Source organism: Paramisgurnus dabryanus, chromosome 10, assembly GCF_030506205.2.
Source record: "Paramisgurnus dabryanus chromosome 10, PD_genome_1.1, whole genome shotgun sequence".
Taxonomy (NCBI): Eukaryota; Metazoa; Chordata; class Actinopteri; order Cypriniformes; family Cobitidae; genus Paramisgurnus; species Paramisgurnus dabryanus.
Genome location: NC_133346.1, coordinates 34,828 through 106,092, shown reverse-complemented (window position 1 = coordinate 106,092; position 71,265 = coordinate 34,828). Strand labels below are relative to the sequence as shown.

Sequence of the window (71,265 nt, the reverse complement as noted above, 5' to 3'; positions counted from 1 at the left end):
CGATCAATCGTTTCATTAAGAGACCCCAGGTTACTGTAACTTCATACTAAAGGGCTGATGTTCAGTTTGAATGCTAATACTTTGTTTTAAATCTGCAATGTGTGAGTGATTAAATCTGAAGGTTTTGAGCGTGTCTCTCACAGGAGCAGCGGGACCGATTCCTGCACTGGCTGAAGGGTCAAGCGGACGGGTCGGACGGCGTTCTGCAGACGCAAGCCGGGAGACTCAGGGTCATTTGGGCCGGAGAGAAAGCACCTGATCTGGACGACGGCGAGCGAGCTTTTTACACCGAACCACCACACGACTTTTCTGAACATTTCAGTCTGAAGACGTACCAGGAAAACCTTCAGACTCGACGACTGGGCCGAACCGTCATCTACGCAGATGTCACATCCACCACTATGGACCTGCTAGACAGGTTGGTGATGCGAGTGTTGTGACATTGACGGGAGTTCACAGCGTATCTGTGCCGACCGCCGCGGGCTGTCCTGTGGGTGGGTGTTTAGGTAGGTTTGGGGGAGCTGTAACTAATTTAATGCGTGAGTGAGCTCACAGCAGTAAGACTCTGCTAATAGAGGCCTTTGTATGTGGTTAGACTCGCACCGGACAGCGAGCGCACAGCAGGTGGAAGCCATTACGGCTGTCATAACGTTTGACAAATGAACGGCCGAGCTCCGCTGAAATGATTGTTAGTGACAGTGTTGTCATTAGGTCTGTATGGTAGGGAGTAAAGGGCTGTGAAGAAAAAACATCTACAGTTTGATTTCCCCTGGCTTGATTATGAGAGTAATTTCCAGATGTCCTCTCTTACACTCTGATTAAGTAGTATTATTCTAGAATTAAGAGTCACCAGTGGACGGTGTGTTAGAGGAAGTTACAGACAGTTCAGATTATGTGCTCATACAGACACACACACACATTAGATGCTAAAAACAGCTTTTAAGAGTTTTTTGCTTTTATATGTCAGTGGAGAACACGGAGACATTTTAACAGAACTATTTTAACATCTTTAATATTCTAAAACAATTCACACAGGATGAAAGCGTTAATCCTTTCACCCCATGTGAATGTACCGTAACACAGTATTTGTACAAACACCCTAACCTGTCTTTACAACATTCTAGTCTATAAATGTTTCTCACTATTCTAGTTGTCAGATTGATTGTTTGAGCATCTTAGAGATGTTGTGATCAGATGGTTGTACAGTATTGTGTATAAATGATGGATTGTCACTGTGCTGTAATAGTCTTGTGTGGTTGAACGTGATTTATCCACCTAAAGTGGGGCGGCAGTGGCTCAGTGGTTCATGTAGGTCGTAGGTTCAATCCTCGGCTCCACCTGACCAAGTGTCGAGGTGTCCTTGAGAAAGACACTTAAGCCCAGCTGCTCCCGACGAGCTGGATGATGCCTTGCATGGCTGACACTGCCGTCGGTGTATGAATGAGTGAATGTGAGGTAACTTGTAAAGCGCTTTGGATGGCCATGGGTCTGATGAAAGCGCTCTATAAATGCAGTCCATTTACCATTTAAAGGTGTTCAGATGAAACACATTCACTGCATGAAGAACAAAACACTCCTGCGTATGTGCCGTGCGTGTGTTTTAAGGAGCTCAAACATTTCTTCATGAATCATTTTACTTTTTTAATTGAGGTAATGTAAAATATTTTATTATTATTTTTATTAGTGATCAGACATTTCATTCATGGCTGATGGCTTAGTGAAGATGAGGAGGGTTATAAAGGGCTGCTGCTGTGATGAAGAAGCATATTTGTGTGTGTGTGTGTGTGTGTGTGTGTGTGTGTGTGTGTTTGATGAGAGTATTAGCACTCTGTTTGAGCAGCACACACACTAATAACAGACGGTCTGAGACTCACTCACTGTTTCTCACAAGGTCACAAACAGACCAGAATCTCAATAACCCCATCCACCACCCCACACATTCTCTCTCTCTCTCTCTCTCACTGGCATAAACCTTAATGTCATTCCTGTAATTTGACGTATTTAAGAGGAAATATTGTTAAATGTTGTCTTGAATGAAACATGAATAAAGATGATGAGCAACAGCACATCTGATTCAGATCTAGGGATGCACCTATACCGATACTACCAAAAGTACTCCTACTCGTTAAATGTCCCCCTGATACCAGGGATCGATACCACGGTCTGAGAAATGTCTATGTTTGAGCGGCGTGTAAGGGGTTAATGCCTTTTGTGTTGTCCAAAGAGGCAGAGTTTACAACAAACTGGAAAACTAGTCCCTTGTTTTTTTGTTAAATTATATGACTAAAGCTGTTACCTGTAAATTTAAATCATGTTTTTTATTAAGTACTCCGTATCGGTATCGGCAAGTACTGAAATGCAAGTACTCGTACCCGTACTCATATTCCAAAAAAGTGGTATCGGTGCATCCCTATTCAGATCATATGAGAGACACCTGCTATTAAAAATGATAAAACCTTACCTTTTAAAGTTTCAGAGACCCAGTTTAGTAAATAAACAAAAGTCTCTCTCTGCGTGTTTGTGTGAGCACCATGTGTACTTTTAATGAACGTGTCAAAAAGGACATTTTAAACACACACACATACACCTCACATTGATAATACACACACACACCACATTTATAATATACACACACAGACACACACACAGGCCGTGCTGTCATGCAGCAATCAGTGTTTGTTTTAAGAGTGAATTTAAAGCCAAACTGACACGGTGTGGAATTAAACTTCACTTCCTGTGAAAAACAGCAAACGTTCTGTGTTGAGAAGAATCACAGAGCTGAAGGTGCTGAACGGTGAAGCATCAGGTTTGTACATAAAGTAAAGTGAGTCCAATTGACCTGCAGCTTCAACGCCAATTATCACAAATTGTAAGCAGATGGGATTGGCTTTCGTTTTATATTCTCCAAACATCTGGCGCTCAGTGCAGGAATAAAAGTTTGGGTCTCTGGTGGGCAGCGAGGAGCGCAGTCAGGTCACAAGCATTTCAGCTCGAGTTACTGTGTGTGTTTGTGTGTGTGTTTGTGTGTGTGATTGTGTGTGTTTGTGTGTGTGATTGTGTGTGTTTGTGTATGTTTGTGTGTGGGGGGAATGGTAAAAAGTGTTCAATGCCTAGAATATCCACCGAGAAAACCCCAGTGCAGATCGACCGTGTGTGAAAGCGATTGATCCGCTCTGAGCTTCTATTTGAAAATGATAATTGATGCGACTCTTCTGGATGAGCTAACAGGATCATCTCAATTAATCACATTTACAGATTAGGAGGCCGTATATCCATCGCATTTCATGATCAATACTAATGTATTTATGCTAATGCTTTTCAAATCCAGTTTCAGCGACACACATTCATGTCAATAGTTCCCTGGATAAATAATTGTGTTTTTATTACCAAAAAATATAAAATTACTTAAAGGCACACCGCAGAACTTTTTGGCCAGTAGGGGGCGCTAGAGATGTATTTTTCACGCCTAGAGCCCCTAGAGGCCACAAGCGCTGCAGCACTGTTGCAAAGGAAAAGAACTGGCCAACCTTAAAACTAAACTAAACCTTTAAAAACTAAACGCTAAACGATCAACATTTTGAGGCATCAGGGAGAAACGCAGTCATGTTACAACTTTCTGATGAGGAACTCGTGGCAGAAGCCATTTCTCAATCTGAAGGTTGCAGCCTCCGGATGTCAAATTTTCTAAAGCTGCATACGTCATCAATACTGTCTTATTTCAGAATATTAACAATTATAAAGTTGACTATTATACTAAGTTAATCATAAATTGTTGCAGTATGCTTATGATTTGCAAATGTAATGCTGAGTTTACCTTAATAAACCTGGCTTGATGACGTATGCAGGCTGCATATTTGACCTCCGGAGGCAGCAGCCTTCCAATTGAGAAACGATCAGAAGTATTTCCTTCCCTTTTTCAAAACAAATATTGTTGCATCGTCCCTCTCTCCCTCGCCACCAGGATTTTCCGCAATGGCGCTCGTTTTTCCTCTCTTTGTGTGAAAATTGTCGCTCCAAAGCCAAGTAAACCGACGTGTTTAGGTCTGCCGCCTTGTAATACGTCACACGAGTGACAGCGGAACGCAGCAAATGAGGAAGAGAGAAAAGAGAAACGCTCGGATCTGATTGGTGAATGAATAGGGTTTGGTTTTACACTGTGTGAGTTTGAGCAAGTTTGACTGCTATAGCATCCTGGATTGTAATGTAAATACCAAAGTGAATGCAGCATCTGAATATATTTGAACTATATGCAAGATAATCGCCATCATTTATAAAGAAGATCGCATTTATGTATGAATCAAGATCGTGAGTTTATATAAAAAATTGCCTTAAAGGGGAATCGAACCCGGGTCGCCCATGTCATAGGTCCGTGACACTAACACGGTGCCACAGAATCACATAATAGATGTTGCTCTCTACACTCATTAAGTACCCTCCAACAAAATTCACGTCAAAAAAAAACATTGTGTTGAGGAAGTGGAGGAAGTGACGTATGCCGTAAAGCAGTCGAATTTTGTAGTTTTATTTGTGCTTTGGTTACTACTCGAAACCCTAAGTTTTAAAGTATGAGTAAAAGCGATACAGACCCCGTCAGGCTATGGTAGACATGTCATTCAACCTATTTAAAGTCGATGTACTATCACAAGGGTCTTGAAAATTTATTATAAAGGTTGAAAAATTACATGGTGTTGCTTTAATTATCTATTACCAAAATAATTGTTAGTGATCTTGTTTAAACTTTAAAGGGAACTTGGAAAAAATTATAAAACTGTGGCTTCCTGCAGAGTCAGAGATCAGCTGATCAGACGCAGCCAATGAGCTTCAGGTTCCTCACAGTGAATAGTTGCTCTTGCTAAGTTTGAGTCTTTTCTTTTTTCTGTCTTTTTAAATCTTTACTGAGACTTTTTGTAATATGGCCCCAGATGACCTGCTTTCACAACCAGATTAACCTCCCCATCATTGAGCTGCTAAGAGCATTACTGTGTGTGTGTGAGAGAGATCTGTGTCTGATCTCATATTTGTGTTGCTGAAATTAATTTGATGCCTCTTTACGTGTTAATCTGAGAGGGATTCATTTCGGCTACACAAAGAGAGAGAGAGCGAGAGAGAGCGAGAGAGAGCGAGAGAGAGCGAGAGAGAGCGAGAGAGAGCGAGAGAGAGCGAGAGAGAGAGAGATGTCTCTATAGATTTGTTGTTAGTTCTCAGCATTGACAACACTTCTGTTTGTCAGTTCTTCAGAGATGGTCTTAAGTCATTTGAGGGTTATATTAGATCAGTATGCACTCTACTGGTTGATCTATCCACCTTATTTTTGACATAAATGAGGGCGCCGCCATCTTTGAGCTCCTTTTGTGCACGTGCACCCATGATCTGTATTTACAAATGCATCCAATAAAACCTCTCATAGACACTGCCAGTGAACAATAAATACAATAATTGTTCAAAAACAACTAATATTATGCTGAAAAAACATTCTGAATTAGCTGGTTCAATTATTCTGCTACTATAATTTATTACAAAAATGCGATTACAGTACAGAATATATATAAGACATAAACTGGTGTTTAGTTTATGTTTATAATAGTTCGTAATGTGTTTGTGTGTACATTTGTTATGTTTTAAATGAAAAAGCAAATAATGTAAAAATAAGCAAATAATTTCATCAGCTCATGACTTCATCTAGTGCGTAAGAAGCGATGTAATAATATTTTTATAAAAGGAAAGCAATACTGAATACATGCAATAGTAGTTTAATATGTTTATTATGGTTTGTTCATATAACTTACAATGTGTTGCCATAAAAAGTCAATAAAAAATTGCCATTTAAAAAAACTCACACCAGAGGAACACATGTGACATTTAAACCATCGCCTGAAAGGTCTTGACTAATCCTAACTGACTTTCTCATTTTAAAGATACTGGTATGCCTCTGTGCTTTTATAATTGCGCATTAAAGACTCATCACCCCCGAGCAACAAAACGAAATGGAATATGGGCGCACTCACGCTATCCAAACCATGCCGGGAACATTTGACCCCCAAAACCTGGTTCCGCGTAACACACGGTATGATTGAAAATCGAGACGTCAATTGCTTGATCACTGCTTTCGTGAAAACCTTCTGATGCGTGCAGCTGAGTTACGTGAATGTCTGAGCTTCACACGCGACAGATCAACTAAGCCAGTGGTTCTTAACGTTATTCCTCGAGGCCCACTGCCCTGCACATTTTGTATGTCTCCCTTATTTAACACACCTGATTCAAATCATCAGCTCATTAGAAGAGATCTCAATGAACTGAAATGAGGCTACCAGATAAAAGAGACATACAAAACATGCAGGGCAGTGGGCCTCCAGGAATAACGTTAAGAACCACTGAACTAAGCTATGATAGGCATGTAAGAGGGCTGTGTGTCATTGCACACCTAACCCTCATTTTTTTATTCAAGAGTTAGGGCCAGATTTACTAAACAGGGCAAATTAGTGTTAGAGCACAATTACAAAAAAAACACCGTTGGGAGTGGAAATATTTGTGGGTTATTTTCCAAAAAAGCGCAAATTAAATATCACCGGCGCAACAGCTGATTTCAATAATGATCAACACAATCTACTAAGAGCAGCGCAAATTAGTTCGCAAGGTCGCAAATAATCAGAGCTGATGAGGTGCAGGTGATCTACCAACACCTGATGAGCTTGAGTTCAGCACCACAGACATCACAGCTAACAAAGCCATAGGAGACTGAACGTTTACAAGAAGTTTTGAAACAGCTGTTATTTTGTGACTTCTCCTAGTGAATCCTCTTTTATTTACTTCAGCAAATAAAAAATAAGTGGCTTTGCAAACAATATTTTTGAATAATATGTTCATCTGGCATTACAAATAAACTGATGTGTGTTAAAAATCCTCTTTCTTGTACCACACGCTCTCTGATGTCTGTGATGCCTCTCCTATTATCAATAATTTGAGCCATTTCAAGGGCAAAGTAATTGAAGACATACAGTTTTTGGTGTTAAATAATTTTGCACATATCAGTAATATCACACGTGCAAACATTAGTAAATCACGTTGCGTGAATCATTTAAATAATCTCCTCCTATAAATTTTGCGTCTGAAAGGGAAACTCCTAGAAATGCATATGCAATAAGGTCAGTCGCAAACATAACTAGACCACACCTTTTCAGCGCTAATGATCCACTGCGCGTCTTTAGTAAATCCTGACAGTCGTTATTTAACGCCAAAATGATGGTTTGTGCTGGCGCAAGCTGTTAGTAAATCTAGCCCCTAGTATGTTAACTGTCTTTATTCTTTTTTTCACAAGAAATCACACACACACACACACACACACACACACACACACACACACACACACACACACACACACACACACACACACACACACACACACACACACACACAGACACACACACACACACACACACAGACACACACAGACAGACAGATAGACACAGAGACAGACACACATGGGTCACGTCTGTCTTTCTTAACGCTGTTAGCTGCTGATGTTCTTATTAAAAGTTCATTTGTTGGTCTGAAGGACCCCAGAGATGCGGCTGCTGTGCTCGTCTGCGCTTGATGCGCTCGGCTGTGGCCGTCATCACGTTCTGCTCGCGGGGGTCTCTGATGCTCCTGACAAACTGTGAAAGCTCTCAATTAGCTGCACAACTCCAACGCTCCGCTTAACCAATCACTGCTGCTCTGAGGTCATGAGTTGAATAACTGCAGCTAGCTGTGTGTGTGTGTGTGTGCGTGTGTGCGTGTGTGCGTGTGTGTGTGTGTGAGACACATGCAGTGTGACTGTGATGTGTGTTGAGGTCAAGTGGATGCTTGTTTTCTTTAGTGGGGGTGCTGGTGGGTTAGAAACCCTGTGGTGGGTCAAAGGTCAATTATAGTCCAGCAAGTGTTGAATCCTCCAGCGAGAAGCTGTCGATTCTCATGACAGACAGACAGCTAACCAGCCAGAGAGAGAAGGATGTAAAATGACATAACATGAAAAAATGCATTGTATTTTTTGCTCTTTTTTGTAAATCTTTGATTACACTACATTTTCTTTTCTTATATATTTCTATTTTTCACTGCTTCACTTTTGATTTCATTTTGTATATACACACACACACACACACACACACACACACACACACACACACACACACACACACACACAGACATATATACACTACCTGTTGTTTTTTATTTTACTGAGAGAGAAAAGGAGGTAGAGAGAGAAAGATAGAGAGAGGTCTCAGTGTTATGGTGTAATGTTGTCAAACTGATTGATACATCAGAAATGACTCTTTATGTAAATCAATGACAGACATTTAAAGTTGTTGAAATGTTTGATTCCAGGCACCTGAAACATTTACTTTATTCTTTCTACAGGATGATTCTGAAGTTGCCACAGGAAGTGGGGTTAATCGCCATAGCGACGCGTCAGACCCAGGGCAAAGGTCAGCGGGTTTCCATCAGCTCTCTCACACCCGCATTAACTCCAGTTTAACATCTAAACTAGTATGTCATTTATTAATGACGTGTTTGTCAGGTCGGGGGGGAAATACGTGGTTGAGTCCGCTGGGCTGCGCGATGTTCACGCTTCACCTGCAGGTAGAGCTGGACTCGCGGCTCGGTCAGAGAGTCTCCTTTCTGCAGCACCTCGTCTCTCTTGCCGTGGTGGAATCTGTGCGCACGCTGCCGGGTTATGAGGTACACGTGCTCACACACACTTTCATTGTTAATATATAATCACAACTTTGGACGTTATGAAAGCGTTCTTCAGCTGAGACAACGTTTACATTAATGGGTTTACTTTGTTTTACTTTTGTTTTTTTTCTGTGTTTTCTCCTGCATCTATAAATGTAAAGCTGCTTTGAAACAATTAACCATTGTAAAAAGCGCTACATAGATAAAGTTTAATTACATTTAATTTAAATTAGGCAGTGGCCTAGTGGTACATGTAGGTTGTCTACAAACCGGAAGGTTGGTGGTTCAGTGCCCGGCTCCACTTGACCAAGTGTCGAGGTGTCCTTGAGCAAGACACCTAACCCCAGCTGCTCCCGACGAGCTGGCTGGCACCTTGCATGGCTGACACCGCCGTCGGTGTATGAATGTGTGAGTGAATGTGAGGCTAATTGTAAAGCGCTTTGGATGGCCATAGGTCTGTTATAAGCGCTATATAAATGCAGTCCATTTACCATTTAATTTAATTTACTCGCCCTCGAGCCATCCGAATTACATGTCCATTCTTTTTCATACAAACACGTATTCGAGCACAACCATATTAAAAACATTGCAAATGTGTTGGTTATCATTGAAATGTTAATCATCAAACTAATAATTCATCACATTTGGAACTGTTTTTGTTCAGGACATTGACCTGCGCCTGAAATGGCCCAATGACATTTACTATAGTAACCTGATGAAACTTGGGGGAGTTCTGGTCAATTCCACCATCATGGGTCAAACGTTCCACCTTCTTATCGGTAACTCAATGGTTCGTTGTGCTTTTATGGCCTTTTGTTTTTTTATTGCGTTCGTGACGTGGGTTTCTTGCAGGCTGCGGGTTTAACGTAAGCAACAGCAATCCGACCATCTGCATCAACGATCTGGTGCTGCAGCAGAACCGTCAGCGCCCCGGCAGTCTGGAGACGCTCTGTCCCGCGCAGCTCATCGCTCGTACGGTGACTCTGCTTGAGCGCTTCATCACAGACTTTCAGCTGCGAGGCCCACAAGCGCTGCTTCCTCTTTACTACAAGAGATGGGTGCACAGGTAAAAACACATAAAACTGCACCACATCCCTTTTTCATAGACACAGTTAGGGTCTCATTAAGAGTTTTGATTGTGTTTCAGTGGCACACGTGTGCGTCTGTGGAGCGAAGACGGACCGGAGGCCGAGGTGGTGGGTCTGGATGAGAACGGATTCCTGCAGGTGATTTCAGATCAGGGTGTCGTCTCTGTGCAGCCTGACGGAAACTCCTTTGACATGTTGAGAAATCTGCTGGTAACTAAGACCAGATGAAAGCTGAAGATACCAATGATTCATTTGACCACATGTCAAGCGTTTTAAGCTGTGGACTTTGTGAGCTAGGATTTGAACTAACATGTTAATTTCTTTGATTCAGTTAATGATTTTGATCGTCATATTGATTTGTGGTGAATGGGCTTTTGTGCTGTATTTATTGTCTAAAAATTTTTTTCAATTTCTTTTGTCGTTTTTCATTAAATACATCTTTGACTTTATTCAGTATCTTGAAACTGTAGGAAATAGCTACATGCGTTTGTTTGTGTGAGGAAAACATTTCTTCTACTGAAAATACAGTACGTGGTTTTTATTTTTAGTCTCATTTCTCTTCAGGCCTTACAATCTCTGTGTAATTTTACATAAACATCAGACTTTTTGCTTTTGTAAAATCAAGGCTTTGGTTAAATCTTTGTAGTTTATTTACTGGTTGTTGTTTTTTTGTTTTCATGGAATTGTTACTGTGTATTTTGATTCATATCATGGATATTCAGCAGCTCATCTGTCAATATTGCTCAATATTTTGTAATATTTCACAGTTTGTAAACATGCATTGAGTCATTCAAATGTTATGAAGTATAAAAACAAAATGTATCGCTTTATTTTTTTTTGTTCTATAAAACAACGAAACAGTTTGTTCTTTGAGTGATCCGCGTCAGTTTTATTCAATGAAATGATTTGTTGGGATGCGTAACATGATTCATAATTCTCATGCTGATGGTGTTCACAGACGGATTCGCTGGCTTGTTTTGGCCACATGTAGATCGGATGTAGCTGCCAGTCACACATTGTGTTTGTGTATGAAGTTTTTTTAGAAAGAAATGCAATAGGACATGTGCAGAAACAATCTGGGGTCACTTTAGGGGGCAGTCACAAATGTAAAGATTCTAATGGATTGATGCGAAGTGACTTTCAAGTACAGTAGCTCATACTCTCTCAGTAAGCTGACCCGACCCAAACTAAACCAAACCAAACCGTGGGGTACTATGCAATGGAAAAGCGCCATAAATGTGACCTCTGCATTTAACCTATCCCAGTGAGTAGTGGACACACAGACGCACACATACACAGACACACACAAACACACACACACACAGAGCTGTGGGCTGCTGTCACTTTAGCTGCACTGCAGTTGGGGTTAAACGCTCAAGAGCACCTCAGTCACAACCTGCTGGGTATGAGACTTGAACCTATGACTGCCCCCATTGCTAAGCCATTTGATTTTAAATCTACTTTTGTCCACATGGTTTTGGTAAAGGTTAAGTTTTTTTCATTGGCTTGGTATGAAATCAATGGCTGTCTATGTGATGCCTTTACTTGTGTGTGTGTGTGTGTGTGTGTTGGGTTTCCTGGCTCTTTTGCATTCATCCGCTCACATTTAGATTCACCTCATCTGTCTTTCGCACCTCGCTGTCAGACTCGTCTCTGGTCCTGATGAGGTGCAATGTTCCTCCCAGCTTCTCTGAACGGTCTGAGATCTTTCACCTCATTACAAACCCATTTTACGTTTAACACTTTCTCGGATTTTGTTCGTCCGTCTGTTCCTGTGTGTGTGTGATCCGGTCTTAAGTGTTTTATTAAATAACGGTCACCATCTCCTCTGGACCACATCGAGGTCCTCAATATATCTTTAAGAGGTCCAGGACTCAAGTGGCACGTGTACACATTTACCCATGAGTGTTCTTAAGGCTAAATGCCCACGTAAGCGCTCTTAGCCTTTAAAAATCATTACGCAAATAGCTCAGCATCTCAGATCCATAAATGTCACCGCCACAATATCCTGTTAAACAATTTCAGCAGGAGGGTGCCTGGAGGTCAAACCAAATCTATCATCTGTAATATTGCTGCATAATACCATATTCCAATCTTCTCTCCCCAGAGATGGGCGCAAGAGTCTGTTGGCTCTCCTTCAAAAATCATGAAAAGCTGCAGTCTTCATCAGCAAACAAACAGAGCCTGTGTTTACTCTTCCACGGGCCTGAATTGAGAGTATTAGATTGAAAAATCTTTTCAAGGTTTTTTTCTACTATAGACAGAAGTTTTCCCACTGCTTTGAAAACAAGTCCCCATCGACACACATCCCATGAGCCTTTGCATGTGACACTGCATTCATTTATTGTTTGACAAGAGACTGTGACATCATCATTTTTATCATTTCATATTGATTCTCTTCATACGTTTGTCCCTTTGTACCATTATTAAACTGAAGTTCGGGTGACTTAAATATTTCCTTATTTTGTATATCAGAAAAATAAGATTGTACATTTGATGAAAAATGTCTATAAAATCAGTTTAAATACGGTAAAGACCATGTTTATCTCATCTGATTTGTTTAGGTTTGTAGTTACATGTGAAATTAAATTCTAACCTGTTTTAGTAAATGTCTGAAATCATGTCATGATACAGTGATCACTTTCTATGGATGCAATTCAATATTTGGGTGGTTGTGTCAGTTGAAATATCTACAGAGCGTTGGTGAATCGACTGCTGCGCTAAACATCTGGAGACTCTTTACCACCAAAACATGTTTCAGCTTTTTCTTCATTGGTTTCCCAGATATCATGGCTCTGTGTCCAACTGGACCGGCTACCGCACATGCAGTAAAAATAGAAAAGGTTTTATTCCTGATATGGTGTTGCTTCTATAAATCAATGAATCTATAAATCTCTTTGGGACAATGTGTTTTTATATATCCACTGTTGATTTTGTAAGTTTGCATAAAATGTCCGCCTGTAAACTCTCAGTCTTTGTAATGTTTAACCGCTACAGTCCGTGTCATTCATCCAGTGAATTCTGAGTGTCACCTTTCATTGCTTATGATAACAGACGTGCCGATGTAATGGGGAACATGGCGTCCCTCAGGGGAGGGGCTAGAGGTGGGACTTTGTGTCCGGTACAGGCACGGATTCACCTCCTCTCCTCGGTAGCCGTAGCTCTCCGTTAAATGGCTTAAAGCGTAAGGTCCCGATGGGAAGGAGCTATGCTTGGCCAGAACGTGGTGGAGGTTCAAAGAAACAAATGAACTTTGCGGCGGAAGGCTCATTTCCAGGAGAAGCCTCCTCTCCTCCAGGCTGTTCTGCTCTGGGAGTCGGTCCGGACACCTTTGCCCGTCATTTGCCTCGTACGGGACGTCTGTCACACACAGCCTGCGTCTCTGCTCCAACAACATTTGTACAGGCAAGTGTCGGCCGAGGCCCGGCGGCCCGTGATGTCCTCTGGAATGCTCACAGATGCTCGTAGCAGGCGGCGGGCCGCCCGGGTCATCGTCCTGGGTCTCGTTCGGCTCCTCTTTAAACGCACCACTGGATCTGTAGCCTTCCTGCAGCAGCTCAGTGGTGAATCTCCTGCTGTAACCTGTATGACAGAGTCATGAATAAACCCCGTCACGACAAGAATACATGTGGTGCTCCAAAACAATGGCTAACACAAATCAGTTTATCTGCTTTTACTCTTGATATTGGGATTAAATTAAGTGCTCATATAGAAATGACATGACTGTCTTTAACTAACTGTATCGTGTGTGTTAGTTACCCGAGTATGTGCTGCGGGCTGGTTGGAAATTAACAGCAGGTTTGTTTTCACTAAAGCTCCATGGAACGTTGTCCTGAGACTGCAGCGAGGACAGAACGGGTCTTCCGGGAGAGCTCGACGACGCTCGCAGCTTTCGGTCGTCGGCTGATGCGTGCACGCTCGTGTACGAGTGGGGCAGAGAGTAAGACGCTACCTGTCGTGGTTCAGAGACAGGAAGAGAGATTTGCGGCAGCGAGACGGGACCTTCGTCCTGACTGGACTTCCACAGCTGAGACTCCAGTTTATCAGGATGCTGAGAGGTCTGGAAACAAAAAGCGGTCAGGGTTACATACAGTACGTGATACAGACTGCAAATGTAAAACAATGCCCTGAGCGGTTGTGCATTAGCAGTTTTACCTGAGGATATGGAGAAACTTTGAGTTTGCTTTTCATTCTTGCAGTTTTGGCTTTAAGCTGTTTGTGTGAGTCCTGAGGAGATGTAAGATGTAAGTTTTTATAGGAGAGAGACGATCTAGATCTGCTCTGGTCCTGAGATAACAACATCTCTGTATGCTCCGCATCCCTGCAGAAACACACCTTTAAAAGGTCAATTCACTCAAAAATCTACATGTTGTCATTGTTTACTCGCCCTCATGTCATTCAAACCCCCTTTACAGCTGCCTTTGTTCACTCACGTCAACACGTAGTTGACGCTGACGATGCAGTGTGGCCGAGATGAGCGACTGTTGTGCACAATCGTAGCACAGCTCTGCACCCAAACCCAACCACCGTGTTTCGACAGCAGACGGTAGTACTTAGAGGTGACTTGACCCTTTACCAACACTGACAGACAAACAGAGAAAGAGACAGACGGACAGAAATTACAAAAACTGAATTTGACCATCAAAACAATTGACTGAATTATTCTGCGAGGGAACGCGATTTAGAGATGAAAGAATATATTAGAAATTATGGATGTAGAGGAGAGCATATTATGATACAAAGAAAATGAATGGATTCTATTATTTCATACACTATGGGGCGGTTTCCTGGACAGGGATTAGACTAGTCCTAGACTAAAATAAATGTAAGAGCTGTCCACACTGAAAACAACTTGCACTGACATATCTGAAAATACATCAGTGCACTTTGTTTTACCTCAAAATGCACACAAGTAATGTTTCCATTAAGGAATGTTTGTACAAACTAGTTATATTTCCTAATTAAACTAAAGCCTAGTCCTGGTTTAAGATAATCCCTGTCTGGGAAACCACCCCTATAGGTTTAGGATTCACAAGTGTACTAGAATAAGCATTCACTTGATCTGTTTCTTTCTACTGTTTGTACACTGGATGAGTTGAAAAAGAGCTCGCGACTCACATATGTGATGTGCATATCGCAGGTGAAAAACGTCACATCCGTGCACGTGATGATAGAGAGTTTTCTCAATCAAGTCCTGCGGCTCATAACCTGTTAACTCCGCCACCCTATAGAACCCAATCAAATCAAAGATATTATTACAGCCATTTATTCTGCCGTCACATTTTGTGTCTCTTTTCAATCTCACCTGCTGTCCAGGAAGATGAGTTTGAGGTCGAGACTGGCGCGAAACATGAACATATTACTGTGAAGTTTGATCTCAGTGATGCCGCTGGGGGGGAGGGAGTGACCGACCGCCACCAAACCGATAATCTGATAGCACGACTCGTAGAGTGACACGTCCATCACAAACTGACGGATCTTCAGGTACCCGCTGCAATGGATCACCTGCACACAGACAGACAAGAATAGTAACTGCACAAAACCACACGAGCATCTTCTTCTTTAGTCGTTTTTCCAAATTCTCAAAAGAAATGACTTGAGATTTGACCTGGACTACAAATGAAATGTGAGAATAACTATAATTTGACATAATATAAGATCAAAGTTACTTTCTTTATTAAAAGTTTGTGTGTATGTCTGTGTGTATCTGTCTGTGTGTGTCATCTTATGTAAGTGTGCTTTGTCTAAACTGATTTCTGTGGCTGATTTCCATATGCTCTGAAAACACACACAGACACAAAAACACACACACAGACAGATACACACACGCTACAATGCTTGTTCACTATTTATTTATATCCTGCTGACCTGAGCGGTGCGTGTGAGTTGTGCCATCTATTTTCTGCTTGACGTAAACCACTTGCTTATTGCCAATGTAAATTTTAAACAAATCTCGTAGGCAATCGCTGTCATGATTCATAAATGACTTTATCAAGCTTTGAGCCGTAAGTGTGCCATGGAGACACCATGTGAAATCTGGTACTGGATATGATCTGTCATGGATTCATGTCTCATGTAGTCAGATCTGGAGTTTTACTACAGTATGTTTCATTACAGCACGCAGGTTTGATGTTCAGTGTTCTGTATTAAAAAAATGAGAAATACATCCACACGTGATGGAATAATTGCTCACACATTTTGTTTATTTTTGTTTGAATTCAGTTTGAATAAAAGTGCACATGTGTTTCATGGGATCATGATTTGCTGCATGTTTGCTTTCTTTTGTTCTCACCTTATAACCGCCACACGTAAGACCTGCGTTCCTCTTTGCCAAAACACACTTCATCCTCAGAAAGAAGGAGCGCTCGATTTCACACTCTTAAACACATCAGAAGAGACAGAGGCCTTTTTATGAAATACTTGACTTTTGTCTCTTGATCAGTAGTGAACGGTGTGGTTGAGATGTTATGTTGAGTATGATGTGTGTGATTGCTGGTTAAGTTGTGTATAAGAAGGTTTAGTTGTGTATGATGTGTGTTTTTGGGTGTTGTGTACCTTGCATGAAGTGAGCGTGTAGAGGTTGGGGTGTGCTGAGGACGGCGTTCATCTCATCGTGATCAGAAGGATGGATGTACTCAAATATGCTGTTTCCAGTCAGTTCCACCTGGACAACACACAATAGATTTCACATCAGAATTTACATTCAAAAAGTTGTGTGTTGTGTTTGGGAGGTTGAATAAATCAGTCAAATGTTTCGAGTAAAAAAGAGGCAGTCGAGATTAAGATTAGCATAAATCTGTATCATTTAAGAAGATTACATCAACTCACAAAAATGTTTAGTGCACTGGCACTAAAGCTAAGCTCCTGTTTGTCTGAAACTGATCTGCGTTCCTCTCAGAGAGAGAGAGACTGTCTGCTTCACACAGCAAAGAGTTAATGTATAAAAACACGATTTGCATGTGAAAACAAAAGCGGCTTCTGTGCTGGACTTTGATCTATTTTTGTGTGTAAATTAGCAGGGCACAGCAGACACAGGCAGGGTCACTTCACAACACTTCAGCAACAAATTACTTTCCTGCAGCTGCAGCTGAGAGAGTTAATCTGAGCTTTGTAATGCAGCGGCGCATTGAGAGCGCAGGAGCCGTGCAGGAATGTGCTGTCAGTGTGTGTTCACACCAGGATCTGTGTGTTTCTGATCATATCTGAGTCCAGACACAATAACGTCTGTCACACTCGGAGATTTAAGTGAACATAATGAAGTCACTGTTGACACTGCTTGTGATTTTTGCTTTTGCTGAAGTTAATATTGAACTGTGCTTCTTTCACAAACACACACACTTTCTCTCTTTTTGTCGTTCACCAGTAACCGCATATTTGAATGGTCAGTATACACAGGTGTTCCTACATTAACAGCATTATTTGCATTCTTCCATGTGAGTTGAGCTCTTCTCTTATGACCGAAGCTGTTTTGACTATGAACTAAAAAACAGCGTTGTCCTTTTTAGTCACCCGTACAGATCTTCATGAATAAAGCAGAGGACCTTAAAATTATTCTAAATTTTTTTCATTGTAATGCTGTGTAAATAGTAATTGCAGATTTTAATGACAAATAATTCTGTGAACTCATTTGGCCAAAGAGTTTTTTGAGCCTTAGAGTAATATTTTATCCTCTGGAATTCTAACCTTTGTACTAAAGCATAAATCTATAATTGCAATCTACAGCTGAAGAGAAAGTTGTGTGTGTGTGTGTTATACTGTATGTGGTTTACAATAAATTGTTTGATTTATAAATGTTTAATGACATGTATAAAACATACACATGGTTCACACCTCCATGAGTCCTTGTGAAGCAAATGGCTTAAAAAATATACTAAATGGTAATTTTATAAAAAAGTAAAAATGCCTAAAGCTCTCTATATGAGGTTATAAGGTTGGGTTTAGGGAAAGGCATAACGTAGCCTACCTACAGTCTGTAAAACCATTAAGTCTATGAGGTATGAGTGTGTATACAAGTATAATGTGTATGTATTTGACCCATATAATGTCCTGATATAAATCTAATAAAATATAAAACTTTTTTTGTTATACAAATATGTTTATCATTATTTCTCTGCAACTTCTCAAAACAAGCCCAAGAGATGCTGAGAAATGACAATACTTAACAAAGAGTTCAGTGAACGATTTCCATTCCACATTCCCTCTTTATTCTTCTGAAACATTGTTCTGTCTTACCTTCCTAGATCTTAAAAACAGACTCGGTAAAGTTTGGGTTAGTAAACTTGCCACTAAACCACAGGTTAAACTTACCTGTGACAGACCCAGATGAACTGAAGCTGTTTCTGAAATGTACATGATTTTTCCATCTGGCGCGACGACAAACACAAACCCGTCTAAAGTCTGAAAAAAAAATAGTAATGATAAATGAAAACAAATATATCCAATACATATTTCCATATGATTCATTTTCACAATCATGCGCTATGTTGCTAAGCTAATAGAGTATTACATTAGCAACGCAAAGGGCTCAGGTCGAATCTTAAGGAACACATATAGGCTATACCAATTTGAACAGCTTGAATACATTGTAAATGTAAATAATTGTCACGATACAATTAACATTATAAAATAAATGATTCTCTCTCTCTCTCTCTCTCTCTCTCTCTCTCTCTCTCTCTCTATATATATATATATATATATATATATATATATATATATATATATATATACGTCAGAAATAATTTTTTTGCTTAATACGTTAAATTATACAATAGCATACACAGTGAATATTAAAGTAAATTCGCCAAAATGTGCTTTAAATATTGCTGTGACTTGCCGCACCTGCAGCAGGTGAGATCCGAGGTCTTTGGCCATGACGTCCAGAGGACTCATCCGTGATGATTGACCCCACGCCTCCCCGAGACCTCACACAAGAAACAAACACAAAAAACTTCATTCAAATCGGTCAAGGACTTCACATTTTAGCTGCCTAAGATTTTAAATGTAACCTGACGTTGTCTCTTTCTCTTATCATAATTTGGCTTTAAAAGAGAGATAGCCTAGATTAATAGTTCCGGATGCACAAATATTTTGGTCGCTAACTATTTAATTTAAAAAATTGAGAATCTTTTTTAAAAACCTAACTTTAAATTAATAAAATCATAATCTTCCCATTCAAAATGTGCTGAATTTTACATTGTAAACTATTAAGTATTTTCTGGCCGATTTAAGCTCTGTGTAAACGAAAAAAGAAACCCAGCAGAATCTAATTTATTTAAAATTGTTTTTTTTTGGTTATTTTCAGTTACTTTAATGAGACATTACTTTATAATGTGTGGGTGATAATTATAAGTTTTCAACGAAATTGCTACTAAGCAAATCATCTGAATACGGTTATGTCTGAATGTTTATCAAAAGCAAACCATTGTATTATTCCATAAATATGTTGAGGAAATGAACTACATTTTAACATACAAAAATGTGTGACTGAGAAAAACAACAACATGTAAAAACAATGTATAAATTATCCAAGAAAATCGGAAACTAACCCGTTATTACGCGTACTGTTAATTTGCTCATTTAAAAAAAATACTGTGGCGTTTATTAAACTCAAACTTTGCTGTGGCAGACGTTATCAGCATTAACCGATAGTAATTTTGACAAATATATGCTATTTGTGCAGATTACCTTTTTATACTGACAAAACGATATCCTAACATACTAATTAATGTGTCATTGTAATTATTCACAAATAATTTTCTTCTCATTAATTATTACAATACATTTTCATTTAAGCATTTAAAAGAAACATATTTTACAGAAAAACTTTTATCTTAAGGGGATTTTCGACAAAGTATTTTCTATGTATTCAAATTGTATTTTTTCTATGTAAAATATTGTACTTTTATCAACATTTCAGAAAAACACCTTTGACATTTTATCTCTTCGATCAGTAGCCTACGCATGCGAACGTTTCCTTAAATTTATTCCAACATAACGAATCAATGTTGTTTATTTTCACGCGATCAATAAAACATTACAACATTTTAAAAAAGAACAATAAGACCAAAAACAAAAGTCTTGTTGTATATAAATCAATAATGCGTTGCGATATGAGATCAGTCAGACAATTTGCGTAAATCCTCGAGACGATTCTTAAATGATAACTCACCATCTGGAAACACAGCTCTCATCTTCAGGTAACTGGTGGTCAATCTGATGATTGAAGCTTTGTCCAGCTGAGATGTGATGGCTGAGGGCAGCGGCAGCAATTTGGCCAGTTCATAAAATTCTCCATTTTCTTTTTCTCTTCGTGTCTTCGCAGCATTCTTAGATTTTTCCTTCATTTCTGACACATGGAGTTTAGCAACAACCACTGCTGTCCTTCTCTAGTTTTTTTGACAAAATAAGGCACTTTAACCATGTTACTCGTTACAGCACGATTTACAGTCTATGAATCATTTCCAGGATTCGTTTTTCCTGATGTTCCTGTTGTTTGGACATTGTCAGTGGGAATAATATTTTCAAATGAAACAATGAAGCGAATAGCCTTACCTTATCTATCACGAAACTTTTCACACCAACTCTAAAATCCTTAATTCACGTTGCAAAAGACTTCAATATATAGCCCTACAAGTACAACTTTACATACTACTTCACAAAAACAATTGAACTCAAAACACGATTAATTATTCTTTAGACTTTACCGTCACAGTTCCATTTTGACGTGATTTGACGCTAGTTTTTAATTCATTGATTATAACGTTACAAACACGCAGCTTCTAATAAATCTGTGGCGATATAAGACTAAAACATGATTGAAAAAATTAAAGATGAGAAGACGATGTAGAGCTTTTCCATGTACCTTCTCTTTAGATATTTCCACCCTTCCATATGTAGGCTGTGTAAGCGTTTCTTTTCAGATTTCCATTTAAATCACAGTTTCCTTTTTATTTCTCCTGATGTCTGAATATTCCTGTGAGTCACCTCAGAAACTGCAGATCCACTCAATCATTTAGACGCTTCGAAGCCGAAAGACTGAAAGATATTAAGAGATAGAAAAGAGGCGGATCACTGCTGCTACGTCACACAGCCTGTGCGCGCGCGTGTGTGCGTGTGCTTGCGTGTGTGTGCGTGTGTGTTTGTGTTTTCAAAATAGAAATGACATAAAATTCAATTATTTTAATCAAGTAGTCTAACCACATAATGGATGATCCTCAAACATATTTGGAATATTTTAGTTTGTAACTTTACTTTCATTTTTAACTTTTCTCATAACCCTTACCATGTATATAATATTTATGCTATAGCGAAATAAATGCAGGCAGACTTACTAAACCACATATTATTTTACTTTTAACGAAGTTGTGCTTAAGCAACAACAATTGTAAAGTAACAAGTTGTAACAAGTAACAAGTTGTAAACATTTCGGCAGCAATGTGTTGTTAATACAATCATTTTGTTGTACGATATTGTATGATATGCATAGAATAATTAATTCTAAGACATTTGTCCGCAGTCAGTGCCTGGCCTGCCACGTTTGACAGGATTGAATTTACATGATAGACAATTTACATGGACCTACTGTGATATATATAGATTATATATATATATATATAGATTGAACTGTAAATAAAGAGAAATTAAAGGTCTATAAAGTAAACACGGGTGTTCATTGAATTTAAAAGTGGAAACAGTAAAAACAGGACTAAATAATAATATTAATACTAAGATATAGATGAATACACATTTAAGACAAACGTGTCATTTCCATCCACATTACACATGTTTGTTTTGAAGGTATGGGCCTACATCTATAGCTCAGCATTAATATTTCTGAAGCCCCGTCTCACTAAAAACAAAAATATTCTTACTTTAATGATTAAAGTTTATTCGCATTATTTTCCTTTTGTCCTATTGTCGCAGAAAGTATTGGCAAATGTTTCTTAGCAGCTGATCCAGTAAAACTCTAAAAATGGTGCTAAATACTAAAAGTTCGTAATCATAAGGGAACCATTTTTAGCGTTATATTGCACCTCTGTAGAACCATAAATGGTGCTAAAACATGACTTTATATGGTTCAACATAGCACATTATGGTTCGACACAGGTGATGTTTAGCACTAAAATGGTTCCCCAGTGATGCAGTGAATAATTTTAGTGCTATTTAGCATCATTCTTTTTTTTTTTTAGATTAAATGCCCTACTTGATAACCCTACTACCGAGAGATGTATGTGCTGTTTTGGGAGAGTGGCTGACTTATGCCGTACGATGATGTAAAAACTTTATTCTTGCCATAGTTTATTAAAGTGATCGACACACACTTAATTAAAAAAAAATTAACATCACGTAAAACCTTTCCGGCACACTTTAAAATTAATGAATATTTTGCAAATCTGAAAAGATCAACCATTGAACAGAAAAAACGTCAGAGAAAAAATCGGCTCTAAATGTTCTACTCATTTGTTCTGAGCTAACAATAGACCTTTATATCTTTGGTCAACATGAAATGAACCGTGTTTATGTGCAATGAAAATATATGACAAAGACATATTCAGCACAGAAAACTTCATTGTGTTTGATTTTTTATGAATTAATATGAACATGAAATAAATGTTGATTTTGAACATCAGTGTCTGAAATTCTGTGACCCACAGTTTAAATCTGCGTAATGCTTCAGTGTCTTCTGCTCATCTTTATAAATGCAGGAGTGTTTGTGAATGAGTATGAGGGCGCTTGAAGATTTGTTCAGGTTGGACCCTTGGCTTTAATATTTTTATTTTACTTCTGTCACTGCTGATAGATGAACAGCTCAAATCCAAAAGTAAAACTCAAATAAAAGAAGAGATTTTTTAATTATGTTTCAAACGTACCTTTCTGGAAATAACTTCGTCAGTAAAGCATTCTACGTTTTTAATTTTAAAAAGCAATAGAAAACAACACTTCAGAAATGAAGAGATTTTGTCTATGAGGAAAGAGGAGGATGGAAGGAGGAAGGAAACCAGAGATAGTATATGAAGTGAAGCAGGCTCAGTGAATGTATTAACCTCTCATTAACCTCTGTTAACAGAACTCACACTCATTAAAGCTCCAGGTGTTCTGCTCGGTTCTGCTCCACTAACTTGCTCAATTTCACCTCTCCAGACCTCCACAGCTCAACACAGAACAGACACTCAGGATCTCATGCACTGAATTTTATAATTTGACACAAGCACTAACTTCAGTGATCTACATCTGTTACAGTTTTCATGAAACCCATCTTAAAAAAAAAACATGATTTTAGGTTCTGTTTTTTTCCATATAAAATATTTTACATTTAAAGCAAATATTTTACACACACGCATAATTAATCTGTCTACAAAAACTTCCCAGATTGTGAAAAGGGAAAATATACATGAGAGTTGTTGGGCTCTTATGACTAATGAGTATTTACTATTGTACCTAAATCACTATCAGTTCGTCCTATTGCGCCTCCAAAGCATATCTCAGTCTGAATTTCGTTCTGCTGTAAAATCTTATGGCAAATGCAAACGTGTAACTGTTAGAGTGCACGGCATGCATGGGTATTGCTTGCACCAATTAAAGGTGTGTTTAATAAAAAACATTAGCATTGTTGAACATACTGAATGAAAGTAAATGATATAGGTGGATATGTTTTTGCTGAGTGACAAATGTGCAATACTTGGGTTCATATAATATAGCAATCAATATTTTCCATTTAACTTAAGGTATACAACAATAAATGTGTTTTATTATTATGTCACAGGTTTTGTTGGATATATAGGCCAAAGGAAATGATAAAATATATGTATATCTATTATTGTAAAAAAAGCAAAAACAAGCATGCTGCCCATAACATCTATGATGATCAAACCAGATGTAAATCTGCTCGTATTCCACAGACCTACAGAGAATCGGCTCATCTCCACTCGGAGACATAAAGACTTACAGTTCTGCATAAACTCTGCTTTAAAATAATCTGTTTATAGCTCCTCAGAGAGTTTATATTACGTTTTCAACAGCGCTTCGTACAGGATAAGCTAGAAATAAATACTAATACAGACAAAATATGCATGCAGTGTTTTAACTAAATGTATGTTTGTGTACAGCTCTGTATTTTAAAGGGGTAACATGTAAAATGTTTGCATTAAAATATCCAAAAAACACTAGCTTAGTGTTATATATCTTGTGTACAGAGATCATCCCAAATGTTTCCAACAATGTTTGAATCTTAAGAAATGTCATGTCCACATCTTAGCTGAGAGTGTTAGACTTTATTGTTGGTGTTGGTCCGCCTTACATGATGTTAATTGTTTGTGTGTGTCAGATGTATTAGGGTACATAAAACATTTGTGTAAAAGTGTAATTGTAGGTTTTTGTGTGTGAGAGATCCAAACAAATTTAATCAGAATGGTTAAAACCCATATAAAATAACTGGATAATAACAGCAATAAATTAAAATTCAGAATTGATTTTAAAATATGGGTTTTTAGAGCTCTAAATGGACAGACCCCTCAATATATCACAGACATTTTGACCCCTTACTCTTCATCTCGTACTCTTCGTTCTTCGTAACAAGACCTTCTGAGGGTCCCCAAAACACTTCATAAAAGTCGGGGAGACCGGTCCTTTCAGACAGTTGCCCCTAAGCTCTGCCCTTGTCGTTACGTCAGTCTTTTAATTTACTTCAAGGCTTATATGCTGTCATATATAAAAAATATAATGGAAAGCAAATTAATTTAGACATCACCACACATTAAGACTAATTTACACTGAACCGATGAATATTTGAATATTTGAAGTTTGAGTTTTGTTGGTGTTTGTTGCCAGCCTTTACACCAAACAGAAATAAAAACCATACTCAAGGGCCACATACAAGGTTTAGCTAAAGCCAGGACTAGGCCTTAGTTAAATTAACTTAACTTAAATAAAATTAATCTTTAATAAACATGCCTCGGAAAAGAGACAAATCAATGGCGCTGGCATATTTTTAGATCTACCGGTGCTAGTTATTTTTAGTTGAGACAGCTCAAACAAGTGTTTTAGTCTAGGACTAGCATTAAGCCTTGTCTGTAAAACCGGAGGTGACTCTATAAAAATGTAGTTTACTGCCCTCTAGTGTTCTTAATGAAAGAAAACAACTAAGTTTAATCCGTTAACAAAATATTAATGATTAAAAAATGACAGATTTATATTTTACATAGCATAAGAGAGATCTTAACATGAGCACATTAGAGGCTTTTAATGATTTGGCACTTCTAAGAAACACGGCCGCTGTGAAGCATTAATCATCATTTAAAGCATCCCCAATCATTCATCTGTTAAAAAGAATGAACCCTTAATGTGTCGTGGGTCAACCATTTTTTTTTAAATGTTTAAAGAACACATGTGGTGCTATAAGATTAAGTAGTTTTCTACAACATGTAAATAGCAGAGCTTGCGTTTGATTCTCTAGGGAGAGTTTGCTCTGTTCTGAGCCATTAATTTAGTCATTTGTTAGAAGAGCCCCTGTAGAGGCCCTTCAGACGCCCCACCTGCGTTACATGTGAACATTTGACTTCAGATTGGGCGCTGACTGCAGGCGGTCTGTGTGGAAAGTTTAAGCCACAGAAACCTCTTGAACATTTCTCTATACCAGAACAACTTCATGTACCATTACTAAATTATATATCATGAAATCTTACAGCTACGGCATTATAAATTAAAGTTTTACATTCTCACAAACATGCGGAAAACATTTATTCTGCTGACTGCATGAGGACTCAGCTAAGGCTTTTTGACCAGACGGTTTTTTCCAACCACAGACTTACTAATGTACATTTTTGCTAAAGTGCACTGCAAAGAGTTTTGGTGACTCTTGGAGCGCTGATCACACTTTATTGTCTTAATGTTACAGAAATGAGAAATAACTCACTTCACAATACAAGCAGAAACATCAAGATTTGAACAAATAAAAGATTTGCTCTGGAAATGTAGCTCTGAATTTATAATATCACAGACTCTCTTTTATCTTGTGCGCTGAGCCTCATGGGAGTAATAACTCTTAGTCAGTCGGGTGGCCCCCATACCCTTTCTTCTTATAGATGACAGACATATGGTTTTTGGTTTTGTGTTATACAACAGATGTCAAAGCTAAACAATTTATTCAGAACTTCTTTATTAAAGCTTAGGCTACCAGAGTTTCTTCTGGCCTAAAGCATATATAACTATACACATACACACACAAATAAACTGCAGTTTGCTGTTTGTCTGAGCTATGACACACTTTTATTATTATAACACTCATTTTAGATCTAGAGTTTCTATGCCAATGAAAGTGACAGCAGAGTATCCCTTAATACATAAAGTAAAATAAAACATCACTTTTGAAGAACCAAAGGACAGTGCTGTCATACAGTTTTTAACAACTGTGTGTGGCATTTTATTAACCCTTTCAGTAAAATAGAGAAAAGTCGGATGTTTAAATAAAGAACAGACTACAGTAGGTATAGAAAAATGACTGAAATGTATTTGGTATACACGCACGCACGCACGCACGCACGCACGCACGCACGCACGCACACACACACACACACACACACACAGTGTTACTCTCACTGAACACCGGATGGCGCCACAGAATCAAAAATCAAAAATAGCAAATTCTTTTCCCTGTTTTATATAGCAAATGATGTTATAAAATAATCTTCATCACAATACATTCACGATTATCCCTTTATTATGTACCAACAGCACAATGTAAGTGTAGGAAGAGCAGCGCTTAAAGTTCATTTTAATTCTAAAGTTGTTACATAAACACGAAATTAAAAGTTATTTATATTTCTATTATATATACATGTTTGAGTCGTTGTAAACTAGGTAAAATATTTGGTTTTAAAACAGCGCTAAACTTTTATTACGATTGTTTGTAGGCTAAAAAATATATGCTAATAGTTTAGTTAACCTACATTTAATATATTGCACATAAATGGAGGCTTTACACTTCAAACTGTGTGTAGATACCGTTTAAGAAATATCCGATAGCAGTTTTACAGTCTTGAGTTAAACGCTGAATTTTGGCTCCTCCCAAACAAACTTCCTCAAACACTCATCGGGCTTCAGTCTGATCTCTGATCTGTTACACGCTGAGATCAACGTACGATCGGACTAAAGCTTCTTAGCGTTTTACTTTTAAGTTATACTTTTAAGTTTATTTTTCCACATGATGTCCGATCCGAATCGGCGGATGTCCTGGCACGAGGATTTCACGAGAAACTTTTCCCGATTGTTTTCCAGAAGTAAATCATTGGACAGAAACTCGAGGTTTGTCTTTCATGTTGAAACGACACGTGCGCTTTAAACTTCATTTTTGTATCGTGTCAGTCTGTGCCAATGTTTCTTACATCATTAACAATGTGCTCAAAACAGACAGGAATAATATTCAGGGAAAAAGGGTCACTTAACTGCGAGACAGGGACAATTACAGGGTGTGTCAGCCTTATTACTCTCTCTCTCTCTCTCTCTCTCTCTCTCTCTCTCTCTCTCTCTCTCTCTCTCTCTCTCTCTCTCTCTCTCTCTCTCTATGATTTGCATGAACAAAGCAGTGAATTTGTAACTGTTGCTTGATTAGAAAAACTTTTACTGATTTGCAGATGTCATGTCATGTTTTGTTTTATTCCCAGTGAGGATGAAGCATCAATGATCACCTGTAAGGACCAAACACCTGAGCAGCATCTGGACACAACAACAACACAGGTACAACATCTGTGTGACTGTGCTGAAAACTGTGTGTGTTTGATAAAATTTACTTGAAAAAACATTTGAACAATTAGTGTTGTGTAGTGCAAAGATAGGGACCTTTAACTGCAATCTTTTTATGTCACATTACACGCATTTTAATACCACTAAACCTAACTAATAGATTAAATAATGAAGTCACCAGCATCTTTACGTGTTTGTAATTATATCTTTGTATCTCTCATGGCTGGACGTCTGATTTTTAATCCTGCAGTGATGTCTGTTGAGTTGGGTCGTTGGAGGTTCCTCAGTGAAAGTTTATTGTGCTGTTGTCAGTCAGCCTCTAATGAAATTTTGTTATGTCCGCTTAAAGTTATGGATGTAGCACTATTATGTGTTTGTTGTGGTTTTATTTTGACTAAATAAGTTGTAAATGTAAACAGTTTTCTCTCACACATCTACTGTAGCATTTTGCATGATACATTTATTAACTCATTGCAGTGGTTTGGATTACTTTAATGATGGATGTCTGTGCTTTATGGGATGGTGTGAGAGTGAGTCAAATATGAGGGAATTCATTTTTGGATGCACTGTTCCTTTAAGTCAATGTTAGTTTGGGATTGAAAAGGGTTAAATAGGTAGGCTGAGCCTGGGGGGAAGGACGTCTGCTTGAGAGAGAGATAGAGAGAGAGAGAGAGAGAGAGAGCAGGAGAGAGGGAGAGAGGGAGTGAGAGAGTTGACTCATTGTTGACACAGGAAGAAGCTGCTCACTGCTCATCTGTTCTCTTCCTGTTCTTCCCATGTAGGAGTCGCTGCTGTGTGACGTACAGGACAGAAGCAGTGAGTCACGTGTGCAGGACAGCACGCAGAGGGGTGCAGGAGGGTCAGCGATTGAACCTCCCCCCCTCTGTGCCCCCGCCTCGCAGTCCGGCCCAGCGGCGCCCCCTGTGGACGGCTTCTTCAAGCGGCTGGGTAGCTTGTTTCTCTTCAGCCAGGCAGAACCAGCCGGTGTCCAAAGACCCAGACAAGCGGATACCGACGGCAGCCGTCCGATCACGAGAGACTCGCAAACTAGCGCAGAGACACAGAAAACTGGAGGATGTGTGGATCCATCTCTCTCTGTTCAGCTGTCTGACCAACAAACACTGGAGGTGTCTGAGTGTCATTCAGAGGTTACACGCACGCAGTGAGTATTTCAACTTACATGATCTGTTGACTGTGACATTGTGTGTGCAAAAACCCTTCTCTGTATAATAATAACACCAAGTCTAAGTGAACAAAGTCTTGAAACACCAAATATGAATCAGAGATGTCCTGAGTGAGGGAAATGTATTAATAAAGTGCATAATGTTTGTTGTTAGTTATTTTTCTTGGTGTTAGTGTGTTGTATAAACGCTGTGGTGATGTCTGACCTTATCCTGCGTGTTTGGCAGTAGATGCATCACTGGGGTTCTCAGACTTCACTCCATGCGACTCAGGCCTGGCGCCTGCTGATGATGTCGTTAGCCCAGCTGTAAACATCCACAGTTCAGTTTCATGAGAGACAGACAGAGTTCAGTCCAAGAGAGAAGTTCACAGGATGATCTGAGAGCTGTAAGCGTGTCATGGAAAGTTTCTTACTGTAAGCACACCTAACTGTGAATTACAGAAAGTTTGTTGTCCCATGTCAGAGTTTTTTTCAAAGGTGTCACCCACATTAGCTGTTAATAAGACATCTGGAAACAACCAGAGCACCAATCATTTTGGGCTTATCGAGTTGTAAACGGCTGCATTTGTGTTTTTCCTGGTGAATGTGTATTGCGGGTGTGATGTATGTAGTAAATATCCATATAATGCCAGTTACACACCGCACTCGTGAGCATTGTGATTTCACACCGGCCGCATTTGCAGAGCGGCTCCTGCAGCTTACCACCAGTACAAAAATCTCAAGATCACTTTACTTTACTTTACATACATTTATGAGCAAAACCTCTTTAGTGTAGTCTTATATAACTGATTTATGTTTAATCACATTGATTTCTTGCTGTTCTGGTCCATGTAATAACATTTCAAGACAGTAAAAGTCCATGGCACCATGGTCCAATCTGTTGACTTACTGTGTGTATGGTGTGTGCGTGTGTGTGTGTGTGTGTTAACTACTTACTGGGTTAGGGTTAAATGCAGAGGTCACATTCCAAGTAGGGGTGTACCATACATTGACCATTACATCACTTTCATTTGAAGTGCAACTTGGTCTTAAGTTTGTTTTGATACCCATGCGGACATAACTTATTATGGCTGCATGTGTGTCTGTGTTTTCCCTTTTTTTTGTAGTCAGAATATGGATGGAAAAGTAAACAATGAAATGTCTGAATTTAGGGTTTGGGTCACTTTCTGTCTGCTGAGGTACGTTCATCTGGGCAGTTTTTGAAGGCCGTAGTATTTTTCACTTCACATAATATCCCACAATCCTGTGTGTGTGTTTCTGAAGATGATGTAAATGAAAAATTTACGTGTAGCCTCTTATGGAACGGCTGAAATTCCACAAGGGGGCGCATTTGTTCCTCAGACGTTGCACAATAAACATGACATCCGAATATATTCATTATAAATCATGAATGAAAAGTGAGATTCGAACGAATGTCTGTTAGTGAACTTATTGTATACACTATTTATATCGTAATTCGGTCAGAAACGTCAAGATTGTGAGATGAACAAATCGTTTTGGATTAAAAGGCTTGGATATTCCATTTCCTTGGACTTTTGCGGATTTATGAACAATTTGTTTTGGACAATTTCACCGAAGCGGATAAAGGAAAGATTTTGAAGGTAAGTAAATATCCTAAATCGGCGCCGCCCGGTTCAGGTAACTAACAACTAGATTACAGTTTTATGACTGCTAAAAATCATATTATGCTTTTTGTGTGCGCTTAATGGAATCCCAAAAGTCTAAGCTTTACAACGATGTGCCGCATGACCGTATATTTTAAAGATTTAATGCTTCAAAGTTACAATGACGTAATGCAGCCTCACGTGCAAGGGAGGGGGTGTGCCGTGTACGGCACAGTGTTCCTTATCAGGTTAAAGAACTACACGACCCTAGAAAATAAATTAGTTGTTTATTACTTTTACCTGGTGTTTGAATGCAGTTGATGTTTGAACCTGGATTGCAATGCTGCAATGCTGGATTTGCAGAAACGTTTATTCTGAAAGACGGATTTATACAAACTGTTTGTGATCAATAATATGTAAGAATTCATTTATTTTTCTAAGGTTTTGTAGTACAATCTTGCTGTAGGCCTGCTCTCATTACTAAGGGTGGGGTCATGTTTGTTTGTTCTTGTTTGTGTAACTATAATCAGGTTTGTATTAGTCTGTCTTAGTGTTAGGCATGGGCCGGTATGAGATTTTGACGGTATGATAACATTAAACCACGGTTTCACAGTATTGCGGTTTTACCATTGCAACACTAAAATGTGTTATTTTCAGACGTAAACAAACAACAACTTTTTAACTGGACACAATACATTTTATTTTTAAGCAACATACAACATGTATGCTGGGGAAAAAATAAAGCCTTTAAATTATAATTTTGTTTCAAAAAATATTTTTGTAATATATATGAAATGTAAATTACATGACTTGTAATTTTTGTGTAAACCCAGCTCATACCTTGCAAACGGTATTACAGAAAATGTCTGGTTTTGCAACCTTGACTCTTTAAAGCCCGGAATACACTGCAGGATTTTTGCACTCCTATAAGATTATTACCTTATCACACCGTGTGACATGGATCGTTTAAACTCGGGTACGGCAGGCATGTAGACTGTACGATGATGACACGGAAGCTTCGGCGGCTGCATCACACGTTAGCTCAACGTCACCATCATGTGCTCATGGTAAACAATTACCAGTATGCAGGTCGTAGCAGCAAACACACTGTGCGATGATAATGCTGAATTTCTGACACTGTCAGAAAACTAAGGCTATCTTTGGATGCAAGACCGGGAAAATGGCCGTCTTTTAACCTCTCTTTCTTTACGACATAGGACCACCGATAAAAGAGACACGATCACAGAAATCACGACGATTGTTTCACAATGGCAATCTTTCGTCTGGGACAGCCAATAACCGTGCAGTATATTCTGGGTTTAAAACCTCGGTATGCCTTGAAACTGGTAACAGCCCATGCCTAGTCCGTCTTGTTTCACTATAGCATTGGTGTTTAGTGCATTTATGTTTAAATGGGCCTGTAGGAACTCTTAAAACTCCACGTATACTAAGGCTACTTGACAAGTACAGCTGTTCTGTTTTGAACGGTGTGAGGGTCACTGTAAGAGTAAACATTGTAATCAATGTTAATGTCAATAAAGGACTAACCAGTTAGAGAGTTACTGTAAGAGTGAACAGCATGAGGGTTATGTTGAGACACTCCTTTCTATAGCTGCTGCTTATAAATGTTTAATAAGAATGTACTGGAACTGCTGTTTGAATGTCTGCTTTTTTCTATGACACAGTGTCTGCTCCACAAGCGGTCGGTCCACTTGAGTCACTGTGCCCCCTTTTTTCTTGATATAAGATTGAACTTGATCATTTAAAAAAAGGGTGTTGCAAATTAATTTGGTTATACAATGAACACTGGTTAAAATTAATAACTAAAATTAAAATAAAAACTAACCCATAATGCAATGTTAACATAGTCAGCCAATTACATAGTAAGCCACTACATTTAAACAACACAAAGTTCTTGAAGCTATTCCCAGTGTTTTGTCTGCACTGTAAGTTGCTGTCACGTTTGGGGCCTTCATTCATGCGTGAGAACTCATTCTCTGTTTTTAATAATGTTTCACGGACCACAGATGAGCCATGGGCCACACTTGTTAGTCTCAGCTTGTGAATCTTGCATTTGAGCGAGACAAAGAAATGTTGCGACAAACAAAAGGACCTCTTAAAAAATGTGTCTCCTCGCCTTCAACTCTTCTGAAGGTAAAATGCCTTTTTGCCTTAGTACATTCTGTTGTAGATCTGTCAGTGACATTGTTTTCTTATGCTGTTATTCAGTTATGTGCTGGTCTTTATGATTTGCATGGGTTATCCATGCATAGTCTTGCACTTCAACATCATGATAAGTTAGGGTTTTACTCTTACTCCAAATTATTTGCGATAACAACCAGACTGGCTGTACATTATCCTGCTAATTCCACATCTAGTTGCTATACAAGTAAACATATAGACATACAGTTTTTATTTGATATTTTTTATTAGCTTTTTTTTAAGAAATACACACCTTCTGCGAGGGAAATACGCTACATAATGGGTATAAGCCAAGACGCATTAAAACAAGTTTAAAGTCAAAAGACGAACATTTGGTTTAATCTGTGGAAAAAAATCTCATATATGTTAATAATTAGGCATATTTACATGTATTAATTCATAGGTATGAAACTGTGCCTGTAAAGATGACTTACTCGCAGTACCCGGGTTAGACTGGGTTAGTTTTAGGCGGTTGCTATCTCGGAATAAAATACCTTGGAATGTTGTGACTGGCCAGTCAGAACCAAGCATTTTAGAGTGCCATGTAATGATAATAATATACTACTACTACTACTACTACTAATAATAATAATAAAATAATAAGGTGAACAAGGTATACACCCCCCCCTCCCAGTGAAACATGGAAGCCAACTCTTTCTGTATTCTCTGGCGTCAACCCTACTATGACACATAAAAACCTTAAATAAGAGTGTTTTATGAACAAGCAACAAGTGTTTGTGTATTCATTTTTGGCTGTAGATCTTAAAGTGTGTATATTATTTTGTGTCTTGTTTTGCTATGAAATACATTTGTTGTGTTTGGTTTGAAATCTGATGGAGATTAAAGCTTATAGCTTGATTAAAGTCTCTTGGCCCTCTGTTATTGATTTATCTCTATTTTCCTTCCATAGATCTGAGGCACTGAGTGAAGATCATAGCAATGCCGTAGACATCAACTCTGCCAAAGAGAGTTTGGAGGAGAAGAGATGTTTCGATCTAGCCTGTCCTCCTGTGGTGACATATGGAACTTACCGGGGGCTGAGGGATGCCAAGAGACAAAAGAGAAAGCATTGCATGGAGCTCTGTTCATCTGTTTCTGAGGGAGAGGTGGCTACTCGTCCAGAAAGCCAGAGACTAGGAGAGACTAACATCTCTCCAACAATTAAAATGACCTCTGGTAGTCAGGAACATCCCCCTGCTGTAAATTCATTAACTCACTCTCCGTCATGGATACAACAAATGGATAACGCTTTGACCCTTAGTCCTCTTTCCACTGACACAGAGAGTCATGATTGTGATCCAGCTGTTAAATGTGGACAAACTACTGTCAACAATCTCCCTCATGTTGATAAAACCAACTCTGATCAGTTATTTATTGGCATAGGAGACTCATTTGACGGAATACATAAGCCAGAAAGAAATAAACTACATATGCTTTCTAACAGTAAACACAAGCAGTCTGCTCAGAGTTGGACACTAGAGACTGTGTCAGTGGATCCTCAAATGAGCTGGAATCTGGAGAAGACGGAGTCAGAACTGAAACCAGATGAAGTAGACTTTGGGTTGCATAAGGATGTCCTTGAACTGGAGTCTGTGAAGATGGTTGACAACATTCTGGTAAATGCTTTTTCTGCCCTCCAAAGATTAGAAGAATCTGACCCGGAGAATCACATACTCTTAACCAGTGATTTTACAAAAGATTCAGGATCGGTCCTGTTTGAAGGGGAAGATAGAGATGGTAATGCAGAGCGGCAGTTCAGTGTGACGTTGGATCAGTCACCATCTGTAGTTCTGGAGGATACCCTTGCAGGGGGGCGCAGCCATGCGGAGGGCTGCAGGTCAACTCCTTCCTCAGGGTATGAGTCCATTGCTGGCTCTGACACTGACATCAGGTGTTGTGTGGGCATGACCGTTGATGCTTGTACAATTGAAACTGATACATCAGTAAATCAGAGGAGCCAGACCCAATCTGAACCCTTTAACCACAGTCTCGCATCTAATGAAACAGATTCTGAAATGAAAGACAGACCGAAGATTGTAGAGCAGTTACCTGCTACCCAAAGCCATAATCCTCAGTCAGAAAGCATTGAGCGGGAACAGATCTGCTCTGACTCTAAGGCCAAAACAGATGTGAGATTCCTTGTGGTGGACAGTTCTTTACCATCTGAGGCTGCAGTCCAGTCAGATGAATATGTGGAGTCGGGAGGACACGGCTCATCTCGGTGGACCTCTGTGAAAGCATTCTGCTGTAATGTTACAAATGATCTAAGCCCTGGATCATTTGAGGAAAATTTTCAGACAGAACTCAGCTTGGATCAAGCAGAGGGAACAACATCAGCTATGACTCTATCCACTAAGATGATTCAACTTGACTTCCCAGGCTGTTCCGTTCCCCAACATTCCCGTTATCATGAGCTTGACCTCGTCCAGGTGGATGAAGGCTTTGGGATAATCAGCGAGGAGGAAGAGATAGACACGGTGTTTGTGAATGACATGGGTCCCGTTCACAGTCCTAGCACACGTAGAGCCAAAGCTTACCCCTTCTCTTTGTCTCCTATCTATGAGGAGGAATCTGTGCGTGAGGATACCTCGAGGCAGGAAATGCTGCAGGTTCCCCAAGCAACAGAGGAGGAGCAGGAATATGTTGAACAGCCGGCATTGTCCATTCTTTCTCTTTTACAGTCTGTCAGTGAAAAGCTGCAGTCCAGCATGCTGTGCGGTTCAGATGAAGGCCATGTAGAGTCTTTAAGGACTGTCTTCAGACCACCGTGGGACCACCACAGAGAAGACAGCAAGAGAGAAAAGGATATGTCCAGTATCTTACTGAACCAACTGCTCACTGAGTTCAAAACTGTCAATGATCCAAACACTGAGGACGAACTTTGCTCCAGTATTAATCAAACAGCTAATGAAACCCAGAATGGACTACAGGAAGAGCCAAACTGTGATGGCATGCTGGACGATGTTAGGAAGAATGCCAGTACACCTTTATATCAGTATTTGAAATCTAGTGTAAAGTCATCAACTGAAAAGGAACCTAAAGATACTAAACACTGTAGTGCTGTATGCCATAGTAAAATTAACAAGGCCATTACGGTAAGCGCAGCAGTCAGTTGTTTCATCTAGTATGGGAAATGTTGCAATTCTATCACCTAGCTTAATTTTACTCTTACCTTCTCACAGGAAGAGATTGGAGGATTTGGAAAGTTTAGTCCTAGATCATCTGTCGTAAGTCATCTCTTTTCTTTAGGGTTCTCATGGTGTTAATGTGCTGTTAGTGTTGTGTGCTGTTGAAGTTTTTTATGATCTCCAGAACCTAGACACCTGAGCCTTAAAACAGCTCTTTGCATTTTATTTGAAGCTTGATTTATAGTTCTGCGTAGGAACTACGCTATAGGACCTCTAAGCCGTAGGCTACGTGTCTGTTTTTATATATACTTCTGCATCGTTGTTCGCATCGATGTGCAATTACACATGCAGATCGCTAGTAGGAAATGTCCATGCGCATGTTTCAGTATCAAGGCAAATTCCAAAGAAGCAGAAACTTTGAGTTATTGAGGTAAATAGAAAGCACCTTTGTTGCAGCTTGAGTTGCTAAACATTGCTCCTCAACCTGTTACATCTTTGATTTTATCGCCCCAAGTGGAAATTGCCATGAGGAAATGAGGGTTCTTACAGACTATCCATTTTGCATAGAACTGACATGTTGTTACGTTTTTAGAGAGGAATAGCCTACAACGTAGGGTTTGCGTCTAGGGTTACAGTTAGTGATGCACCGATGTATCGGCCGCCGATATTTATCGGCCGATTTTTGATGAATTTGAAACCATCGGCATATCGGCAATAGCACGAGAAAAACAATCGGTATCGGCCTATTAATTAACTGCATAAAGAAATCCATTATATGTAAAAAAAACGAGTTAATGTTGTTAATAAAATAAATGCTGAACAGCAAAAACCACCTTTGAAGGTTGTCATGCTGTCTTATTATATTTGTTTTAGCTTAATTTGTGTCTCTCTTATTATGTTGGTCAGTTGAATGTTAATTAGATCAAATCCATTTTCAGTAAAAATAATTTGATGCAGAAATAAACTAGCAAATAGACCAACTGTATAGTATTGTATACAAGTGTTTAGTATCGGCATCGGTATCGGCCAGAAGTTGTCTGTTTAAATCGGTATCGGTCCAAAAAAATCCTATCGGTGCATCCCTAGTTACAGTGTACGATCAATGCAGAAGTGTAAATTGGACTTAAGTCAGTAAAAGTAGGCCACTAAATCCTTTTGTTTTTTTGAGCTGTAAATCTTTTTATCTTATTTTTTGATTTGTAAATGTTGTTTATACATCTTCTGTCTAAGCAATGTAGAAACAACAATTAATTTGTCTCTAGCTGTTTTGATTTGACATGTTACAGGCATGAATACTGTATACACTATATGGACCGGTTTTGACCACTTTAGTCTTTTAAGGAAATACGAATGTTAATGCTGTAGCATATTATTGTGTTGTTTGTGTTTGGGCAAGAGCACGTTTTTATTCCAACATGACAGTGCCCCTGTGTCCAAAAAGAAATTATCGATTCAGTCTGGTGTGGAAGAACTTGACTGGTGTGCATAAAGCCCAGACATAAACACAGCTGAACACTTAATCACCCAAACCCATCCATGATTTGTACACAGGGGCACACAGGGGTCATTTCAGCACAGTGCAAAAAGATGAAAACAAAATTCTTTAAAATGGTATTGTATGGTATACAGCATTAATATTTGTTTAGATTGGAATAACTGGAAAAGATAAACATGTTTATTTTTTTTCTTAATGCCATTTCAGCTGGCTAAATTCAAGCTGAGAACTGGTTGATTTCCAAGTTAAAAATGCGGCTTAGGTGAATTGGAGATGTCAGATTGCCCTTCCCTCAGTGTGTGTATAGTTTTTGGACTGTGGAAGGAAACCATATACTGTAGTACCCAGAGTAAACCCAACTGGGGACCTTCAACTCTGCTGCCCCAAACATATTTATTAGAAGGGGCGTCAAAATACATACAAACAAGACATTTTGTCTACATAGTGTATATATTGCCTTTGTCTTTGGTGCAATATTTGTGTTGGTTACTAAAGTTTGTCCAAACGTGAGACTTTGAGGGCTGTTTGTGCTGATATAGAGAGATATTTGATCATAGCGGGTCAGTATTTATTTTTAGACTCTCTTGCTATACAGTGGGTTTAGTTCCCTTTAGCTCCCTGGGAGAAGGGTTGAAAACCTGTGTTCACACCAGCTGGGTCTTTTTGTGACTGAAATTGTTTTTGTTTGCAAACACAGTTATGTATCTATGAGGGTCAGTCGCTCAGCGGTGAGAGAAGAGAAATATTTGGTGATGTGGAGGATGCACAGACGGTTCTGTTTTCTCACAGAGTCACAGTTCATGCACTTAAAGGATGGTAATGACTTTTATTTTGACCTCCCTACAGTGTATATACGCACGCACGCACGCACGCACGCACACACAGAGACGCACACGCACACACACACACACACACACACACACACACACACACACACACACACACACACACACACACACACACACACACACACACACACACACATACAGACAAACAGACAAACAGACAGACACACACACACACACACACACACACACACACACACACACACACACACACACACATTGGCATATGTGGTTTACAGGGAGAATCCCATGGATTTTCTACCGTACAAACTGTATATTCTCTTCCCCTAACCCTACACCAGTCCCTGACCCCAACCATCACAAAAACCTGTTGGCAGTCTTCAATCTATGAAAAACGTACATTTAGTATGATTGTTAAGACCTTCAGTTTACAGAGACACTTCCTGGGTTTATGTTAGGAATATATGACGACAGGCCGTTGAATTTTTAGAAAAAAAATTCAAATTATTTGAATTATAACCCTAACCTTAACCAAGGGTTTTTTTTGTCCGTTATTACAGTTAACTATGCGAAGTGATATGGAACTGTAATGCGGTCAAGAAAGCTGCCTGGAACTAAGTTTGCCATGCGTTTCCAAGAAAATAATTGCACACCTCAGAACGTTCTTCAGCCAATCAGATTCAAGCATTGAACGGACCCGTAGTTTAAAGCATAATAAACATGTCATTATACACTAGTCATGTCCCTGAAAACCAATTATACCCCCTCACACACACATACATACATTTCTTGGGTTTAGATATAAAAGAGTGCATGTGTAAAAGATTACAGTATTATACTTTCTTTTTCTAGCCTGTTTTGGATGAATGCATTAAAATGTCTTCTTGCTAATGGATGCCTGCTGTGATGTGTCTGTGTTCTCTGTCTGCATTATTCAGCAGCACTCAAATGTAAGAAGAGTATTGATCTTAAGAGTTTATTAATGAATGTGTGTAAATGTTTTGTGTCTGAGTTCTTCCTGCTCATTCATCTTAGACAAACAGTTTAAGAAATGCTCTGTAATCTTAAACACTCAAGTTTGTCAGCTGAAGTTAGGAAGTTGGTCTCCATAGCAAAACGTTATTGGATGCAAATGTAATTATGAACATGCTGACTTTTATGCTTTTAGTTGGCTACTGCATGCGGATTCGTCTTACCGTGGGCCGTGTGTTCTCTTGGAGGAGGGTCAGACTGTGTGGACCAGTGGAGACGCTCGACAGAACCTGAATGAGTTCACAGAACCTGACAGAACCGACGTTACTGACATCCAATCTGTGGGCTCGATCAGGGCACTGCTGAGGGTATTCTTGCGCTCTCTCTCTGGTTGTTTAGATGATGTATCTGGCCGTTTCTAAACACATTTATATTCTCATTATCAGGATGACAGTGTTCCAGAGATACATATACATCCCAGCATGTCTCATATGAGAGATACCGTCCGACTGTTTTCTGCAAGAGATCTGACGGAACAGCATGGCCTTGTGTTACAGCAAGACCTCTGTGTCAAAACTGGATGGTATGAAGCGTATAATATTACATCACATCAGTTATCAGTGTATTTGAGTTAATCAATCCGTTGCCCATGCTAACCCTAACCTTCACATCAGATTGTTGAACACTGTTTCATTAAATGCAGAGGAAAGACCTGCGTCTGATATGTTTCCACTTAAACTTAATTAAAGACATCTAAGTACTGTCTTAAATAACAAGAGACCATCAATCGTAATCTATTATTATAGTTAAAGATCAGCCATTTTCAGATGATGACCCTTTTTTTTTATTGCCAACAAGTGGCCAAGCCTTGTGTCCAATGTGGCATTTTGTCTATATTCATTTCCTAAAAGTCTGTATTTTTATGTGTAGCTGGCTGGTTTATGACAAGCCTGGATTCAGCGGCAATTCTGCTGTTCTGGAAACGGAAGGAAGGGTCACACCACTTCTCCAGAATTCCCTTTTGTCACACGTAAAGAGTCTTCGACCGTTGAAAATGGTACAAGTCACACTCACCTTTGACCTCTTAACTCTTTTTATGCATCATGACTAACTTGCATCACATCACACTGACACGTGTGACATCTACCTTAACTGAACCCATTAATGAATATTACATCTTCCAATACCATCACTAAGATACATCACATTTCACTCTGTCAACATTATTACTTTTGTTAGGTTATTAGGTTTTGTTAAATGGAAAAAAAACGTTTTCCCCTTGATGGGTATAAACAGCTGTGCATGCAGTTCAGAGTATTTTTTTAAAAGCACGTGTTTTTCTTTGCTGTTACTGACACAGGGTGGACTGAAGGTGATGAGATCTCTCGACCCAAAGGTAAGATGGACCAGACAGGAAACTTATCTTTAAAGTTTTTAGAGCAGTAAATGTGATTTATGTTTTTTGTAGGTGATCTTGTATGAGAAGCTGAATTTCCAGGGCAAGAAGAAGGAACTGTTGGACCACGCACCCAGTCTGATGGTCACAGAAGGACTCGTCAGCATCTCTTCAATACGAGTTATGGGTGGAATGTGAGTCTCTTTCACTTGTATACACACAAAGTGATCAGTTCAGTTGTGAAATGTATGAAAATGACTTTGATGCTCTGTTGCTCTATGACGATTTCTCCTCATTTGATTCGTGTCACGTAGTGTGTTTGGTGTATCTGTTGGTCGAGTGTGTGTTTTAATTGCAGGGATAGTTAGGATAGGAAACCTATATAATTGCAAAAATAATTTTCTAGTATGCATACTTCAAAACTGAAACAGACAAAAAGATGATTTAGTAATGATGGAGGTGTAATTCCTGCACAAATGTTTAATAGAGAAACAGTTATTAAGTAGGGTTTCAAATTGTTTCTTTTATTATCCTGAGAAAATAATGTGTGTCAGTTTGGTTGTACTTATTAAATACATTTGCATTACATTAAATAAAATTTACCTTTTATTTGTAGTTTAAATGGACCAGTCTGTTTAAACTCCCTGAGCAAATGGGTCATGAACTTAGAAAGTACAGCAGTCTAGGAAGGTTTGTTAAAAAAATATGGTTAAACAACCAGATAACTTTAATTGAATATGTTTTTTAAATACATTGAATGAATAAATTCTCCTTTCCTTTGCTCTGCTCTGCTCTTCTCACAGACATGTGAAGAATGATACGTGTTCAGACCGGGTCCTTATTAAAGTCACATCACTGTAGCAAAAAACTGCTTTAAGATCTGTCTTGAGAAAACTGTGTATGCCTGTTTGTTGTGTGTGTGTATATATACACACAGATTGGTGTGTTTCTTCAAAGCAGGATTCAGAGGTTATCTGTGTGTGTTTGTTTTTTAGATGGGTATGTTTCTCCAGACAGGGCTTCAGAGGTCATCAGTGTGTTCTGGAAGAAGGTCAATACAGTAAATGTACAGCACTTTTCAGCCAAACTCAGTCCACAATCAAATCACTGCGCTACATTCAGAGCGTAAGTTTATTCTTTTATCCCTGCTCGTGTCTTGTTTCAGGTCATTTTAAAATATCTGTGTGAAATTCAAGAAGAGCAGAGTGTCACACATGGGAGCAGATGCTTTATAGCAACTATGCACTTGGCAGGCATTTTTAGCCAAAGCATCTTAAAGTGCATTCATGGTACATTTAATCAGTTTAGGGTTAAATAAAATCAAACCACTTGACCTTCTCATTACAAGTGCTGTCACTTACTAATTGAACAGATATAGATCTGAATAAAGAGACATAAACTCAATTTTTGGATGTGTTTTTAATCCTGGCTGCTCAAATAGATGAAGTTCAGTCATACCTATACTACAGTCTTGTTCCTTTTTCTTTTATAGCCTTTTTCACAGTGTTGCATTGTTTCAAAGCAACTTTTCATGAAAGACGAAGAAAAGAAACCACAGAAAACAGGAAAATTATTAAATGTATAGAATAAAATAAAGAATTTGTAGTAGTATTGCAAATGTTATTGTTGCATATATAGATTTTAATCTAATAAACACAATATGTACTTTTTCTTAGACTTTCTAACAATTTAATCAATTCATATGATAAATAACAGCCATCATATAAAAGTAAACATTTATAAAACCCTAAGCAAACTAAACTAATCTAAGCTAATGTTAGCTGTCTTCAGGGCCGGAGTGGGGCCACTTTTCAGCCCGGGAGTTTCAGGCCCAAGACCGGCCCACTTTTTCCCCAGTGTTATTCCAAATTAGCACTTTTTTCAAATTGGATAAATAAAGCAACAGTTCAGCTCTTACTATAGTTTTTATTAATATCATGGTTCAACAAATGAGGTAAAAGTTAAATAATATTTCACTTAAGATGAGAAGTTAACAAAAATATTCCTCTACACTCTAAAAAGGGCTGGGTTGTTTTTTACCCATAATGGGTATATATTGGACAGAACACATGCTGGGTTAAAAATAACCCAATGTTGGGTTGTTGTTATGCAACCATGGATAATAATAACCCAACAGTTGGGTCAATTTTAACCCAGCAGCGTGTTCTGTCCAATATTTGTCCATTATGGGTCAAAAATAACCCAGCCCTTTTTAGAGTCTATTCCACAAGGAAAGGTTGATAAATTATTAGCATTGCTAATGCTATGAGGCCGATGATTAATCAGATGCAAATAGAAATATAAAACCCAGTCCGAATTAAAAAAGAAAACAATTTGACAAAAATATTGAATCCAATATTGGGTAAATATATAGCATAACAAGTGATTTATAAGCTTTTTTTAGGCTGGTCATTTTTGACTGGGAACACTAAAGGTGTTATAGGGTTCTGAACACAACCTGAGGGTTAAATAACTTTAATTCATATTGTTTACTCATGGCCTCCTCATTTTAAGCGGGGGACTGGCTTATATGCTGCTCAGAAGATGTTTGCAAAATATTTGCAAAGTCTATGAATCGCCATGTATACACAAAAGGCTAATATTTAAACAAAAAAATGTTGGCTTGTAAATAGTTTGACAACGGTATTAGCCGAATAATTACTTTGCTAATGCTAATCATTACTAGGCTTATTTCTCTTTAAGTTACCTGTTGTCCCTTTTGTTTGTCCTCTTGAAAATAAATCTGTAAGTTTGGCAGCATCATCCTCCAATGGCTTTTTTCTTCAACCTGTTTTTTACGCACTCCTCCTCTCAGACGCGTATCGTTACGGTAGGGCCGGTCCAGCCTACCGGAGAAAAATTTAGGAAAAGACGTGCTATGGACCGAACCAACTCTGTGGGAGGGGAGGGGGAAACTCCATCACATACCATGCAGAGGCTGCGCGTTGCAGTGTCATTGCGAAACGTGTGAAGTTTCATTTAAGAGAAGATAGACTCACTAACGTGACAAATGTTAAAAAAATAAAAATTCGACCGGCCCAAAAGTGAAGCGGCCCACCGGGAATTCTCCCGGTTCTCCCGATTACCCACCCCGGGCCTGGCTGTCTTCCAGTAAGCAGGCCAACAGCAGCAAGAAACTAAAAATCCACTCATAAAGAAAGAAACCCAAAAACCAGGGTTAACCGTGAGGGCCAGTTCTCATATGACACCCTACTGGGTTCAAATTAAAGTAATTTATTAATTTTATGTTGGTTTAAAACGGTCGGCCTGATTTTGTGTCAGATGTAAGCAACTGAAAAAACACCCCAGCTAGTACGAACTAAGATGTCTTTTGCGTTAAAAATCAAGGTAAACAATAGCCTAAAATACTTAGCCAAGCTATTACATCATTTCATGCGAGGCAACAGAGAAATATGAGATGTGGTGGAGTTAAAAGTAAATTATGTTTTGAAATGTTGAAAGATACTTAAAAAAGATACATGTAAGGTTACCCCGACTATAAACACATGTATGATGTAAGAGATTAACACTGGGATTGGCTAGGGATTGTCAAAGTTTTAATACATTTTGAAATTTGTTTACATCACAATACATGACGTCCTAAGATAGCAATCAAAACCTTTCTACAGTGAGCAAAACATGGTAAACACAAACATCAATGTCTTATGTTCAGCCCCTTCAAAATTAACCGAAGAGTAACGTAAATGATGATGAACAGTACAGAAACATACAAATGAAAAATGATCAAAATAAAGACGATCCGAGTGGTGAGAAAATGGGAATGGGGAGTAGAGCATTCTCACATGAAAAACTATTGTAGATAACATGGTACTATAGTAAACTGTAGAAGTATTTCACGACAAACATTACACGTCATTGACACAGAATGCATGTTTTGTAAAACATTATGGTGTACTCCACAGCTTAAAATGAGTATTACAGACAGGTTTGGATTTTTTGAAGTAATGAATATATTTCTTGTGTTTCTATAAGTGGAGTTCAGTAGTAGAAGGTGTATATATTTTTACGCCCGCGGCCGGCGCATGTTTTCAATTGTTTCCAATGGAAGCTCTGCGTTTTTCAAATAAGCCAGCAGCTAGCGTTTTTTTTCGCACTGAAAACCGGTGCTCTGTGCTGAGAGTTAAAAGGGATTAAACTTTGGGTGAAAAGCTCCGCTCTTCAATGTCAGTTCTCACACGGCCGTCCAATCACAGTGGAGGAGGGGTGGGACAAGTATCACAACAACCAACCGGCTCACAGCTCAAGTATCACAGCTACCAAAGCGTTCGGATGAAGAAACTGGCGCTTAGCTAATAAAACAGCTGGCAATCGGTGTCCTACATGCGTTTTCAGCCGTGTTTAAAAGTTTTGGTGTGCACAACCCCTTAAAGTCTTCATAGTCACCCTTTAAGTAGAAATACTTCACTACTGTCCACCTTTGCTTACTATGTATTCTTATGTGAACGTATGTAAACACTTTTTTAGATTAGCAGGGGTGAATGCTGATGATGAACACAGATTTGCTAATAGCAACATGTTTTCTTGTTGTTTCGGATGATGACCGCAGGATTTCCTGGAGCCGACAGTTTGTCTGAAGAGCTGTGATCAGGAGATCAGCGTGGTGGATGTGGACGTTCCTGACCTGAAGCTTTACGGTCCAGCTGGAGAAGCAGACAGCATCCATGTGATGAGTGGAGTGTGAGTATCAGATGAGGATCATTTGATTGTGAGACTTTCTCTGAGAAGTCTTATATTTCTTATGTTTGTGTCTTTCAGTTGGGTGGCGTACAGTGAGCAGGGATTCACAGGAGAGCAGTATGTTCTGGAGAAAGGACGCCATCCTGGGGCTCTTGAATGGGGCAGCGGGCAAAGTTCACCACGCTCACTGAGGCCAATTCGCAGGGCAAGTGTCTTACATTGGTTCTTGGGCTGTAAGGGAGTACGTAAAGTGTCAGGTGCACATGTTACATAATCAATCCATCTTGTACTCATTTCAGGAGGTTTGCGGTATTGCAGAACCAAAGTTTTTGGTATGTTTTCATTTTATGTGCCAGTGACATAAATACGAGTCTAAGTGTGTGATGCTAACATGCTTCTCTCTGAGCGCAGTTACGCGCTTACACCCAGCCGCATTATACCGGTGAGGTCACAGAGTTTGTGGACGAAGTCCTAGACTGCAGCTCTCCGGGCATGGCATCATTCCGGGTGATCCGAGGAAGGTGAGAGTTTGACAGCTACAGAAGATTCGCTATAATCCTATTGTTATAAATCAGTGATCAGTGGACCTCAGGCAGCATTAAATTACAATAACACCTGCGCTCTTTTCTCTGTTTTCCTGGTTTAGTTGGCTGCTGTTTGATGAGAAGGGTTACTTTGGTAACCAGTATGTCTTGGTGGAGGGTCTTTACCCTGATCTCACTTCATTTGGCTGTGTGTCAACAGCCGTCCGGTCGCTAAAGCCAATCTCATACGTGAGTTGAAAGAGAGGACATATTTTATAAGTACATTTCATTTCGTGAAGTCATTTCATGAGTGACCAAATAATGACATTTCCTCTCAGACTTTTACAGATCCCTCCGTCAGTTTGTTCTCTCTTAGCAGCTTTGAGGGACCTGAGGTAACTTTATATTCTGATGTGGAGAACATGGATCAGTTCTTCAGCCAGTCTCTGAGAGTCAACAGCGGCCTGTAAGAGCTTTCACGTCGCTCTGTTCATACTAAATCATTGAGTATTAGTCTCAGAGACATTTCACTGTCGTCCGGCAGGTGGGTGGCTTATGAATACAATCACTTTAATGGTCGTCAGATGCTTCTGCCACCTGGAGAATATTCAGACTGGGGAAAACACTGCAACTGGGACACGATTGGATCATTAAAGTTCCTCAGACAGGTCAGCTACAAGAATGATGAGTTTTGCTTTTCATATTATTTAATACGGACATTGTTTCGACATTTCATTGGCCATAAAATGTGTGTCAGAGTGAAATCCACACATCCAGTTTCACTGTAGAAATAAATGGATGTATTTGTCAAGGTGTTGCAAGGTGGCACAAGACGCCAGAGGACTGTCATACTGCTAGTCTAAAGGACAGAATAACAGTTAATATTAGCCGTCTGTCTATTTCTGACACTGTCCATGTGTGTTTGAGTTGCGTGGATGCTAACAGTTTATTTTATCATTGGTGAAGGCTTGTTTGTGTGTGGGTTACAATTATAACATATAATCCATTTCATATTTTAAGACATTATATGAATTTACACTTAATAAACATATACATCTAAATCATGACCATTATGCTCTATTTTAACAGGAAGTTTGTGTCAGTCTGCAGATAATTCTTGTTTAGTCTTTTTATAATCATCATAAAAAACTCTGTGTCTGATATTAGTAATCATAGTTTCATAACAAATAGGGTTAGCAATCCACCAAACCTTTGAGAAAGCACACAAGGTAAAGCAGATCTTGTCAACAAGTCTCTTTGTCCTAAACTTAAAACCTTTAATTTCTCTTCAGCCAAAAGTACAAATTAAGCTGCGTAATCGAGGTCTGGGCTCCGTCCTGACCATTGAGAGCGATCCGGAGGATTCGTTTCCAGCAAAAGTCTTCCTGAGTTCTGCTGACTGCTTACTGAAAACACAGTGCTGGATCTTTGCTGATGGTCTTCTGAAAAACCCGGTCAGTTTTCTTCCTGTCTTCAGGTGTAGTGAGCACTGCTTGGACATATAGTTGCAGATGCACTTTTGGCGATCTCTCCAACTGTACTTTTCTGTCCTCTTATTAAAATATTGTCTATGAAAATAAAGACAAAGTAACTTACAGAAAAAGGTTTCTGTATCATATTTCCTTTGAATCTTAAGGGAAAATTTAACCAAGACTTGAGCTGAATCTCACATGCATTGTTGTTTCTGAAACAGCATATTGTTCAAGTTTTGTAAAAAATCTTTACTTGTTGTCATGTAATATCAGGTAATGACTTATGAATCACAATCAGGCATGAACATAATTACTATTTCAGAACGATTATTTGTGAATGATTGATTTTGTGATATTTGAATAGTTGCGTAGGGGCTGTCTGTCTGTGATTGGAGCAAAGGCGTGTGTGGGGGCAAGAGTGGCATTATGGGAAGAGCATGGGCGCATGAATCAAAGGTGGACTTTTAATGAGGATGGTACCATCTCATCTCATTTGAACCGTAGCCTGGTGCTGGACCTGAAAGGTAAGATTGAACTTAAATTAGTTAGTTCTCATATTTTCTTTCTAAGTATCTGATTCTGATCATAATGTCTTTTTGTCCGTCTAAGGTGAAAGTGACAGAGAGCATCTCATTTTGAGTCAGCTTTGTGCCAACAAGGTCACTCAAACGTGGGACATGGACGTGTTGTGACGCTGAAGCTTTCATACATCCAGACATTATATCAAGGTGTCGACCTTGGCTAATGTAGCCTGACTTCATTTCAACCACTCACAAGTGGCAATAATTGAGTAGTGTCTGTTTCTCTGAAAAATGTACAGCCTTGATTTAAGTCACTGTCATTAGGGAAACCAGAATGAAATGTTTTTTTTTTTTGTGAAGCACATTTGCACTATCAGAACCCTGCGTGCCGGTCATGTCATCGGTTTAAGAAATCGAGTGACATGCTTGGATGTTTCAGGTAACAACTTTAATCAGGTTAGGGAAATCAAGTTGCACATACTCAAACTTTTGGCTAATGGCATTCAGATAGTTTAAGTCAAAGCTACTCATTTTGCTGGAATGTTGCTGAACAGTAATCTGCTTATAAAGCAAGAAATGTACAGAGAGCAATGTTTATCTGTTAATGTGTACAGCAGTGTCAATGTAGTTGTTTTCTTCCAGAATGACTCCTGAAAATGTATGTTGTAAAATATGTATATTCATTAATGAAATGTGATACATTGTGTGACAACCAACTATCACAGAGGACATGGAAAATTAAACATTGTTTTATTCAGTAACAATAGACACCTTTGTAAATTCAGTTTTGAAAAGATCTCAGTCAGTCACCATCACACTAGGGTGGCCATTCGTGCCAGTTCCGCCGGACACGTCCCGAACATGTTTTCGGGTTCGTTCTCCGGAAGTCGCGTTGCTCGACCGCATATATCATCAAGGTTTAATATTTTGGGTTTAATTTCAGAAAAGCAACCGTTACATTTCAAGGTAAGTATGAAACTACAATGATTGTATGTCTTAAAAGAAATAAATCTTAATTTTCTAATGTATTTTATCTGAAATGTGAGAACCTCGATGACGTATGCGGTCGAGCAAAGCGACTTCCGGAGAACGAACCCGAAAACATGTTCGGGACGTGTCCGGCGGAACTGGCACGAATGGCCACCCTTCATCACACATGTCAGATGTTTAGACTTAACAAAAGGTCCTGTTTCATTGGTACAGACAGATGGTTTGGCTGAACTGTGTAAATTGTTCACAGGAAACAAATAACCAATGAACCTGCGCAATAAGTTTGCAGCATTGAGTCAAGATATTTAACAAACACGCAGTAACCCTTCGCTCCAGAGTCCAAGCGTGAGTCCCAGCTTATCTTCATCCTGTATCTGCTGCAGATCTGCCACAGCGACGCGCTCCAAGCTAAACAGCTGCTTCAGGGCAGCGAGATGCGTCAACGGAAACCGCAGACCCTGAAACTGAAGGTGGCGAATTGAGTAAAGAGTGCTAGGGAAAATCGCCATCAACGGAGATGAAATCTCTGTAACGTAATAAGAGCTGGCAGACCTGTGAACCCTGTTCATCCTCCTCCTCAGACGTTCCCATCATGTGAGTTTCTCTCTTGTTTTTTAAAGAATGTAACACAAACACGACCAACTCTGTGGCTTTATCCTAAATTAAACAACACACACAATGAGGACAATTCAGCGCTTGCATTATTTAAGTGCGTATAAAAACATGCACCAAATCTCTTACAGTGTTGTCTTGACTGTGCTCCACTGTTAGAAGAAGATGCTCCTTAAACCTTATAGAGACCGTATCCTCTAACGATGGCATTTTCCCACCTAAAAGAGAAAAGCACAAGGGCCATGCATGGACATTTCTGAAGGGATGGTGCTCAAATTAAACACTGCACGTATAATTTTTCATAAAAATAAGGTTACATACAGAAACACATCTTTTATTAGATGTTTAAGTTTTAGAAAAGCAGTTTTCTGCATGGTTTTAGATGCGAAATGTGAAGCATTTGAGCATATGTGCTTGGCCATTTCGGTGTTAATTGTAGCACTTCCATCCGTGAAACAACACACTGTTAAATCAACCTTTTTGGGGTTATAATCACACTGAAAATGCGGTCTAATGATGTACTGGTAGCGCAGATTGACACTTTTTCTCAACCTTGAGCGACCAAGAGAGAATATCTTGCCTCGTTGTTCCCCCCAAGCCAGCGGGTCATTACTAATATCAGTTGCCTCCCCTTTGCAAACAGCGCACTAACTCTGAGTCTGCTGGCTGTGTGTGTTCATACGAACTTGAAGACATCTCGATGGGCGAGATTGAACTTTATATTTTTTTATAGTTTGTGACATGCACACAGCCCTAATTTTACTCTGTTCATGCAGCCTAGTTTGCTGTTTGACCTACCAAAAATTAAACACTTCAGCCCTAAAAGGTAAAAAAGGGCAGTGGCTCAAATCACGGTGCCTTACGTTCCTGTGCGTATCCCCGCTACAAAACGCAAGCTAACAGCAAATGAAACTCACTTGGCTCAACATCAGTCTGGTCCAACAGGTAAGGCGGGAGTCTGTTGGAGATAAAATCTCTCTTCATATCAGTGCAACGTAACTCCTTGTTTTCCTTCTCTAGATTATCAGCCAAATGCCGCAGAAACACGCATACCTGTTTATTAATTTCAGGACCATAGGCTGGACACTGACACACACAAAAAAAAACATTATGGAACCCTAAGTAATATTTCTAAATAAGAAATAAAATGTGATCACACAAGTACTCATTGGTAAAATGGGAGTGTACTCACAGTAAGGAGGTTTCGTGGCAGACCGCAGCGCAATCTGTCGTCAGTTTTCATGGAATCAAACATGAAACTAGGAAACACATCTAGCATGAAGTCACCCCATGACCTAAAACACAAGTTTTGTTTGACGGTATTTTCTGCAAGCACATTGTTTTGAATACGAATATGCATACATTTATATATGATAAGATAATGTGCTATGACAGACATACATGTTTTGGTAAGTGCTGAGAGTGAGGTGTGTGGAATGATCCACACCTGAAGGTGTGTTCGCCTGATGGATGGTTCCTCTTGGGAAATACAGCAAGTCACCGGCCTAGACAGACGCACAGACAGAGCTGTAAGCAACCGATTTAGGTGTCCAAAGAAATCAGCTTAAAGTTAAGTCTGCTTTGTTTGCAAGGGGGACAAGTTATGTTAAAACTGATAGTTAAAAAAAAACATCTCATCTGATGGGTGATATTTAACCCATGCACCTATGTTTTAGGTTCCTGCATGTCTGTGTGCAAACTGCAGCTTTTGTTTAAACCTGCAGTAAGAAGTCATGCGTGGGGGTGCCAATATGTTCCTCTTGCTCTAGGCTGTACTCGCGGGCGAGATGGACAGTGGGTTTATAAAGCCTCCAGTGCTTCTGTCCCTCAAGCTGAAGAATGAAAACCTGTACAGAAGAAATACAATCACGCATCCAAACATGTCCTTCTTATAATGACGTGTGTAGCTTTACAGTTCTCGCCATAAACATAGACACTAGAATATCATTAATCACAACTTCGCATTAACGCTAATCAGATATGATAAAGGATATTTACCGTGCTTTCTATGAGGAAATTTATGACAGAACTCAGACTACAAGACCATGCTCCTCCTGAACTTAAACTTAAGATAAATACATTAACAAGATGCTGCCGGTCTGTTACTATGAGTAGGGAAAAATGCAACGGTAAATATGGCTGCTCTAGTCTGATCGATTGTTTAAAAAAGGTTTAAATGTACAATTTTCAAATGATTTAAGAGATATCAGTTTCCCTCATGAAAGTAGACAGGACTTTGTGTCATATAATTGAAATTGCACCCTGGAAGTGTTACAAACATGGCCAATGCGCGCATAAACTGAGGTACCACACACCTCAACATCATCATAGTGTGGTGGCAAACCCTGAGACCCCTCAGGCGTGATGTACACATTAGATCCGACTAGAGAGCCAAAGAAACACTCCAGACGCTCCTGAACGCGCCACAACTCATCCTGCAAACACACAAAGACCAAATATCACATTTTCATTGATCACACACAATACACACAATCCTGCAGGTGTGACTCGGACCTTAAACCTCTGTGGCTGGTGAAACTGTATGGTTGCCTTCTTTTGCTCAAAGTCCTTCTTCAGCTGGCTAAACTTGACTTGTCCACCTTTATTCAGGACTTTCTTCTCACCATTTATGCTGCGGCAGACATTAAGGTCTGTGGCGTACTGCAGCCCATGAGAGCAAAGCTGCTGTAGATCAGACAGCTGGAACAGAGAGCGGTAATATGAGGCAAGTCCAGCATCTGATCTGTGTAAGACTAAAGGTTTCTGCTCCCAGTACTGCTGGAAAAACTCATCCACACTCATCGGACTGATGAGACTCTGAAAGAAATCACGCGGCGAATCAAAGCACAGAGGACCAGAAGCAGCTGAAGATTTCTTCTGTTTGACAGGCACCTCCTCCTGCTGTCCATCACATTTATTCAATTTTCTTCCTTTCTTTGGCATCTCTGTGACACACACACAAACACTTGTGAAACTAGACCCACGAAAGCTATTAACCATGTTTTTAATTATAGTAAATGTCTAACACCATGTTTTCATTTTTTACTTTATTTATAGTAAAAAAGAATGGTACATTTTCGTAAAAGCGAGCAACAATTAAAAGAGCTACACATAAGTTACACACACACGTGACGTCTTTATGTTCACGTATAAATTGAGCCTCGAGTTTAAACGCGCTGAACTACGTTTCAATTGGACTCGCCGCTTTTTTACAAAACTACGTTTCAACTTAAAAGATTAATAGCCGCAATTAGGCAAAACATAAATTACTTACCGGTCTCAGTATCAAAAACACACGCACCGCTTGTGTGTCAGCATGAAGGGTTCGGGTGGAAACTTAATCCTCAAATTACAGTTCCGGGTGTAGTTATGTTAGCCCAGGTGGAAGTTGTAGCCTTTCAGAATGCACTCATTTTGTACTTAATATACTAAAAATTAATCTTAAAGATTATCTGTGTACTTATAACTCAGTACTTCGTCTACTTATTTGTGCTATTTTGAGACATAATGAATATTTAGAAAAATGCACTTTTAACATTCGATCTCTGTATTAAAAAAATGTTTAGTTAACACTAAGATGGTTTCAAGTGGTACTTAAAATAATTTTTTTTAAATACATTTTTAGCGCATTTTAATTCATATTCATGACGTCTCAAAATAGCACAAATATGTACACCTTAAAAAGTTGAAAAAGTAAGATTTTTTTTAATGTATTAAGTACAAAATTAGTGCACGAACATAGAGCACTTCAAGTTCACTATGGAAGTGTACTTCTATTTCCAACAGGGACGTCACTCCAAAAGATTTAGACAAGTCGTAGCAACTCGTAATTCATACAGTTTTGTTACTGAATAATTGTGTTATCATCATAATCCTTATATATACATTTCTCAATCCAGTTAAATCATTTAAAGTTTTTAATAAAAAAATCCTTATTCACATCCGAATCAAACGTTCCCGTCTGAATGATTTCATGGCACACATTTACAATCCTTTCACAATTGACATTAAGTCAGAACACAACACCTCCATAACAAGTTGACATGACAATATCAGACATGATGAGTGTGAGTCTTTAGTGGGTCAGACGTGATGTTGTCTTGTTGGGCATCACTGTTGAGACGATGAAGACTCAGATTCGGTCTCTCTCTCTGGAAAAGTGAGTTTCTCACACTCTGTGAATTTTAGTGGTAAGTACTGTGCGATCTCATTGGGGTCTGTGTAAACGGCTGGAGGTACATTCTGCAAAAAAAAAACAAAAAAAACAAATACGGTCACATCTGCCTGCTTAGCACGGGCAATAAACACTAATATCAAAAATAGAGCAGGTGTACAAACTCCACAAGAGATAAAGGAATTCCTCTATCAATCAGACAATTTACATAAAAATATATAAACACAATTTGATTGCATTTTGGTACCACTTGAAAATGAATATTTTAAACTCACCTGAAGATCTGACATTTTACTTTCCCGTGCTGTAAATTCTCTAAGCATGTAGTTTTTTCCAGCCTGTTTAAGATAACAAAGATTTTTATCAAACATAAACAAAATCATAGAATTAATATTAAAAATATGATTAGATAAAAGTTGCCTCGTAATAAAGACGTGTGTCATGAATCCTAATCAGCACTCCGTCCACTCGCAGGAAAAACCGCAGCAGAGCAAAGAAACTGGTTGGCATCACTCTCTGAAATGATCAAATGAGACAAATGAGTCTAATCCAGACTAAACTCTAGTAATCTAATGATAGGATTATTATCTTTAACATGATTTTACACAGTCAATATTAACAAACTGTTCTCTTATGTAACATACATACAATGTTAAATATAAAATAAAAGCAAACATTCAACCTAAAACATGGTATGCCTAGCATTTTAAAGAACACAGACACACACACACAGACACACACACAGACACACACACAGACACACACAGACACACACACAGACACACACACAGACACACACACACACACACACACACACACACACACACACACACACAGACACACACACAGACACACACACACACACACACACACACACACACACACACACACACACACACACACACACACACACACACACACACACACACACACACACACACACACACACATTTAAAGAGTGATAATGTTGCTAATTCATGTAAAGCCAAAGGCACTCACAATTTTCACACTGATCATAGACACGCCGTGATCATGCAGCTCATCCTCAAACAGAAGTACATCCTCAAAAAATTTGATCTGCTCTCGTGTCTTCAGCTTCTCCAAGTCAATTCTTTCTGTGGTGGGCTTTACCTGTGTGAAACACAAAGCGGAGGCTTGAAAACTCAGACAATTAAAGCATTGTGTATTTCTGTGGGTCAAAATACCTTCATTTCTATGTGCTCTCCAAGTAAAGTCCCTCTGTAGTCTGTTGTAAATGTCCAGTCGTAATGTTTAACCACTTCTTTCGAATGCTCAGAGTCAGCCCTGGAACAAATGAGATTATTCTTGAGTCAAAATATTTCAGTATACAGTTAAGAAATGATATTACACCTGTGCATTTACCTGCTTTCCTGCCACTCTTGTGCACAAGCCACTTTTACAGAGTCTTGCATGTTGTTGACACATTTGAGAGCATCAACTGCATTAAACTCAATCCCAAAACCATCTGTGTGCTGAATGCGTAGCACGTTGTCCCCAAACAGCATCTCTGGCAGAGACGGCACATGCATCTCATCCGCTAATCTGTGAGAAAATTATTATTCAGACTGACACCGAGTTCAAAAGCTGTAAGAGCCCTAACCTGCCCTCACCACAACAGACTAACAAACATAAGATTTACCTCTCGATATCTTTAGACTTCATAATGTGAGTCTTTGCAGCGGTCACTGTCCAGGGACCAAAATTGAAGTCCTGTTTACTGCTTTTAAATCCATGTGATATCATTGATGACATGTTGTAATCGACCTGAAAAATGACACTAACATAATCAGCTTACTTTACTCGTGCTTTTTATGTATCAACTATTACAATACAAAAACAGAAATGTATGAAAACCCGAATTCATATATTCCAAGAATCCCTTAAGCAGAAATCATTGATATTTCAAGAAACATTTTACCTGTATCTTTAAATTTAGGATTTCAGCTGTCGTAATGCAAATGTCCAAGCATAAAAGCGAAAAAATAAAATTGTTAATGAATGTTTACACTACTGTGTTCTCGATATTAAACAAAATTATTGAGTACAGTAATGGTTTTCTGTGGGTTTTTTACGTTGAAGATACGAGACAGAAGATGAAACTACTTAAAACGATTATTAAGAAGGAAACACTACAAACTCCCGTAGCGCGTCCGTCCGTCTGTATGTATACAGTGTGTTACCTTTAATTCGGCCCGGTGTTACACACGAAGGCAAACCGCGCTCACGATGGTTCTTCTTCTTCTTCTGTTATCTTTTTATGGCGGATGGCAAACCAACTTTTGGTGCATGTACCGCCACTAACTGGACTGGAGTGTGAAGCACTAGTAGGCATATGACATTCGCATATTTTTTTAAAAAATTCTATAAAATATTTGATAATAGAACCATAGATAATACTTTGTTTTGCTGGTTCTTTCAAAAGACTTATCAAATCGAATGATTCAACACCCATATTCTTAACTTCATTAATGAGTTTTTATATTTTTTGCATTTTATTAATACATGTTCTATAGTTTCTGGCTGATTACATTAATTACACTGCCCTGATTGATGTTTTCCTATTTTAAACAGAGAGTGATTCAATCTAGTATGTCCCTTCGGATGCGTGAAACAACTGTATCTTCTTTTCTGTTCCTGACAACACATCTTTAATTTCCTATTTGCTGATGAATGTTATAAGTACCCTTATCACAATTCCATGTTCTTGCTAATTTTTATTTATGAATTCTTTAATTTTCCTTTTAACTAGATTTTTGCTCAGAGTAATTTGAACATCTATTTCTGAGTGTTAGAGCTTCCTTAGCTTATCAACCACTATATTCCACTCCAACATGAGCAGTAACCCACAAACATATTATCAAGCTTACTAACTCTTAACAAACTTGCAAGAATCTCTTAATGACTTGCCTTAAATGATTTTAGTCCACTTGCAGCTCACGATGGCTCTCCTCTCGTTCGCTTATGAACATTAAATCCCAGCCGCGGCAAAAACGAAACACATCAGTTAATTGAAGCTTGTCTAGTTAATAGAGGAGTTAGTATAAGTTACTTGTTTTCATTATTAACAAGTTATAGGCTTACACAATTGAAAAATGATTATTTAAAATAAAAAATAACAATGAAAACAAAAAATGTCTCCAAATACTGTATTGAGAGTACTTAAATAATAAATGAAATATGTTTTTTCCATATAAAGAGTTGGGATATTTTTTGCTGCAATATGCCAGAATATTGCATCTTAATAATTTTTTGTGAGCATATACATTTTTAAACTTAAACATTTTATATAACATTATTATTAGAACATTTTATGCGTCTTTATTTGACCTTAAAGCATATCAATCCCGTGAACTCTGAATCTTCCTCATAACCTAACCCTAACCTAACCCTGTGTGAGTGTGACACCTAGTGGTGATTTTCACTCACTGCAGCCAGTTAAACAGAATCTCAAGCTCAGTGTATCTCAAACTTTTTCTGCCATTCCCCACATTTCACCCTAACTGTTGAAATGTATTTAATCACGTCATCTGTTTAAAATATACCAGCATCAAAACATCAAAAAGTGGAGTGGGGCCACTTTTCAGCCCTGGAGTTTCAGACCCAAGACCGGCCCACTTTTTCCATGGTGGAATTCCAAATTAGCACTTTTTTCCAAATTGGATAAATGAAGCAACACAGTTAAGCTCTTACTATTGTGTAGTTTGTATTAATACCATGGTTCAACAAATTATGTAAAGGTTAAATAATAATTCACTTAAGCTGAGAAGTTAACAAAAAATATGCCACAATTACACAAGGATGGGTTGATAAATTAACAAAAGCTGAAAGAAAGAGGTGTTTTAGGGTTTTTAACACAACCTGAGGGTTAAATAACTTTAATTCATACTGTTTATTCTGGTATCCTCTCTACCTGTCTCTGTAGTCATCGTGGCCTCCTCATTTTCAGCGAGGGACTGTCTTATTTGCTGCTCAGAAGCTTCAAAATATAATTAGTAATTAAAATAAAATAATAATAAAAATTAATTTTACATTTACATTTACATTTAGTCATTTAGCAGACGCTTTTGTCCAAAGCGACTTACAAGTGAGGTAAACAATAGAAGCAATTATGGCAACATAAGAACAGCAATACATAAGTGCACTGGAAATAGTCTCATCAAGTCCAACACAATATACATAGCTAAGGGTATGTTAGTTTTTTTTTTTTTTTTTTAGATAAAGAGGAAGGTAAATAGAGAAAGAGATAAAGAGAAGGTAACTAAATAAAGATAGTAAATCTGTAATTAGGAAGTTAGGTAATGATGGAAGAGATGGGTTTTTAGCCGAGTCTTAAAGACAGCTACAGTGTCAGCTGATCGTGTCACGACCGGCAGATCATTCCACAGTTGTGGGACAGTTCCTGAGAAGGTTAGGGTTAGTGTTTTCTTCCCTTTTTGAGATGGTACCACATTTTACTGCATAAACAGATCAAGCTTGAGTTTTGTTATCAATATTACATTTGCAAAGTCTATAAATCGGCTAATATTTTAATAAAATTTTATATTTTGCTTGTGAACAGGCTGACAATAGCATTAGCCAAATAATTACTTTGCTAATACTAATCATTACTAGGCCTGTTACCACTTGTGTTTTTTCTTTTGAAAATAAATTGGTAAGCTTGGCATATTTGGCATCCTCCTCATCCAATGCCTTTCTTTTCTTCAACCTGTCTTTTTCAGCTCCTCCTGGCCTCTTCCTCCCATCCATCCTCCCTGACGTGTACCGTTACGTTATGCGGACCTAACTAGTGGTAGGCGCCAGCAGTAGCCTACCTGAGAAAATGTTTTGGAAAAGACTATGGACCTAACCAACTCTATGGAAATGGAGGGGGGAGCTGACTCACATGGTACAACCCATACAGATGCTGCGGTGTCAGAATGCGGAATGAGTGTAGTGTTATTTAAGAGAAGATAGAGTCACTAACATGACAATTAAAAAAAAAAACTTTGCCAGCCCAAAAGTTATACAGCCCACCGGGAATTCTCATTCTTGTAGGCTTTGGTTTCGCATACCATTTTTCTTCAAAGTCTGATTTAAGTTAGTCTTATATTTAAATGCGTGTTTTTGAGTATATGGTCAATACATTTAGGAGTTAATGGAGATGGGCACAACAATTATCAAATTTCCCCCAGGTTGTCACGCCCCACTTGTAATGTTCCTTTTTCCCACCAGTGAGGCCCGTCCCACACTTGAGAAACGCTGGTCTAGCTGCAGCATTTGCACTTCCATTCTCAAAAACATGCGCTTCCTGACAGTGACTTCACTTGTAGTCACAACCTGCATTCTCTGATGTGCTTGCGATATTGCAACATCAATGTATTCTTGTCAATATATATTTTTATACATGCCTTTATGTTTTGCTAAGAATTTTCATTTCTGATTTTTAAAAATGTTTATGAATTATACTGATATTCGAATTGCAGATTTTGTGTTTAAACATTAGGCTATTTAACTTGCCAACCATGAAAACATTTTGAAAACTTTTTTTGCAATGAAAGTAGATATGATAGTGCTGTTGATTTATGTAGCTATGTTAATGTATTGATGTTGGGAGATCGGGGCACAACCTAAAGCTTTTTTAACTTTGGCTCTATCATTCAAAAAATATTTTTAGATAATTTAGATAAATAGTTTTTTAATTTAGATAAATAGTTTTTTACAACTATTTATTTAGATAAATAGTTTTTTAAATAGTTTTTTAGATAATTTAGATAAATAGTTTTTTACAAATGAACACTTAAAGTTTGTTTGTGTGATCTACCGTTATCCTGCAATTACACCGAAAGTGAAAGGAGTGCGCAACCGTTACCCCATGTGAGGGGGGTCATTGTAACAAACAGAGGGTTTGTTGTAACCAGTGCCGGTCCTAGATGCTGGGGGGCCCTAAGCAAAGCTTTGTGAGGGGCCCTCTGTCAGTGCATTCAGACCCTGATAGCACACATACATCTCGGAGATGTCTATTTGATGTCTGCGTTTACATCTGCAAGATGTCTTATTTAGATTGTTTTCTCATCTGCAATACGTCTGTGAGACGTCTCCTAAAAGATGTCATATAGACATTGTAAAAGCCATTTGTCTTGTTAAGGTGTCCACTAGGTGTCACTGTTCTATATTCAGTAAATATAGGTAGGAACCTTCCTTCAGGTGACAGGTGTTGCTGGAGGAAGGTGAACACACAGTTTTTTGACCGTATCACAAGGCCATGCTGTTACTAGTGGTGGGCAGAGCGAGGCTTCGTGAAACACTGAAACAGTTGAATCAATTGTGCCGTATGTTTCGAGGCTTCGAAACATCAATCCGAAACCGCCTCCACAGTGACACCTAGCGGTCGTTTGCATGTCTTTACATGAAGCAGCCTTGACAAGATTTTAGACGACCGCTGACAAATTGTATCCCACATGTTGTTTGAATGACACACAAGTGATAGAATGGGAGAGTGGATAGTGCGCTCGACTCTCATGCGTAGATCTTATGATCGAACCTGGGAAATGCATGCGCTACGTCATCATAATAAAATGGTTTTTGTTGTTGTTTTAACATCTGTTTGACAACTACATGAGCTTTTAGGCTCACAATTGTCGATAACTATAGGCTATTCGGGTCTATTTAATGAAAAATAAAAAATAAAAGAATAGAGATATACCAAATAAATAATAAGAGATTCATAAAATATATCAAGCCATAATATGCCACATTGTTTACATATAAAGATCTTTATTCAAATAAATAAATTGTTCTGTGTTGATAAACTCAACCAGCTACTTTTTTACATATAAATTCTCCAGCCTTTAAAGCGTAACTAAACCCCTGGTCAGAGGCTGACTCCACCCACTGCAATATTTGAAAAATGCAAGAAAAGTGGGCAGATCCCAACGGAGATAGAGGGGACGAACTAAGCTCGTATCAAGTGTGTGGTGAGATCGTAACAAGGGCGTGGTGAGCTTGAACCTGCTTACGTCACGAGTCATTTCTTGGACCCAACATCCAATAGGAAAATTCAACTGCAGTAGCCACCGTTCAACCTCAAGAGGGCAGCACTCAGACGTTTTTACACCATATATTGTAGTATTGAAACACTTTATATCCAAATGTCAAAAAACTTACTAAAATCAATGAACAGCACTAATAAAGCGTCATTCTTACAGATCATTAACTAAAAAAAGTTGGTTTGGGGTTTAGTTACTCTTTAAAAACATTCTCATTCTCACACAAGGGACACTTGTTGCTTGCATGCATTTTTTGTAAGTAGCCTAAGTGTTACATACATATGAGGAAAAATTACTTCTTTTCAGTAATTTATAGTATTTGATCTTGCCAAAAACGCAGGTATTGTCAGTATTGTTTCCTACCCTGTCAGTTTAAGATTCGAAGCAGATTCGACAGGTACGCCACCTTTCGAAATACTTGTGAAATGCACCGCTTGGTGTTTCGAATCACTTCATCACGTGACATGGGTGTTTCGAATCACATTTCGGAGCAGTGTTTCGAAACATTTACGCTTCGGGATCTCGACACAGTGTCGAAACGTCAGTTTCGCGGAAGCCATCCCTAGCTGTTACAACAATGCAACACATTGAATAAAATGAATACTCTGAGCATTCAAATGGTGAGTGGACATTGATTTAATGACATTTAACTTAAGCCAAGTGAGCGCGTACAAATACACCGTCCAGCAACCCTCAGCTGCTTTAAGTATAGACTTAGCTGCTTGCATTTAGTCAAAAAACTTTGTTTTGCCTACGTTATTTGGAGTAATCATAAGTGGATTTACATCTGAAATGCTGCAACTATGATACGAGGACAACGCAAAGCTGTGGAGTATACATGCACGTCTTTTCTACTGGGATAAGGACCATCATCAGCACAAGGAAATACATCAGGGCTGTTTTACAAACACCGGCAGAGATCCTTTTGTTCCATAATGGCGCCCAACATAAAAAGGTATGTCTAGTAGCGCTACTTATTGTTGAATGGCCATTTAACTATGTGTGCACACATTATGGGACAAAAATCCAATGCATTGGTTATCAAAGAAAATAATTAACTTTACGAACTATCGTTGTTAATTGTTTACATCGTGTTTTGAACATTCTGTGGATTATGGAGACAGCTGAAGCTGTGCATAGCCAAATGGAAGCGCTTCAATTGAACGATAGTGTTTGTATTGATGTTGATGTTCCAATGGACAAACAAAAACGTGTTGTGAAGTTAACTCCTAAAGCATTTGCTGAAAAGGTTGAAAGGTTGCAGTCTAATAGAAAATCTGTACTAGCTAAAGCTGCAAATTTAAGAAAAAAGGTACAAGGCCTGATGCAACAAAGACATATAAAGGGGGTGCAAAGTGTCTTTGATGACTTCATAAATTTGTGTGATGAAGCAAGATGTATTCATGATTCTTTGTTGGGTATGTTACCTGAAAGTGAGAAAGAAAAACATGACATATGGTTTAAAGCCAAAATGATTGTAAACAATGATTTTATTTCTGAGGTCAAAATGTGGGTATCATGTAATGAAAATGATGAAATTACTATGCATGAGGTAATGAAGGTTGATGCTGTTAATCCAGAAAATAGTATTTCAAATGTTGGGAGTAAACATTCAAGTAAAGCAAGTACATGCAAGAGTGTTTCTTCTGCCAGAGTCATAGCTGAGGCAAATAAGGCTGCACTGCTCGCTCGTATGGCAACATTAAAGGAAAGGCATGCCTTGGAGGAGCAAGAGCAGATGATTAAGAGGAAAAAGGAGCAACTGGAGCTAAAAGCTATGCTAGCAGAGTCCACTGCCAAACTTGCAGTTTTACAGGCTTCTGACAATCGCAGTGTTTCACAAGTCTCTCTTATTGTGAATTCTCAACTGGGAAAGGAGCAAGGAAAGGCATCCACAACCATCCTAAATCCAATGGCAGAAGAGTTTGAACTTAATGTCCATGGCAAAACTGCATATCAAGCATTAGCAGTGAATCCGCCTTTGGCATCTTCTGAGTCATATCAGGAAATTCGGCAGCAGCCTTGGCAGGAATGTACAAACTCAGGAAGGCAGAATTCCCAACAAATATTTGTACATACATCAGTTCAACCTCATGGAGCTTTTGCATCTGATTGGAGTTCCCAGCATATACCAGGACATACATCAGTGGAACCTCATGGACCTCTTACATCGGATAGGATTTCTCAGCACACATTAGGACACACATCAGTCCAACCTCATGGACCTCTTACATCGGATAGGATTTCTCGGCCAAACATTGAAAGTCAATATGGTGACATTGTCAATATAATGCAAAAGCAGAATGAAATAACAGCAGCTCTTGTTCAACAGCAATGTTCTGCATCTTTACCATCAAGAGATATTCCTTTATTTGATGGAGATCCGCTTCAGTATGTTTCATTTATCAGGATGTTTGAAAAGGGAGTTGAGGAAAAGGCAAGCAATAGTGATTGCTTATACTACTTGGAACAGTTCACTAGGGGACAGCCAAGGGAGCTTGTACGTAGTTGTCTACATTTGAACCCTGACTTTGGCTACACTAAGGCAAAGCAGCTATTACAGGAACATTTTGGGAATAAGTACAAGATCGCCACTGCTTACTTGGAAAGGGCCTTGTCTTGGCCCATAATAAAGGGTGAGGATGTCAATGCTTTACAGTCTTATGCTCTATTTTTACGTGGCTGCTGTAATGTCACTGAGGAATTGCAGTATCTTCAGGAGTTGGATATGCCAAGCAATATGAGAGCTCTTATATCTAAATTGCCTTACAAGCTCAGAGAGCGGTGGAGAACTGTTGCACATAACATTCTGGAAACTACTGATTGTAGAGCTTCATTCAAAGATCTTGTAGGATTTATTGAAAGACAAGTAAGCATCTTGATGGATCCCTTGTTTGGTGATATCAGGGACTTACCAGTTAGCACAAGACCTGTCAATCGACCAAAACTGCGTCTAGAAGGCAAAGCAAAAGGAAACATCTTTGCCACTAATGTTGCACCTGTGAAGTCTCTAGAAGCCTCTAATATAAGAACAGAATTGCCAACAAACAATCCCAAGGTGATTTCATTATGTGTGTACTGTGCTAAACATCATGTATTGGAGAATTGTATGCAATTTAAAAGTAAGAAGCATAGGGAAAGAATGGACTTTCTAAAGGAGAAAGAGCTTTGCTTTGGTTGCTTAAGTGCTGGGCACATGAGTCGTAACTGTGGCAAGCGGTTGACTAGTAAGATATGTAATCAGCCCCATCCCACTGTGCTTCACATTGACAGAAATACAGCCAATGCAGATATAATCTCCAAGGAATCAGACGCATGTAAATTCTTAGGAACTACTGAAACATGTGGCCATACAGGGGCCGGAAAAGATCGCTGTCTACTTTCTATCTTACCAGTTCAAGTTAAATCCAGTAAGGGAGATCAGATAATACAGACGTATGCATTTCTAGATCCTGGCAGTTCAGCAACCTTTTGCACTGAAAGCCTTATGCAGCGACTTAATCTTCCTGGAAGAAAGACTCAGTTTTTACTACAAACTATGGGACAGGAAAAGGTTGTACCAGCCTACGTACTCTCAAGTTTAGAAGTCTCTGCTATTGATGGTAACATCTTCTATCAGCTTCCACAAATGCTTACACAGAAACAAATGCTGGTAAGTTCTGACAACATTGTGTCTAAGGAAGAGTTGTCAAAGTGGCAAAGGTTAAAGCTCCTCGCATAATGGCCAATGTTGACTTGTTGATTGGAAACAACACACCCAAGATGTTGGAGCCTTGGGAAGTCATAAACAGCCATGGAGATGGCCCTTATGCCATAAGAACGGCTTTGGGTTGGGTCATTAATGGTCCTTTGCATGCAGGCAACTTTGAGGATGAAGACTGTTCTGCAGTGGTCAACAGGATTTCTGTGTGTAGGTTGGAGGAGATGTTGTCTCAACAATATAACCATGATTTCAATGAGCAAGTTACAGAAGAGCAAGGATTATCAAGAGAGGATATTAGATTCTTGGAGATTGCAGAGAATTCTGCCAAGCTTAGGGATAATCATTACACCTTGAAGTTGCCGTTAAAATGGGAAAATGTGCATCTTCCTAACAACTTTTCTGTGGCAAAACAACGTATACTTGGGTTGAAGAGGAGATTCCAGAGAGATGAGCAATTTTATCAGGAGTATGTAACATTTGTCAATGAGATGCTCAACAAAGGATATGCAGATCAAGTTCCCACTCAACAGCTGAAAGGTGAAAATGGCAAGGTGTGGTACATTCCTCACCACGGTGTACGTCATCCCAGGAAGAAGAACCTGCGGGTGTTTTTTGATTGTGGTGTAACATTTAAAGGAACATCCTTGAATCAAGTCCTTTTACAAGGTCCCAATTTTACAAGTACATTGCTTGGAGTCCTACTACTAGGTTTAGGCAAGACGTGGTTGCAGTCATGGGTGACATACAAGCAATGTTTCATCAGGTTAAGGTTGCAGAAGAAGATCGTGACTTTCTTCGCTTCTTGTGGTGGCAAAATGGAGACTTTGCAAGAGAAGTGTCAGTGTTTCGTATGACTGTCCATCTTTTTGGTGCTGTCTCTTCTCCAAGTTGTGCTGCTTTTGCTTTGAGAAAAACAGCAGATGATCATCAGTCTGAGTTTCGAGAGGAGGTTGTACAAACTCTCAAAGAAAAATTCTTTGAGAGTTTGGAGACTTTGTTATCACATGCCCTGGAGGGTACAAATCTGCTGATAGCTTACTTTTCAGATTGGAGGAGACTTCGAGTGGCAGTTGCCTGGTTCCTAAGGTTGAAAGGAATATTATTGACAAGGACTCGCATGAGGAGGGAGTCTGATGCCATTGATGTCAATAAGCAGAATGCCTTGACACAAGAAAAACGGATGGCTAAAAGTACAACAGGAGGACAAATCTTGTCGGCAGAGGATCTTTTGGAAGCAGAGTTGGCTATAATCTGTTACTGCCAACAGCAAAGATTTACTGAGGAGATTGCTGCTTTGTCTTCTGGAAAGAATACAGTAAGCAAACACAGTACCAGCTGGACCCATGGTTGGATAATGGGTTTCTGAGAGTTGGAGGGAGGTTGACACGAGGCTCATTGCCAGAAGACACAAAGTATCCCCTACTTCTTGCTAAAGATCAGCATGTGGCTACCCTGATATTGAAAGATTTACATCACCGGCTTGGCCTTAGTGGGCGTAACCATATGTTGTCTACATTAAGGAGGAAATATTGGATTACAGGTGCTACCACAGCCGTAAGAAAGATCATAGCAGAGTGCTGCTTCTGTAAAAAATATAATGCAAGACTGATGGGGCAGAAAATGGCTGACTTGCCTAAGGAGAGGATCCTGCCAGACCAGCCGGCATTCACTAATACAGGTGTTGACTATTTTGGTCCAATAGAGGTGAAGAGAGGACGAAGCACAGTAAAGCGGTATGGTGTCATCTTTACCTGCTTAGCCAGCAGAGCAGTACACCTTGAAATGGCCAATTCCCTTGACACAGATGCTTGTATTAATGCTCTGCGCCGATTTATCAGTAGAAGAGGGCAGGTGGAACGTCTTCTGTCAGATAATGGCACAAATTTCATAGGGGCTGAGAGAGAGCTTAAGGAGGCACTTTCATCACTGAATCAAGTTAAGATTCAAGGAGCTTTATGTCAGAAGGGCATAAAATGGAGTTTCATTCCTCCGGCTGGATCCCATTATGGTGGAGTTTGGGAGCGAGTCATCCGGATGCTGAAAAAAATCCTCACTTCAGTTCTTCAACAGCAGACGCTTGATGATGATGGTTTACATACAGTTTTGTGTGAAACTGAAGCCATCTTGAATGATAGACCAATCACCAAGTTGTCTGATGACCCAATGGATCTTGAAGCTCTGACTCCCAATCATATATTGTTGCTGAAAGGAAAACACTCCTTATCTCCTGGATTATTCGATGTGCATGATTTGTACATAAAAAGAAGGTGGAAACAGGTTCAATACATTTCAGACCTATTTTGGAAGACCTACCTTTGCTGCAAGAGAGGCAGAAATGGAACCAAACTAGGAATAACCTCAAGCCTGGGGACATTGTGGTCATTATGGATCCAAAGGCACCTAGGGGCTCCTGGCCTCTTGGAAGAGTTTTAGAAACATTTCCTGATAAGAAAGGCCTGGTGCGCTCTGTGCGTTTACAAACTAAGACCAGTGTTATTGATAGGCCAATAGCAAAGCTTTGTTTCTTGCATGAATCTATGGGTTAAGAGATTGTTTACAATTATTATGCATGTTTATTGTGCTCACAGTTTGTATTTGTTTTATGGCTCTTTTGTATGTTTTAAAAATTGATATGTGTCCCAATTAGGGGCCGGTATGTAAGAGCCATTTGTCTTTTTAAGGTGTCCACTAGGTGTCACTGTTCTATATTTAGTGAATATAGGTAGGAACCTTCCTTCAGGTGACAGGTGTTGCTGGAGGAAGGTGAACACACAGTTTTTTGACCGTATCACAAGGCCATGCTGTTACAACAATGCAACACATTGAATAAAATGAATACTCTGAGCATTCAAATGGTGAGTGGACATTGATTTAATGACATTTAACTTAAGCCAAGTGAGCGCGTACAAATACACCGTCCAGCAACCCTCAGCTGCTTTAAGTATAGACTTAGCTGCTTACAGACATATTGAAGATGTCTGCAAGACGTTTTTGATTTAGAATGTATGCAAAGCAGCTCTTTTCCCTTATAAGATGTTTTTACACACCAGATGTATTCCAGATCTTTACCAGACATCTTACAGACGTACCTGTGCTATCTGGTAAAACCCAGTCAATGTTGCTGTTAGTTAGTTGTTAACTAACCACATAGTGTATTATCTTATAGCTGTATATTATTCCCATATGCACATTACTTTGAAACCCTGACTGATAAACTTGCTGATTATAACATGAAACATGTATTTGCTGTATGTAACGGCTGGTCAGAGAGGAGGAAGCAAGTGCAGGCAATCAGAAAAGGTTTATTGAGAATGATGGTAAACACAATGAAACACTGAAATGGTAACTGAGTCCAGAATGTTGGCAATGGTGATCAAAGGTCTACGGTGGCGTGAGAAGTGCTGGATGGTGAAGTCGGTGGTGAGTGTGATGATGGCCAATGGATGAAACCAGGAAACGGACCGGAACACTTACACGGAGACGACAACACGAAACACCAATCCGAACACGGGAGACGATAATCCAAACTGTGACTGCAGCAAACAACATGAAACGAGGATCTGACAACAGGGAGAGAGATGAGTGAGTATTTGTAGCTGAGTGATGATGAGGATCAGCTGGAGCGAGACAATCAACAGACAGGTGACAACAATCAACTAAACGAGCACATGGAGACTATGTGAGTACAAACACAAACACAAAACATGACACGGAGGAAACAGTGGATTTCCTACCGTGACACTGTAAAGTTGTTTTGATTTAAAATGTGTTTTGAGAAGCACTAAAAAATTAACCTTATATAAATGAATGTAATGAATCAAATAAAATTAAATATAAATACATACTGTTAATACACAGGGGTTAAATTGGGATTTGTTATGTGGGGGGGGGGGCTCTGTGGGGAGGGGTAACATGTTTAATACTGATGACAGGCAAAGCCACTGGTGTGTATCAATGACATTCTGGACCTCTGATAGGATTTGATAAGTTTCAGCTTTAAAGGAGCATTTCACCCGTAGAAACATTAATCTTTATTGAAAGTGTGTCATATTTGTAGTCGAGATGTAACATACATTTACAATTTGGTGCCTATTTGACAGAGAAAAGGGGTGTTTGTAGTCTCACTTCCTCAACAAAGATATTGCACTTCCTTCTTTCAATGATGCAAAATGATGATTTTTACATCATTCAAAGAAGGAAGTGCAACACTGAAATCTGTATTTCTCCTGTTTCAGCAGTAACTGAGGAAATGATGCATGCAAATTTAAAAACATGACTGGGGTTGTAACTATACAAAGCTTAATGCAAATGGGTGAATTGTCCCTTTAAAGCTGTCCCAGAGGTTGACCCCAAATATTTTAAAAAGAGTGTCTGATTTTAAATATTGCAAATCTATGAGTTTGACACCCTATATCCATTTGTTGCACATGTCATTATGCACAATTGATCAAACTTTAAAGGAAGTTAAAAGAATCAACCTCCTTCAATAATTCTAGGCATAAGATGCCCAAAAAGACTCAATTAACAAGAAAAGGTACAACACACAGTACTGTATCAGCAACATGTCTTATAAATTAGCCATAGAGATTCCCTATGCTGGTCAGCAGCTAAAACAATCATATAGTTAGGTTTGATTTGTGTAATCAAATACATTATTTTATTAAACTATGCAATGAGTTATATTCAGTGTTATCCAGTTAACATACTGTAATTAAACGAGTGACATATACTTTAATCCTTTACAAATTTCAAGTCTTCTATTAAGTTTTCTCGACGTGGGCACCATTCTTACCTCTCTCTCTCTCTCTCTCTCTCTCTCTCTCTCTCTCTCTCTCTTTCTTTCTCTCTCTCTCTCTCTCTCTCTCTCATGTCAAATTATCTTGCGCGAGAGCGCGTTCTTGAAGTTCAAAGGGAAAAGCGCGTGTTTTCGCGGCAATTGCGTTGCCCATTTCGCCGCCCATTTCGCGTCATTTGCATCGCCCCATGCTAGGACGTGTGTGGATGCGCCTTTGCGTTGACTTTGTATGTAATCTGCTCGCACAAATACTTTATCTTGTTCCCTTGCTTCACGTTTTTTTCCCTTTATTCTGCCCCAGACGGATAGCTTCGTTTTAAAGCAATGGTGGGCATATAATATGCGCATCGTTACCACATCACTCTTCTGCGTCATGCACGCGGCCGTTTCTAAATTTGAAGGCTGTAACCTCCGAATGTCGCATATGCACGCTGCATACGTCATCAAGCCTGATTTATTTAAGTTAAATAATCATTGCATTTGCAAGTCATACGTATAATATAACAATTAACCATTAACTACGAATAATAGTCAACATTATAATTGTTAATATTCTGAAATACGTTTTTATGACTGATATGCAGCCTACAAATGTGACCTCTGAAGACTGCAGCCTTCGGATTGAGAAACTGCCTGCATGTTGTCAGAGTACATATCAGTGATTTTAGAAATCATTAAGTATTTTTGAAAAACCCGCATAAATTCGGAAGTTTGCAAATTATTTAAATTAAAGCGTCTTGTTTTCATTAAACATAATAATAATTTTATTTGGTATAATGGTTTTAAATAATTCTGAGATCAAGGGGGCCCCCTAGTGGTGCGGGGCCCTATGCAAATTGCGTAATTTGTGTATAGGAAAGACCGGCGCTGGTTGTAACACCTGCTAGAAAATTGAGTTTAAACGCAAATAATTCAATCAAATTCTGTCTATATACTAAAGGTGGATATTGTTTATATATCTGCCTATAATAGATAGATATCCACACATTCATCCATCTATCATCCTTTATGTAACCATCTGTCTATTATGCAGCAATGCATAGAAATAGATTTAAGACAAAAAATCATAATATTCAATTCAATTCAATTTTATTTATGTAGCGCTTTTCACAATAAGTAATTGTTTTAAAGCATCTTTACATTAATTGAAGTATGGGCAACACTAAAATATTGATAAACAAGATAAGTAACAAAATACAGCAGCTAAGATTAAACTGAACCAGCGAGCTTAGTTAGGGCTGTCAAAATTAATTCGTTAACGCAAATTCACTTTAACACCACTATTTTTTTTACGCGCGATTAACGCAACCCCCAATTTCTGTTTGAACCTTGGTGTAGCCCACATCTGGATGAATTGAGATGCAGCAAGTGACTCTCGCTGTCTAGATGAGTTGGAGGTTTTCATAAAAATAAGAACAGTCTAGCGAATTCAATTATCTAAATGGTCATTAAACATCTAAAATGATCTTTATCTGTACGTTTCCTGAGTGGACTACGTTTCTCGAGGGAGAAAGAGACAAAATCCTATTAGCCAGTAGGGGCCATTCCATGTTATGCAAGTGTCACACAGTGTTGTGGTTTAATATCTGCTCTGTTCCAGACAGGCTATCTATTGCGGAATTAGTATATAACCCAGATGAGTTATGTGAATGCTTTGTTCCATACAAGCTAACTATTGCAAGATAAGTATATTTTCTAGACAAATTATGTTAATGCTTTGTTAAAGAAAAAAGTCTTAAGTTTATAATAGTGAGTTATTTCCCCTGATATTGTATAAACAGTTATCATTTTGATATATAATATTTACATTGTTTTCGTTTTATTATCATTGTATACTGGAGGCTTAGATGTAACGCTGTGTAAAAATGTTTTCAGTCCGACTATCAGTTACTAGGAGTTGCTGATATGTTTCAAAATGCTGTAATGTGTTATTTAACGAGACAGTGATTAAAATAATATAAGGTTGGATTTGGTGACTTACACACCCAACTCAGAAATTTAAAAAACATAAGATGAAGAAATATGCTTTTATGCTTCCAAAACACTCTTTTCAATATCTTAATAAAAAAACACATCAAAACTTTTCACAAAATCACAGATCATCTTGTGACAGTAAGATAAAAAGACCAAAAGCACAGATTGAATTTTTATTTTAATTTAATAGTTATGATTGTTTATTTAATTCTTCTCTAGTCATTGCATTTGTATTAGGACCAGTTGTTTAGCTGAAGCAAACTGAGATGTGAAGTGCGCAAACACTGGACACATTGACAGATTTGCTCATTTATATTCTTCATGCACATTTACATTAACATTTAGGCATTTAGCAGATGTGTATATCCTTAAAAAGACAAGGAAACAATCATGTGATTTGTCCAAGGGCGGTAATAATAAAAGAGGTGCTTATA

At 38.8% G+C, this 71,265-nt stretch overlaps 5 protein-coding genes across 9 annotated transcripts in view; 2 read left to right on the top strand and 3 right to left on the bottom strand.

Annotated features, from left to right (window-relative positions):
• Positions 1-10,552, top strand: part of hlcs (holocarboxylase synthetase (biotin-(proprionyl-CoA-carboxylase (ATP-hydrolysing)) ligase)) — a 14,406-nt gene extending 3,854 nt beyond the window's left edge. For both annotated transcript variants that reach the window (XM_065264963.2, XM_065264955.2), the window contains exons 6-11: positions 144-418; positions 8,395-8,462; positions 8,555-8,715; positions 9,377-9,491; positions 9,565-9,778; positions 9,860-10,552. In XM_065264963.2, coding sequence (XP_065121035.1) covers positions 144-418; positions 8,395-8,462; positions 8,555-8,715; positions 9,377-9,491; positions 9,565-9,778; positions 9,860-10,028 — 1,002 coding nt within the window. In that variant the 3' untranslated portion in view covers positions 10,029-10,552. The remainder of the gene's footprint in view (positions 1-143; positions 419-8,394; positions 8,463-8,554; positions 8,716-9,376; positions 9,492-9,564; positions 9,779-9,859) is intronic.
• Positions 10,553-10,750: 198 nt separating this feature from the next.
• Positions 10,751-20,797, bottom strand: LOC135747000 (single-minded homolog 2). Its single transcript, XM_065265671.2, has 12 exons — positions 20,662-20,797; positions 19,969-20,185; positions 18,639-18,721; positions 18,108-18,197; positions 16,356-16,464; positions 16,093-16,178; positions 15,106-15,305; positions 14,919-15,025; positions 14,234-14,381; positions 13,956-14,121; positions 13,560-13,860; positions 10,751-13,382 (listed from the first exon to the last, which is right to left on the bottom strand). The coding sequence occupies exons 2-12, from the start codon at positions 20,141-20,143 to the stop codon at positions 12,829-12,831; spliced, it is 2,019 nt and encodes a 672-aa protein (XP_065121743.1). The 5' UTR covers positions 20,144-20,185; positions 20,662-20,797; the 3' UTR covers positions 10,751-12,828.
• A 6,074-nt stretch (positions 20,798-26,871) lies between these two features.
• On the top strand, positions 26,872-48,301 carry LOC135746330 (beta/gamma crystallin domain-containing protein 3). Of its 4 annotated transcripts, XM_065264978.1 has the most exons (22): positions 26,872-27,098; positions 27,458-27,530; positions 28,319-28,698; positions 33,436-35,620; positions 35,708-35,752; positions 37,846-37,964; positions 39,123-39,294; positions 39,373-39,509; positions 39,857-39,983; positions 40,287-40,322; positions 40,395-40,516; positions 41,318-41,447; positions 44,890-45,020; positions 45,099-45,225; positions 45,320-45,352; positions 45,432-45,541; positions 45,667-45,793; positions 45,883-46,010; positions 46,089-46,212; positions 46,837-46,998; positions 47,381-47,540; positions 47,626-48,301. In XM_065264978.1, exons 1-22 carry the CDS (start codon positions 26,998-27,000, stop codon positions 47,706-47,708), a joined length of 4,812 nt encoding a protein of 1,603 aa, XP_065121050.1. In that variant the 5' UTR covers positions 26,872-26,997; the 3' UTR covers positions 47,709-48,301. The 4 variants fall into 4 exon arrangements, with proteins under 4 accessions (XP_065121050.1, XP_065121057.1, XP_065121065.1 ...); XM_065264985.2 differs by lacking the exon at positions 35,708-35,752; XM_065264993.1 differs by lacking the exons at positions 26,872-27,098; positions 27,458-27,530 and adding an exon at positions 28,946-29,133 and having other exon boundaries at positions 28,560-28,698.
• Positions 48,302-48,435: 134 nt separating this feature from the next.
• riox2 (ribosomal oxygenase 2) lies at positions 48,436-52,892 on the bottom strand. The gene is made up of 10 exons (XM_073815984.1): positions 52,414-52,892; positions 51,654-52,084; positions 51,455-51,574; positions 50,858-50,986; positions 50,541-50,644; positions 50,332-50,434; positions 50,057-50,225; positions 49,269-49,357; positions 49,080-49,184; positions 48,436-48,991 (listed from the first exon to the last, which is right to left on the bottom strand). Exons 2-10 carry the CDS (start codon positions 52,080-52,082, stop codon positions 48,833-48,835), a joined length of 1,407 nt encoding a protein of 468 aa, XP_073672085.1. The 5' UTR covers positions 52,083-52,084; positions 52,414-52,892; the 3' UTR covers positions 48,436-48,832.
• A 151-nt stretch (positions 52,893-53,043) lies between these two features.
• tiprl (TIP41, TOR signaling pathway regulator-like (S. cerevisiae)) lies at positions 53,044-55,525 on the bottom strand. The gene is made up of 8 exons (XM_065265025.1): positions 55,253-55,525; positions 54,974-55,098; positions 54,697-54,876; positions 54,519-54,618; positions 54,313-54,444; positions 53,734-53,829; positions 53,589-53,651; positions 53,044-53,381 (listed from the first exon to the last, which is right to left on the bottom strand). The coding sequence occupies exons 2-8, from the start codon at positions 55,084-55,086 to the stop codon at positions 53,250-53,252; spliced, it is 816 nt and encodes a 271-aa protein (XP_065121097.1). The 5' UTR covers positions 55,087-55,098; positions 55,253-55,525; the 3' UTR covers positions 53,044-53,249.
• Positions 55,526-71,265: the final 15,740 nt, after the last annotated feature.

What these genes read in the sequence shown, in the direction of transcription:
- LOC135747000 (XM_065265671.2), bottom strand. Translation starts at nt 20,143, where the DNA reads ATGAAGGAAAAATCTAAGAATGCTGCGAAGACACGAAGAGAAAAAGAA. An exon ending in TCGGATCTCACCTGCTGCAG is followed by an intron (nt 18,198 to 18,638) that starts GTGCGGCAAGTC and finishes TTTTTTTTTCAG; the next exon opens with ACTTTAGACGGGTTTGTGTT. An exon ending in AGCGTCAACTACGTGTTGAC is followed by an intron (nt 14,122 to 14,233) that starts GTGAGTGAACAA and finishes GTGTTTCTGCAG; the next exon opens with GGATGCGGAGCATACAGAGA.
- LOC135746330 (XM_065264978.1), top strand. Translation starts at nt 26,998, where the DNA reads ATGATGTCCGATCCGAATCGGCGGATGTCCTGGCACGAGGATTTCACG. An exon ending in TTAGTCCTAGATCATCTGTC is followed by an intron (nt 35,753 to 37,845) that starts GTAAGTCATCTC and finishes TTGCAAACACAG; the next exon opens with TTATGTATCTATGAGGGTCA. An exon ending in CGCTAAAGCCAATCTCATAC is followed by an intron (nt 45,794 to 45,882) that starts GTGAGTTGAAAG and finishes ATTTCCTCTCAG; the next exon opens with ACTTTTACAGATCCCTCCGT.
- riox2 (XM_073815984.1), bottom strand. Translation starts at nt 52,082, where the DNA reads ATGCCAAAGAAAGGAAGAAAATTGAATAAATGTGATGGACAGCAGGAG. An exon ending in CGCATGACTTCTTACTGCAG is followed by an intron (nt 50,645 to 50,857) that starts GTTTAAACAAAA and finishes GCGTCTGTCTAG; the next exon opens with GCCGGTGACTTGCTGTATTT. An exon ending in AGGATGAACAGGGTTCACAG is followed by an intron (nt 48,992 to 49,079) that starts GTCTGCCAGCTC and finishes CGCCACCTTCAG; the next exon opens with TTTCAGGGTCTGCGGTTTCC.
- tiprl (XM_065265025.1), bottom strand. Translation starts at nt 55,086, where the DNA reads ATGTCATCAATGATATCACATGGATTTAAAAGCAGTAAACAGGACTTC. An exon ending in CTATGATCAGTGTGAAAATT is followed by an intron (nt 53,830 to 54,312) that starts GTGAGTGCCTTT and finishes TGATCATTTCAG; the next exon opens with AGAGTGATGCCAACCAGTTT. An exon ending in ACACACGTCTTTATTACGAG is followed by an intron (nt 53,652 to 53,733) that starts GCAACTTTTATC and finishes TATCTTAAACAG; the next exon opens with GCTGGAAAAAACTACATGCT.